The sequence below is a fragment of the Dendropsophus ebraccatus genome, chromosome 2 (assembly GCF_027789765.1).
Source record: "Dendropsophus ebraccatus isolate aDenEbr1 chromosome 2, aDenEbr1.pat, whole genome shotgun sequence".
Lineage (NCBI taxonomy): Eukaryota > Metazoa > Chordata > Amphibia > Anura > Hylidae > Dendropsophus > Dendropsophus ebraccatus.
Genome location: NC_091455.1, coordinates 53,790,485 through 53,862,573, shown reverse-complemented (window position 1 = coordinate 53,862,573; position 72,089 = coordinate 53,790,485).

Below are 72,089 nucleotides of genomic sequence, written 5' to 3'. Positions count from 1 at the left end.
CACAGTTACAGCGTGTGAACCCAGCCTTAATCTGTAAGTGTACCCTGAGGTACTCTCACAGAGTTTGTAGAATTTCACGCCATACCGTGATCTCTTATTGGGACGGTACTGGCGGAAAAGACGTGTCTGGGAGGCAGCATACGCTACGCTACCCCCAGACACGTCACTGGAGGATGAGGATGAATGGAGGAACGAAGGATCCCCCCATTTATCCTCACTGGCTGTTTCGGTGTCGGAGGCAATAATAACGTATCCCTCTGACGCCGAAAACACCCTGGGGGTCATCTTTATACGGGGACTAGTATATGGGGTATGTAGTGGTGTAGTGTCAAACTTTATTCAATGTAGTGTGGTGTGGTGTAATGTAGTGTTTTTTACGTGTTTTTTTACAGTAAGTATAAAAAAAAAACTACGCCAAAAATGGTGTTGCTGATAAATGCCGCACTTATGTGCGGCACTTATCAGCAGACCGTGGCAGTAGGATAGAGAAAAAAAACACCCTACGCCAAAAAGGAGGAGTTGCTGATTAGCAGCGCACTTTCGTGCGATGCTGATTAACACTCAGCGGCGATAGGGTGCGGAAAATAGAAAAAAAAAATTGAAAAAAAAAAAAACTTCATTACATACTGAACATCCCTGTAGCTGCTGATAAGTGTATTACACATATCAGCCGCTAGAGGGCAGCAGAGCGGAAAATCCCGAAAACCCGACGCTGGAGTCGAAAATAGCCGAACGTGACGTCACGGAAGAAGCCGAAGACCCGAACGAGACCACGAGGACGCCGCGAACCCGGAAGACGCCGATCAGAACCCCAGGACAGGTGAGTAATGTACGAATACCTGCTCTGGACCCCTCAGCTACCTAGCTGAGGGGTCCGGAGCAGATATTTATAACTTTTGGGGACTTTGATCGCCGTGAAAGGCCGGCCGGTAGCGGCCGGCCGTTCACGGCGATCGGGCCGGTGGCACCTGGCCACCATTACTTTTTACAGTAATGGCGGTCGGTGCCGTCCTCGGACAGCACCGACCGCCATTTTTTCCGGGTCATCGGGTCACCGATGACCCGGAAAGGTTCCGATCGCCGCTATTGGCTGATCTGAACTGATAAGCCAATAGCGGCGATCGTCGGCATGGGGGGGTTAACAACCCCCCATGCCGACAGGGAGAGATGGCCTGCAGTGTATTTCTGCAGGCCATCTCTCCCGATCGCATGCGGCCGGTCCGCGACGCCCTCTTAAAGGACCCGCGTACCGGTACGTCATGGGTCCTTAAGTGACAGTGATCCATGATGTACTGGTACGACATGGGTCCTTAAGAGGTTAAGGAGAGCTCATCATAAAGACGTGTGGAGACTTACAGACCATTGCTGCTCCACTGAGAATTCTGGGGAAAAGGATATGCAAAATAGCTCTCACACCTTTTGAGCAAAGAGATGTCCCTTCAAGTCAAGTCTTGCTCAGTCAAGGAGCCTTAGAACATTGACTGGGGATTTTATGCCAAGCCAAACAATCTCTCCAAAAGAAAAGATTTCCCATCTGTAGATAGCTATTTCAGGGTTTTTGCCCCTCATCAGTGCAGAGCAGGGTGTTGGCTGTCAAAGGGGTAGTTACTCTCCTTAAGGAGAGCTCGTCATAAAGACGTGTGGAGACTTACAGACCACTGCTGCTCCACTGAGAATTCTGGGGAAAAAGGATATGCAAAATAGCTCTCACACCTCTTGACTTGAAGGGACATCTCTTCTCTCAAGAGGTGTGAGAGCTATTTTGCATATACTTTTTCCCAGAATTCTCAGTGGAGCAGCAATGGTCTGTAAGTCTCCACACGTCTTTATGATGAGCTCTTCTTAAGGAGGGTAACTACCCCTTTGACCCACGTCCATAGACCTCTCACTAGCCAGCCAACACCCTGTTCTGCACTGATGAGGGGCAAAAACCCCGAAATAGCTATCTGCAGATAGGAAATCTTTCCTTTTGGAGAGATTGTTTGGCTTGGCATAAAATCCCCAGTCAGTGTTCTAAGGCTCCTTGACTGAGCGAGACTGTACTTGAAGGAACATCTCTATCCTTTTTCCCATAAAAAAAATTAGAAAATTGCTGCTAAACATTTACGGCCTCTAACATCCTAAGGCTATGTTCACACTGTGTATAGGACTGGCCGTTCCGTGACCCGGCTGGGTCACGGAACGGCCGGTCTCTGCAAAGATCATCCGGCCGGTACTGCAGTGTTCTGATGCATGTGCATCAGCGCGCGCCCGCATCAGAACTCTCATAGTACACAATAAAGCAAGAAGCCGGAGCCACTCGCTTCATTGTGTGAACTGACATGTCTTTCTGCGGCCGTAATTCACTGAATTGCGACCGCAGAAAACTGACATGTCAGTTCTTTTCGGCGCCGCTTGGGATCCCTGCCGGAGCGTATACGCTATGCGGACATGGCCTAAGGTAGGGGCTTGCAGCGCAGAAGGCACTGAACCTGGTGTGAACAGGGCTCTGTTTCTATCTGGTTAGCCCCACCCACTTTGCCTCCCAGCCTCTGGCAATGATAGGGTTATTTAGTTCTCTGCTAGCTGATTCCTGCAGCTGAGCAGTCTTGTGTTTCCCTTAACTGACAGGTGCCTCTGCCAGTCAGAGTCTTTGTTTATTTGGGCGCCGGTCCAATGGGGATCTGAACCAGACTCCTGGTTCCCCAAAAATAGTCTGGGTGGTCAGCAGCAAGACACTAGCTATTGGGTATCCTGTTTGCCATCTGTAACCATGATTAAGCGCTGCTGCGCGAAACGCGTTGGTTTTAGAATATCATTTTAGTTTCATCATTAAAGGTTATGTTTTAATCCTCTAACCTTTCCATCTACACGCATTGGGAGTGCTGGATCTCATACCTTTATGATCGTCTCGTAGTGAACTCAAGCCTGGCTGCTGCTGCTGGATCTGTGCACCCAACCCCCACCCGAACCATTGGGACTCATTTTGTTCACACATGTGAGGTGAGCTGGTCTGAACTTTTCTTTTATCCGTTGTACTGTTTGCCATCTGCCCTGACCTTTGGCTTGTTCCCAGTTACCCCACTTGTCTGCTGACCTTGTACTTCTGCTGCCCGCCGTAACCGACCCGGATTGTTGATCTTGGATTTATTGTGTTTTTTGTCTGTCACCGTTCTGTGTTACACCCTATTGAGTATAGGGACTGTCACCATGGCTGTCTGCAGTAGCCTAGGACAGTCTTGTGGCAAGTAGGCAGGCACAGCTTAGGGCTCACTTTCCATGTCTTGTCTGACTGCCATTTGCCATACCTGACGCTGACAGTACCCTTTAACTTGCTTTGCTCAACATATCACTCATTAAGTAATTCCATTGTGAAGCAAAACTTTTTATTTGTTCATAGCAATGTGAATATATATATTTTTATTATATATATGAGTCAATAAAAGTTCTATCATTTCCAACCTAGCAGGTGCTTTTGAAAAAATAGCTGTTTGATTATATTTAGATTTATAACTTTGTTACAAATACGTGCAAAGAAAGATACAACTTGTTTTTCTAAAGGCCATGGAACGTTTTGTAGTTTATTGTACTTCATCTTTAAACAAATACCTTTGTCATTTAAAGTAACGGTACTCAGTAATTAGTAATCAAGGCTTTAAAGTAAGTGTGGTGGTATGTTCACACAATAACATTTTTAATTGCAAGAAATGAAAACAAAACCAAGAATGGATTTGAAATATTAATGATTACAATTGAAAACACACCCTGAGCCTCATCTGTCAGTGGCTATGTATGCATTTCTCAGTAATCAATCATGTTAAAAGATCATCTATATTTGCTGAATACTATGACTGTAGATCAGAACAGAATTTTCAATATGTCTTTCCTCCTTGATCTAGTTAAGGAATCTCTTATGTTAAAAATTTCAAAAAATGATCTGACAACAGTCATGAGTTTACAAACTTATGTTAAGTTAGCTGAAAATACTCATAAATTGGGAATGAGACAATTTGTTATTGTTAAAGAGGAGTGAATCTCGAGCAAGCTTGGGTTAGTCCAAACCTGAACGCTCTACATTTGTTTACCGGTGCCCTAAGACTGCCTGGAAAAATTGTATACAGTCATAGGCTATATAAATGTTTCCAGAACTCCTTAGGGCTGCATCCAACTTCCTCAGCCACTGGTAATGCATTGCAGAGCGTTCAGATTTGGACAAACCCAAGCTTGCTTGAGATTCGCTCGTCTCTAGTTATTGTAGAGTTGAGTCACATGAGTCAATGGATAATAAATGCTGGGGTGCTCGTTACTCGAGACAAATATTTCCCGTAACTTGGGTGCTCATTTCGAGTAACAAACCCCATTGAAGTCAATGGGAAACTCAAGCATTTTTTCAGGGGACCCAAGCTCAGCAAAGGAAAGGTTGTGTGAAAACCTGTCAACCTCAGAAAATGATGGAAACACCACAGAAATGGTCAGGAAACAGCAGGGGCAACATGCATGGATGTCTCTGGGGCTGCCTAATCGCACCATTACGCCAAATGGGGAACAGCATGGCAGTGATCACACAGTGGAGGATTAATACAAAGTTAGTATATGAACCACCCTAAAATTTTGCCTGACACAACATGGCAGTGAGAACACAGGGAACCATTAAAACAGAGGTAGCACATGAACCCCCCCCCCCCAAAAAAAATTTAGCCTGACACAGCATGGCAGTGAGAACACAGGGAACCATTAAAACAGAGGTAGCATATGAACCACACCAAAATTTAGCCTGACACAGCATGGCAGTGAGAACACAGGGAACCATTAAAACAGAGGTAGCATATGAACCACCCAAAAACTTAGCCTGACACCACGGAACACCAAGGAAATGGACAGGAAACAGCAGGGGCAGTATTCATGGATGCCTCTGAGGCTTCTTAATTGCACCATTACGCCAAATTATGGGCAACAGCCTGGTGGTCAACCTCAAGACAATAGTGCTGACCAGACCAAGATGGGTAAGGCACATGTCACCAGGGTCAAAGACCTGGAGGTCACTTTGAAGGTCAAAGGCTTTGGAGAGTGTTCCCCTGCCAGTGCCTGACAAGATGACTGCTCCAATACTACAAGGATAGGGTCATGCACAGCCAAATCCCTAGTGCTCATGGTGTGACATACCAAACAGACCACAATTGCACATAAGAAGAAAAAGTGTATGTCATTATCACCAGGCACACAACTATATATTCAAAAAATATGTAAACATCATCTTTATTAACATATTGGTACATACAGAAAGCAACCCTACCCAAACCCCCAAAACATTAAAAACACTTAAAATACCCAAAGAAATATCCAGGAGGGACCCTTACCAATACATGGGGTCCCTGCCTGCCCCACACTCAGTTCCAAGGTATATAGACTCACACTCCACAAAATAATTACAGATAATACAGGAGGCACAAAAGAAACCAATAAATTATAATTTACCAAAGTGCAAGTGCCTGTTATCAACAGAATGCAATACACAATGTGCATATATATATATATATATATATATATATATATATATATATATATATATATATATATAATGAGTAAATAAGTCAAAAGGTTAACTAAACCAAAGTAAAAAAAAAATTTAGCCTGACACAGCATGGCATTGAGAACACAGGGAACCATTAAAACAGAGGTAGCATACGAACCACCCAAAACTTAGCCTGACACCATGGAACACCATAAAAATGGACAGGAAAAAGCAGGGGCAGCATGCATGGATGTCTCTATAACAGACTGACCAGGGCTGGGGCATGACACCCCCTGACTTTTTTATTTATTTATTTGTGAAATTTGAATCCTAATTTGATTTTGAGTTTGAATTAAAATTAGTTTAAATTTTGGGTTTGACGATAACATGGTATGAAATTATGGCTAATTTTAGCCTCACACCCTCATGCAGTTTGCATAAAAGGCAAAATCATTAGCGGTAGGGATGAAGAAATAACAATACGGTCTTCTTAAGAGGAATTTGAATGAATGAATGAATACAATTTTAATCCTTTAAAGAATAAGAATAAGAGAGGGCAAGTGCAGTAGTAGTGGGTGGACTTTTTCCACTGTTTTCACTGTCTGTTCCTTGTATCTGTGGCATGTATCTTGGAGATACAATAAATGACCAGACAGAGATGAGTGAACCGGGTTCGGGTTCGAGTACATCCGAACCCGAACGATCGGCATTTGATTGACACAGCATGGCATTGAGAACACAGGGAACCATTAAAACAGAGGTAGCATACGAACCACCCAAAACTTAGCCCGACACCATGGAACACCATAAAAATGGACAGGAAAAAGCAGGGGCAGCATGCATGGATGTCTCTATAACAGACTGACCAGGGCTGGGGCATGACACCCCCTGACTTTTTTATTTATTTATTTGTGAAATTTGAATCCTAATTTGATTTTGAGTTTGAATTAAAATTAGTTTAAATTTTGGGTTTGACGATAACATGGTATGAAATTGTGGCTAATTTTAGCCTCACACCCTCATGCAGTTTGCATAAAAGGCAAAATCATTAGCGGTAGGGACGAAGAAATAACAATACGGTCTTCTTAAGAGGAATTTGAATGAATGAATACACTTTTAATCCTTTAAAGAATAAGAATAAGAGAGGGCAAGTGCAGTAGTAGTGGGTGGACTTTTTCCACTGTTTTCACTGTCTGTTCCTTGTATCTGTGGCATGTATCTTGGAGATACAATAAATGACCAGACAGAGATGAGTGAACTGGGTTCGGGTTCGGATGGAACGATCGGCATTTGATTAGCGGGGGCTGCTGAAGTTGAATAAAGTTTTAAGGTTTTCTGGAAAACATGGATACAGCCAATGACTATATTCATGTTTTCCACATAGCCTTAGGGCTTTATCCAACTTCAGCAGCCACTGCTAATCAAAGGCCGAAAGTTTGGGTTCGGATGGACTCAAGCATGCTCAAGGTTCTTCCAGACAGCCCTGCAAAATAGTTGAATTTGAATTAGACTATTAGTCGAATTGAAGTTGATTTGATTTGTAAATTGAAATTGAAGATAAAAAAAGGCCATAAAGTGGCCTTTAACGAGCAGCTGACTACTGCCTTTGAAACAGCTAGAAAGTGAAAGGACAGCAGAGGACACCAGCAAGTTGACATCCACAGATTGTATGGTTAGAAATGGACAGCACAAGGATGCTACATTAACATCCACCATTTTTACTGTCTGTTCCTTTGAACTGTGCCAGTGCCTGACAAGCTGACTGCTCCCCTCCTTCCTCCCTTAATAACTTGTCTTTTTTAAATTACTAGACTGACCAGTAGCTGACTACTGCCTTTGAAATAGCTAGAAAATAAAAGGACGACAGAGGACACCCACAAATTGACATCCACAGATTGTATGATTCGACACAAGGATTCCAAATTATGATCCACCATTTTCAATGTTTGTTCCTTTTAACTGTGGCGTGTATCTTGGAGATACAATAGATGAACTGACAGCCCTTCAAAATAGCACTTTAATTGAAGTCGATTTGATTTGAAAATTTAAATTGAAGATTTAAAAAAAAGAACATAAATTAGGCCTGACGCAGCATGGCGGTGAGAACTCAGTGAACAAGGTAGATAAGGCAGGCGTGGAACCTCCCAAAAATTAGGCCTGACACAGTAGAGTACCGAGGGGCAGCCATTCCCATGAGGTTTCTAAAAGCCTCTGTCTCTACCGGCCGATAGGGCAACATCTCAAGGCTCAGCAGTTTGCCTATGTGTATATTTAGGGCTTGTGCATGTGGGTGAGTGGCAGTGTATTTGCGCTTCTGTTCAAAGGTCTGTTGTAGGGACAGTTGAACTCTGCACTTGGACACCTTGCTGAAGGGTGTGGAGCATAGTGGAGGTGAAGGGCGGGAGGCGCTCGTGCCTGGGGCCTGGGCGGGGGGACTGACAGAGCTAGCATGTTACACAGGGGAAGGAGCAGAGGTGTGAGTTGCAGTAACTGAATGGCCTTGGTTCCACTGAGTGGGGTGTTTAGCACTTATATGCCTGCGCATGCTGGCAGTGGTTAGGCTGGTAGTGGTGGCTCACCTACTGATCCTGGAGTGGCACAGGTTGCACACTACAGCCTATCTGTCATCCACAGTTTCTTTAAAGAACCGCTATATTTATGAACATCTAGGTTTGGCAACTGGAGTTTAATTCCGTGAAACAGTTGCTGATCTACTTGCTCTGGCCCTGCTTCTCTCTCTGCCCTCCCCTCTTCCTCTTCCAACCGGTCCTGTGGCTGAACTTGCTTTCCCCTCAGAATCATTGTCTTCACTAGGCTTATCCACCTCACTTGGGTCAGTCACCTTGTCCTCATCCACCAGCTCTTCCTCCAAATCCTCACTCTGCTCCCCACTTTGAGTTACATCCATAACAACAGCATCACTGTCTGACAACCGGGTCTCATCAACATCAGACACCTCTTCAAATCCCGCTTGCAAGTCCCCACTCTCATCACCCACTGACTGCGGGAGCTGCACAGTTTGGGCATCGGGACAGATCGACTGCTCCGGTTGCTCACACTCAGGGAAGGGTCCAGTAAAGAGTTGGACATGACTGCACTAAGAAATTAAGAAATAAGAAAATATACTGGTCACACTTGTTTTTTGAGGTTGTCGTATACAATCTGTGGGTAACTGCAGCTCTATAATGTATGCCACCCTCTTACACAGGGCAATTAGCAGTGAGTTTGGATATGACTGCACTAAGAAATGAAGAAATAAGAAAATATACTGGTCACACTAGTTTTTGGAGGTTGGCGTATAGTCTGTGTGTAAGTGGTGGTATATGGTGAATGCCACCTGTTACACAGGACAATGAGCAGTGAGGTTCTATGCAGCTGTACTACAAATCACAGTAATACAATGTACAACAACAACAACAGCAGCAGCACCAGCCACAAAAAATATAATAGTACTGAGGACTTCTTTGGGGTCTGTATGCAACACCTGCTGTCCCCTTTCTGCCAGCAGTCGATCACCACAGTGTGCTGCTAAAATCGTGTTAGCTGCACTGCAAGTCCCAGCCAGCAGTCTGGAGTAATAAAAAAATAAAGATTTTAAGCCCATACAAGGGCTGTTGGGTTCTTTTTATAGTATCCTTGCCCACTTGAACGCTAATTCCCTCCCTAACGCTCTCCCTGACAGGCAGCAGCTCTGTCCCTATTCTCTTCCAGCCGCCGGCACAAATTTTTATATGCCAGGGTCATATGATCTGGCCAACCAATCGCTGCTTTCAACATATATGGGTCCCACGTGATCGCAGGATGTACCAGAGTCTCCTGCATTTTGATTGGCTGAGAAATTGCGCCCAAACTTACAGGAAACGGATGATGCCATTTTCTCAAGTATCTCAAGATGCTCGTCCAAGTAACGAGTACCATTGAGTACCCTAATACTCGAACGAGTACCAAGCTTGGATGAGCATGCTCGCTCATGACTAATAATAGGGTCAGTTGTTTGGGCTAGATTAATTCCCAATTGATTTATATCTGAAAAGAGAACTAAGAGGGCTATAAACATAGAAAAGTCAATGATTATTCTGACAGTCTTTAATGAACATGTGCATTAAGCACTTTATAAAAAATGAATCTGAATACATCCATTCTGTTGGACTATTTCTAACATTGGAGTCATCTACATGCCAGCATTATAGACATAACATTACAGCAAAGCTGTACCATCCATGCCTTTCTCTTCTTTTAGGCCACACCACAGGGGAGATAGGGTGGGTAAAAAAAGAAGAGACTTGGATTGGCAGAAGAACAGTATCAGCAGTTGGGGGGGGGGGGGTGTTTATAGGTTTGCTTTAACCCCTTAGCGACCCATGACGCATCTGATACGTCATGGTGCCGCGGGGGGGTGTTCAGAGCGGGGTCCCGCCGGGACCCCACTCTGAACGGCGCTGATCCCGGCTGACATGTGCAGCCGGGCAGTGCCTCTATTAGGCCTATTAAGCCTCTAACTGCAGCTGTGCATCCCTGGTGTCTAGTGGGACGGATCTCCCCCCCGCAATGCGATCAGGGGGGGGGGGGGGGAGATCTGTTCTTCTGCCCCTGTCGGGCCTCAGCGTCGGAATGACGCTGATCCTGGCTCGGCAATAGATTGCTATGGCCTGCAGCAGGCCATTGCAATCTATGACCGATCTAATCGATCTTTTCTGTGTATATACACAGCATTAATCTCTATGAGAGATCATTGCTGTGTATATACAAGTCCCCCAGGGGGAATTCTAGTTAAAGTAAAAATAAAAGTAAAAATGTTTTTTTATAAAAAAAAAAATCCTTTTTATTTAAAATATCCCTTTTCCCATTTTATAAATATAAATAAATAAATAAACAAATAAACAAACATGTTTGGTATTGCTGCGCACGTAATCGCCCGAACTATTAATTAATCACATTCTTGATCTCGCATGGTAAACGGTGTAAGTGCAAAAAAATTCCGAAGTGCAAAATTGCGCATTTTTGGTCGCATCAAATCCAGAAAAAAATGTAATAAAAAGTGATCAAAAAGTCGTATATGCGCAATCAAGGTACCAATAGAAAGAACGCATCATGGCGCAAAAAATGACACCTCACACAGCCCCATAGACCAAAGGATAAAAGCGCTGTAAGCATGGGAATAGAGCGATTTTAAGGAACATATATCTGTTAACAATGGTTTGAATTTTTTACAAGCCATCAGATAATATAAAAGTTATACATGTTACATATCGCTGTAATCGTAACGACTTGAGAAACATGCATAACCAGTCAGTTTTACCATAGGGAGAGCGGCGTAAATGCAAAACTCCCCGAAATCAAAACAAATTCCTTTTTTTTTTCAATTTGACAGCGCAAATGATTTTTTTTCCGGTTCCGCAGCATATTTTATGGAAAAATAATGCCTGTCATCGCAAAGTACAATTGGTTTTGCAAAAAATAAGCGCTCATATACGTCTCTAGGTGAAAAAATGCAAGCGCTATGGACTTTTAAACATAAAGTGGAAAAAGCAAAAGTGCAAAAACGAAAATTGGCTTTGACTTTAAGGGGTTAAAGAATCAGCAGCTAATCTAAATAACCAGTATACAACATAACATTATTGCATAGTCTGTTCGGTTTGTTTATAGCCTGTTATTGACTAGCATATTTCTTATATAATATTTTACTCATCTTAGTAACATAGTAACATAGTTAACAGGGTTGAAAGAATACAAGAGTCCATCAGGTTCAATCTAATGAAACCCTTCTGGGTTCATCCAGAGGAAGGCAAATACCCCTATGAGGCAGATGACAATTGCCCCATCACAGGGAGAAAATTCCTTTCCGACTCCAATAGCAATCAGAATAATCCCTGGATCAACGTATCTTCATTTGTTAATTTTTGTGGTCACAATGTAACACTGAATTTGTTTTTAGTTAACTCTTGTGTAAATAATTCATTCGTAGTTAAATATTATTTTTGTAATTATTATTATTATTATTATTATTATTAGTGTTGTTGTTGTTGTTATTTTAAAATTACTTTTCATTTTAAAAAGTTAAGCAGGAAATATATATTTACAGACATAAAGCTTTATACAGTCCTTATGTGTTCAACAGACAATGTTATTATTATTGCCAGTTGAGCTTTTATTACTTCAGTGTTTTTTCTGAATTCTAATAGGTTCTTTTCTTTATTTTCATATAACAAACAGCATCTAATATAATCATGCAGTGTTTTCTTGCAGTATGAAATGACAAAATACATAATGAAACATATTGTATACTAACAATAGAGATAACAAAATCAATTCTAATGAGTACAATACATTTATTTTTAGAATTATCCCAAGACACTGGATAAATGATAAATTATTTACAGGTGCCTATACAACAGTCTTACGAAAGAAAAGGATTATTGTGCTGATTGCCTAAATATATCAAGATTTTCCATTTACAATAATACAATAATAACTCTAAACATTTTATTTTCAATATAGTAGACTTGAGTTCTGCCACAAAACTAAAATGTACCGATCTAACAAAACCTCACGCTTTTCTCCATATTTCTTTTCCATCTCATAGTACAATGTTTCTCAACTTCAGTCCTCAAGTACCCCCAAAAGGTCATCATCAAATGATATTCCATACAAAAACCTTTTCTTTTTATCTGTCTTTCACTAACCTGTAGCCAAGGATTAAAGACAATGGGGGAGATTTATCAAGGGGTGTAAAATATACACTGGTGTAAACTGCCCACAGCAACCAATCACAGCTCAGCTTTCAGCTGTGGCAAAATGAAAGCTGAGTTGTGATTAGTTGCTGTGGGCAATTTACACCAATGTTTATTTTACACCCTTTGATAAATGTGGGCCAATGAGACTAGTATCAAAAAGTCACTCTAAACTTAGAGATAGGGCCCTAATCTTACCCCTCCCTATTCCTGCTCAGCCTCAACTGCCCCTGCTCACCCTATTCTCTCCCATTCCCACAACACGAGGTCTATAAAAATTGTGCACAGGTATAAGCCCGAGACCTGTACCACCATTCAGTAAAGTGCAAAAAGTCTGAGATGCCCCCTCCCCGTTCAAATCTTCTCCCGCCCCGGTGGAATAAATCAAGAGATCATCAGGGCATAAATGAAACTAAAATAGGTATTGCTATGGTATGTGCTGTCCTGGAGTGATGTCTCTTTGCTCTTACACTTGCTACAGATTGAGGTCTGTGTAGAATCCTAGGGGGACATTAACTAAGGAGTCTAATTTGTGTGACTCTTCTAATAGGGGTTGTTGTATATTCTGTTCCTATATCTTTTGATTAATTTATAAACATGTTGCACTGCCATAGTAAATGTATCTAAGTAAAAAGTCACAAAAAAAAGTTGCAAAAATTGCGTAAGCATATTAACCTGGTACTGACCAAACATAGGCCTACATCTGTTTGTGCGAATTTTTAAAAAGTCGCAAATTATAAATTGGGTGCTAATCCCGGATTGAGCAACTTTTTGAGTAAACATTCAAAACAGGTAGATTAAAAAAAAAGTTGCTTCTAAAAAATATTCACCCATCGAATACTGGTTCATAAATAGAACTTAGACCAAACAAGAGTGAAAAATCCAATTATTTGTCTAAAAATAGGAGCAAAGCCCTTGTTAAATTTTCCCCCTAGTCTACTGATATGAATTTAAGCATATTTAATGTATGTCCGATTATTGTTCTTTGCTATCCTTGTCATTAAATCCTTATTACTAAAATCCGATTTTTTTTTTAATGTGTAGGAAATGGGTAGATCAAAATCCATTGCCATAAGGTCCTTATCTGGTTTAAGTACAAGAGTTAGCAAGGCCTTACCCATTGAATCTGGTGTAGTACTGCTATTTAATTCAACATTAAATACCCTAAGTAAAAAAAAATATTAATATATGTATTCATATATTACCCGCTCATATATTACCCGCTCGCTGCCATTTCATGTAATAGCGCCGGAAGTGAGCTGGGAACGATGAGAAAGCAAGAGCTGACAGCACTCGTTTGCTCCTCAGCATCGCCCCATGTAATAGTTAGCTGATCTTGATAATGGAATTTTCTCTAAATTTGCCGGTCTGTCATTATCTGTGGAATCCAACTAAATATTGTAGAGAGATTTGTGTAGTGCATCACCAAATGTACCATTATGACATTAGGATACATTCTTATTCTATTACCCTAACTCCAAATTGTGTTTATCAAGTTATGCTGTTGTGTGATGTAATCAATTTTGTTAAAAGCCTTTGAGATGTATCCCTGGGGACAATTGATCTATATTTATTAAATTGTATTGATCGTCAGGCACTTACAAAACAAACAGATTTCAAATTTTATTTATTTTTAACCAAGAAATACTATTATAATCAGTCGGTTCACTTAATTAGGACCTATGGTGGGTTTAAAAAAATATATCTGTCTTAACCCATATTGGCTAGTATTTACGGCCCATTTTTTTCAATAAAGTCCACGCCCACTTGTCTACTTAGTTAGATTATGTTGATATACAAACAAATGTAGGACAAATAGGATTCTGAGCACCAAGGGCTGGGATAAAAAAACAAAAAAAAGGGCTATGTCCACAGACCGTATAATGAAAGCAAAATAAGCTATGGCAGCCATGACAGGAGTTCTATTAAAACTGCCTATGATAGGCTGTAATGAGATACCAACATTTTAACAATATACTGGAATACATGTTTATTGCAGTGAACTGCAGTGATCAAGTAATTACATAGTTCACTAGATTGTTTTTAAATATTTTAAGAGCATTATTAAATAAGGAAATTGGTCTATAGTTTTCTAGTTTTTTGTTTTGTCCCAACTTTTCCTGGGTTTGGTTAATGTAATGATTAGGGTGGGACACCACTATAGTCACTGACTGTCCGACTTTCCCACTGACGTGACGTACCAAGAAAGAGAGAAAACAACATTCGTCAGGGTCCAGGAGCCTGATGATGAGAAAGAGGACAATGTTGGTAAGTGATCTGTACAGATCTACAGAACTAGATGTCTAAGCTTAGTTTACAGTCTACAGAGCAATACAGATTTATTTTATGAAACCACAATCCTGTAGTTTTCTGCTTCTCGTGACTGTCCCTGGCAGCTTGGCAGATGGTCACATAGCCTACTTGGTCACCATTCTACTCTTTATAATTTCTAATCCAATTTCATTGCATAACATCAGGTCAAAATAACATAAGATCATTTGGGAAAAAAGAAAAAAAAATATGTCCCCCCCCCCCCCCTGCAGCAACCATTTTGAGATCAGGGTTTGTTTTTGTTTTGTTTTACCAGAGCTCATTAAGAGAGAAATCTGGGTTGCAATTGGTTGCTAGTTTTGGTTTAAAATTTGTTTTTTATTTATTCCCCATTGAGTTAAATATTATGAACTTGAGAAGCAAGAAAAAACCCTATTTTCCACATTTTGTGTTATTGGTGCATCAATCAATTTCAATTACTTTTTAAGGTAATATTGGTTTTTATTCTTTTTTTTTTTTAGTAGCAGAGTAGGGGCAATATGCCATCAATGTTGGGTGGTAAGTTGGTTGTGACACAGTGGTATTGATGTGTTTGTATGTAAATCAATTTTTTCAATTCTTTACTTTTGAGAACTTTTTTTTATAACCGAAAAATGAACAGGTGATAATTCCCCAATGAGATGTCTCTACAGAGTACAGAAAGATATCAAATCAAGCAAATAAAGTTATTGGGAAACATACAACTCTTGAAGTTATTTCTGCCGAGTTTCTAGTAAAAGGAAAACTAACAATACTTGCACTATTTATTCATGTATTTACTTCTGCACACTTAGACAAGACCAATCAAAGTTTTTTTTATGACCAATTGACAGAAGCCATTTAAGAAACTTGATTCCAAACTGGAAATCTTCCTCAAACCTCTAGTACACACCTACTTTTATTTCCTGTCATTCCAAATGGGAAGAAGGGGTGGGGGAGTCAGATTTGCTGAAGATAGTAACTGATTCAGTAAATGTGACTTGGATGGGATGTAGGTAGTAGAGGGATTGGCTATGAGTTCTTTCTAGAGCATAGAAAGATACTTTAGACAATTGTATGCTTCCAACCTTGTGAAAAGAGTTTGAGGAAGGCCCGATTAGTGTTCCAGCATGACAGAGTTCCATAGAGACAGTTTTTGATGTGGAGAAACTTGAGTGGAGTGCATACAGTCCTGACATCAACTCAACTAAATACCTTTGGAATAAAATTAAAAGGCTATCTGTGAGCCAAACTTCTTTTCTAACACCATTCCCTGACCTCAAAAAATGCTCTTTTGGCTGAATGAGCACTTATTCCCACAGACACACTATAAATTTTAGGTAAATACCATGAAAGAAGAAAGACATAAAAAGAAGTTCAAACCCATATTAAAACCTAATGATTTAGGATGTGATGTTCAGTAAACTCATTTAGGTATAACATTCAGATGTACACATACTATTGTCCATGCAGTGGTATTATATGTCATTTATCTTGGTAAATAAGTCAAGTAAAATTAAAATCTATGGCAAAAAAATTACAAAAATCTTACCTATTGTTTAATATGATCTGCATGCAACACAATATTCAATTATTTTGTTATCTTAGTACAATTTGTATCTTATTTTGGAAAAACTGACATATTTTGTCCATAAATTCCCCAAAGCAGTGCAAACAGACTGATTTCATCCATAGAATGCTATAGTCGTCGTTTCCATAACAGAAAACATGCCCTATTTTGCCTCTTATGTCCAATTACTTTGAATGAATACCTATTCATCGTGGTGTAGAACTATTTGTAGTTATAGGACAATTGCCAAAAACACACTTTCACTCTATTCAGAGACATAATTCAAGCCTTGTTCAACCCTTGTTTGCAGAAAAATTGCTTAAAAAAACATTTAGTTGAAATAGAGCTTGACTCCATTCAAGCCGGTTGGGTTAATTTTTATTTTTATCTGCAATTAATGTTAAAGTAAAGCCATCAATCATTTTAATACAAGTTATAATCAAACTCACATGGGGAAAATCTAAAAGACAAATAACTGGGTTATATAAAGTTGAGCACAAGGTCAGTCAAAATAATCCACAGGAAACATTTACAAGTACTTACAATCGCTTGTAATTTGTCAGTGTGTCTTGTAAGTGGTGTGTTGTTTGTAATTTATACCTTGGATATAATTAAGAGCAAAATAGTGTATGATTCAAACGGACAAGCTTTGAGAGATCTAATTGAACAATAATAACTGTATGTATTATTAAGCCTCTTAGGCAGGGTAATGAACACAGTTCTAAGCCTCTCCTTTTCATTTATCCTCTGGGTATATCAATAGGTAAATATCTAAAGCCGAAGTACCACTATGCTTTTACTTTATGTTCAGAGTCCCCCTGGAACCACGGGGCAGATTTACTATTGCAAATGTGCCAGAATTTATACCGAAAGAAATGTTTTGCATGACTTGGGCAAAATTTATTATGAGTTTGAAGGGGTTATCCAGGCTTAGAATATTATGGCCGCTTTCTTCCAGAAACAGTATTACTCTTGTCTCTAGTTTGGGTGGGGTTTTACAATGTCATTGAAGTGAATAAGCCTAATTGCAAAACCCCTCCCAAACTGATGACAAGAGATGTGATGTTTCTAGAAGAAAACGGACATGTTTAAAAAAAAAAAAAAAAACAGGATAACCCCTTTAAGACAGCTGGTAATTAACTCTGCACTGAAACTCTCTGGAACTCTGGAAAATCGTGCCATTGCTAGAGTACAGAGCTGGGCATCCCTGCCTTCCTGATATATATAGCAGTTGATGAGTGCTGTTTATATAGCTCAACAGAAAACAATATGGCTTCTTGTTTCCCAGCCTGGCGATCATGTAAAGTGAGCTGCTGGCTTTCACCAGACACAGGTCAGCTCTAAAGGGATTGTCAATGGGCTGTATTTATGCCTGCCAAAGGTCTTTTATGAGCTTATGGGACTCACAACATGTAAAACAAAAGGTGTGTGTGTGTGTGTGTGTGTGTGTGTGTGTGTGTGTGTGTGTGTGTGTGTGTGTGTGTGTGTGTGTGTGAAAATAAATAAATAAATATGATATTAAAAATTAAATGCAGTCATTTATTTCTGTTTTGTTTTCATTTTCTCCCCGATTTCACAAATAAAAAAAGAAATGACTTCAATAAAATAAACCTAAAAAATGTTAAGATGCAAAATCATGCATAAAAAAACACTAGAATTTTGACTAAGGATTCTAGCGTAGTTTAAGCCAACTATTAGTAGGTCTAAGCTTAGAGTATACAGTCTAGGAACACAAAAGATTTATGGCCTGATACAGTTTGATAAATCAGGCACATTCTTCAGGCCCTATTACACCAACAGATTATCTGACAGATTTCTTTAAAGCCAAAGCCAGGAATGGATTTGAAAAGACAAGGAATCTCCTTTATTACCTGTTCTCTGTTAATAGTCTGTTCCTGGCTTTGGCTCAAAAAAAATCTGTCAGATAATCTGTTGGTGTAATAGGGCCCTTTAGGCTATGTTCCCACACAGTAAAAATGACGGCCGTTTTTATTGGACAAAAACAGTAGCTGTTATAAAATAATATCCATCTTTTGCTGTTATATGACGGCCATCCATTAAAAACAGCTGTCATTTTGACTGTGTGTAAATATATCCTAAGACTGTTAAGTCTAATTTGACATTGTCTAAGAATTAGACAATTTCATTAAACCTGGGTCCATGGTCTCCAAGATTTGTCTTGTTCTGTAAAAGTTTATTGGAATGTGATACTACAGACAACCAGGTATGTCACATTGCCTAACTGGTCTTTTATCATTTAGACCATTCCTTCATTTTTTCAACAGTATCTTTTGATACACCCCTATTTCCTCATAGACTGTAAGCTTTGTGAATCGGGCCCTGATACAATGCCACCAAATGTATTACTGCTTGGTAATATGCATAATATTTGTATATTAGTAATTATACGGCAGTGTTTGGCTATGTTCACACAACGTTTTTTCAGCTCCGTTTAAAATGACGTCCGTTATTTTGAGTCAAAAATAACAGACGTCATTTAGCTGTTTAGCCTCCCTTTACTGCAATGACAGGTGTTTGCACATTATTTTAGTTTTGGATTACTAATTGCCCTTTGGGTACGGCTTAATTGAAAACGGAGGAAGAATGGTGACAAAAGAAAAACTGTGTGTGAACAACTAATTAAAAATGTCCGCTATTTGCAAAAGACGTCTGAAAATAATGTTCATAATGTTCATTATTTAAACGTCCGCAGTAAAAACGTTTGTTATACAATGCATTGTGTGCATTGGTCGTCCGTCTTCCCATTGACTTTAATACATTGCCATTGCAGTCAGTTAAATCGCGGCAAAAACTGAGGTTTTTTAAAATATCAAAATCGGCAACCTTTTCTCTATTTTTGACGTTGTGTGAACATAGCCTTCCACTAAATACTTATTGGCAATCAGTAATTCGCATATATTTTGTTAGGTGGGCAGTGGGAACAATTTGACATAAATTCAAGGTAGGCTGCAAATTCAGTCTCCAGAAAGGCTGCAACCTGGGGTGTTGCTCTAATATATTAGAAAATAATATCATTTTGATTTCGGTAATAATCTAGTCCCCTGTGTTATTATTGACTGGCAGTAGTCTAATGCAGATCTGACTGAAATTATGTGGTTCATAATAAAGAATATTTCATAATAAATAAAACTTCCCTATGGAAATGAAGGTGTTAGAGTGTGGGAAGAGTGACTAGTGGTAGGGAAGGAAAAGGATTGTTTATTGTTTATTTTTTACTTACATTTTATTTCATATACTTTTCTGATGTCTTTTACAGTGATCATTAGATCACTACTGTAAAACACTGCACTATTCATCTAGTGCAGTGTATTACAGCCTGTATTACACCTTTCAGCTCTCACCCAGGCATCCATAGCAGCCCTGGGGACCTTCACAATGCCTCCTGGCTGCCATGGAGACCCATCAGCTTCAGAGACCTCGTCACCTGGATGGCATGTACAGTATGTATACTCTTTGCATGTTGCTGTCACGATCTGACTAGTGCATGTAAAAGGTTAATCAAAAGGGTTAGTACTTAAAAAAGTAGCAACATAAAACAAAAGCTATTTAAATTGGTTATCACTGTATTTGCACTGACCCACAGAATACAACTAACCTGTTACTTTTACCGTAACTTGCATGGTGTAGGAACAAAATCCCTCATAGTTTGCTAAATTGCAAGGTTTATTTTAACCCCACAAATATTTTTCCTCAGTTTCATTGTACATTTTATAGTAAAATGAAAGGAGCCATGAGAAAGTACAATTAGTCCCTCAAAAAAAGAAGCCCTCATATGTCTCTGTATATAGAAAAATAAAAACATTATGGGGGAGATTTACCAAACTAGTGTAAAGTAGAACTGGGTCAGTTGCCCCTAGCAACCAATCAGATTCCACCTTTCATTTTTCAAAGAATCTGTGAGGAATGAAAAGTGAAATTTGATTGGTTGCTAGGGGCAACTGAGCCCGTTCTACTTTACACCAGTTTGATAAATCTCCCCCTATGAGTTTTAGAAGATGAGGAAGAAAAAATTCTAACTAAAAAATGAGAGTAAACCCAGACACGCAGGGGTTAAATTCATTCATACATATCTGGTTTGTTACACAATATAAATATAATATAGACCATCTAATATTTTCACCCAATATATAATTTTGTCCAGAATTGTAGAGTAAGGTATTATGTGTATATAGAATAATACTGGGTGCATTTTTGTACATAATAAAAGGATTTTGGATTATCCTTAGAATCTCTGTCCCTCACACTCCTTACATTTTTCAACATGCCTATCCCACTTTTACTTGCTTTATTTCTTAGGCAGATTTGTTTTGTTTTGTTTTTTTCTATAATTTGTACAACTTGAATATCCTACCATTTTCCTTTTATTTTTCAATAACTTTTCAAGGATTTGAAGTAATCCATTTTAAGCTCAAAGGAGGCTTGTTCAGCTGGGGCAGCATAGGTCACTTATATATTAATATATTAATATTTTTCTCAGACCACATTATCTATACAAGTTATTAATAAACTTGATAGACCGCTGTGCTACTCAACCGGTTTGGCTTTGGGCCACACCAGGGAGCAGAGTCTAAATGCCCTTTATCCTTCTCCAGGATACAAAAGCTGGACTTTTGCAGCTAGAGGAAACCAGATCGCTCCACAAGTGTGGTTCCTGGTTGTGCAGTAGTTGGTCCCTGAGGACCAGACGGAGTCAGAGAAAAGCATCGGGGAACAGGCTAAGTAATCCAAGCTCGCAGGCCGGGTCATCAGCAGGAGAGTCAACATAGTACCAAGGTTAATAGTACCGGGTATCATAGTGAGACAGACAAAGGGTCAGGACAGGTAGCTTCAGAGGCAGGTCAGACAATCCGAGTTGGCAAAAGGAAAGGAACACAGTACAGACAGGGGCCAGGCAGAAAGCCTAATCAGAGAGGTTATGAAATTCAGAGAATCAGCAGGATCACAAAAAGGCACCTTTGTTTAAAATGCAGCAATGCAACAATGTTCAGGCTAGGATGAGCAGGTGGAGCTAGTTTAAATAGATGCAGGTTGCTCCAGCTTGTCAGATGGCAGTAAGAGGTGAAGAAAAGCTGACTTTATTAATCCAGAGCAGATGGCTGAATGCACACATTAGTGTCCAGAGGTAATATTGCAGCGGAAGAAAGCAGAGACACAAGGAAGACACAAGGATTCCATCAGAAACAAGCAGCCCCAGGATTAGTATGGGGTAGAGTGGAGGACCTGGACAGTATTGTCTGGCAGCTTTACACACCTATTTTACCACCTTACAAAGCCTTGTAATTAACACATTGACATGCTGCTTGCTGCTGCCACCTCTGTCTGTGTCAGGAGCAGTAGTAAATTCCCATTGAAAACTTCTCTTTCTTTGGACAGTTCTTGTCACAGACAGAGGTGGCCGCAAAGAGCACTGCATCAGAATGGAAAGAATACATCCCTTCCTGAAGGACATACAGCAGCTTATAAGTACTGAAAGGCTAGACATTTTTAAATGGAAATAATTTACAAATTTGAATAACTTTCTGGCACCAGTTAAAAACTTTAAAATAATATATATATTTAGCTGTTAATACTTCCTATGTATTCTACAAACTTTACTTTTTAGAAATAAAATCTTTTATAATTCCACTTAATAGAAATAATATCTTCTAACATTGTGATTTTAATTTCACTCTACCCATTATAGATAATGGAAAAATTATTCCACACCTTAACTGTGTTGCTTATTTTATTAAATGTTGGTGTGACATTTAATTCAGTATACCTTTCTCAATTTCTAGGTATTTTATCACTTTATTAAATAAAAAATTTCGAAGCTACCACCTGCATATTTGGTTAATATATGTTTTAATCTTAAGGCATTAAACACGATTTTCTCCAAGTAATATTTAGTCCAGTAATTCTCCTAAAATCTCCCATTGAGCTTTTTTTTTATCTTTACTGGCAGACAGCCATACCTTTACCTAATTGATTAACTGCTCAGAGGTATAACATGCCATGGTGTCAATGACTCTTTCTACAAAACCTGCCAAAAGCAGGAGTACTGTATGTCCTAACCAGTCTCAAACTTGGGACTCGGACTTAAACCTTATGACTTTCCAATGTTATTCCATAAGGCTTGCAAAGTTCACTTTATTTCATATTTGCAGTTTTGGCATGCTTAGCATTCATCTGATTTGTATGTTATAGACTGTATGGATATTGCTTTATAGGTTTACATTTCTATGCTATTATATTGCATTGATGCATTTAGCCTTGGCTTGATCGTTATATAAAGTTACTATTTGCCAGGTCAACATTTAGGCTTAGTTCACACAGTGTTTTGTATTGTTTTGTTTGTTTTTTGCAAAAATACAGACATATTTTCATAATTACGCCTGTAAATAATGATGATTATTTATGGACTAATTATTATTGTGTGAATATAGCCTTAAACTAACCAATAACCATTCTCTATCAAGTAACCAGCTGTTACTTAACCATCATGCACCCAGTTGCTCCATACACTATACTATTGTATATGAACAGCTCCTCATGGCTCTGCATTTGACATTAATTTGCACTTTATTTATTTTAGTGTCCTATATTTATGCTACTATTATATGATCTTTTTTTCTATATAATAGTAACCTACAGTATTTAGAGGTATAGCTGTCTATGTGAGTGATATGGCCCTATAGACTAATTATGTCTTGGTCAAGAAACACAGAACACAGAGAGAACATTCTGAGCGTGGACTTCTCTCTGCTCATCTTCCTGATGGTCTGAACACTGACCAGGGGTGGGGAACCTTTTCCATGTCGAGGGCCGGTCGGGCCTTAATAAAATCATTCGAGGGCCGCACTCAATGTTATACCGTGCGCGGCAGTTAGTAGCGGGGGTTTGCAGCACCCGAACAAGGCAAAGTATTGTTCCCCTAATGCCCCTGCTATTGTAGTTAACCCTCTGTGATGCCCCTTGTACCTGATTTGAATCCTTAGTGATGCCCCTGGTAGCCTAGTTAACCCCCCAGTCATGTCCCTGGTGGCCTAGTTAACCCCCCCAGTCATGTCCCTGGTAGCCTAGTTAACTCCTCAGTCATGTCCCTGGTGGCCTAGTTAACTCCTCAGTCATGTCCCTCGTGGCCTAGTTAACCCCCCCAGTCATGTCCCTGGTGGCCTAGTTAACTCCTCAGTCATGTCCCTGGTAGCCTAGTTAACTCCTCAGTCATGTCCCTGGTAGCCTAGTTAACTCCTCAGTCATGTCCCTCGTGGCCTAGTTAACCCCCCCAGTCATGTCCCTGGTGGCCTAGTTAACTCCTCAGTCATGTCCCTGGTGGCCTAGTTAACTCCTCAGTCATGTCCCTGGTAGCCTAGTTAACCCCTCAGTCATGTCCCTGGTGGCCTAGTTAACCCCCCCAGTCATGTCCCTGGTAGCCTAGTTAACCCCCCAGTCATGTCCCTGGTAGCCTAGTTAACCCCCCAGTCATGTCCCTGGTGGCCTAGTTAACCCCCCAGTCATGTCCCTGGTAGCCTAGTTAACCCCCCAGTCATGTCCCTGGTGGCCTAGTTAACCCCCCAGTCATGTCCCTGGTGGCCTAGTTAACCCCCCCAGTCATGTCCCTGGTGGCCTAGTTAACTCCTCAGTCATGTCCCTGGTGGCCTAGTTAACTCCTCAGTCATGTCCCTGGTGGCCTAGTTAACCCCTCAGTCATGTCCCTGGTGGCCTAGTTAACCCCCCAGTCATGTCCCTGGTGGCCTAGTTAACCCCCCCAGTCATGTCCCTGGTGGCCTAGTTAACCCCCCATTCATGTCCCTGGTAACCTAGTTAACCCCCCAGTCATGTCCCTGGTGGCCTAGTTAACCCCACAGTCATGTCCCTTGTGGCCTAGTTAACCCCCCAGTCATGTCCCTGGTAGCCTAGTTAACCCCCCCCAGTCATGTCCCTGGTGGCCTAGTTAACCCCCCCCCCAGTCATGTCCCTGGTGGCCTAGTTAACCCCCAGTGTCTGCCCCAAATTAAAAAAATAAACATCCCCCTCACCTTTCCTCCGCTCCCACGCTGTCCAGGTCCTCTTCTCCCTCCTCTCTTCTGTGGCGGTCTTCTCCTGCAGGCGGCGCGCGATGAAATGACGTCATCGCGCGCAGCCCGCAGGAGTCAGAAGACGTGCGCCGCGCTGGTGAGGCAGGAGCCGGCATACAACACATCTTCCTGTGTCTGTGCCAGCTCCTGCCTCACCAGCGCAGCGCACGTCACAGGAGGGCAGGAGTCAGAAAATGTGCACCGCTCTGAGGGGAAGGAGCCGGCACTCACAGCATCCTCCTGGCAGCTGTCACAGACACAGGAGGATGCCGTGTGTGTCGGCTCCTTCTCCTCCAGAGCGGCGCATGTCACAGGGGAGCCGCGGGCCACATCCGGAGGTGTCAGGGGCCGGATGCGGCCCGCGGGCCGGAGGTTCCCCACCCCTGACTTAGACCCTCAACCAATAAAACACTTGATATGTCTCAGTGACGTTTGCTATTTTTTGGTGACAGTGCCACACGGTTTTTTGGATCCTCAAAAAATTAAATGCAGTAACCCAGCACAATGACAATAAAAAAAGAAAATAGGCCTAACAAAAAGCCTGAAACAGTTGTTTAATTTCTGGTGCTAAGGCATACTTTACCATTACAAATGGCTACATGCACGTGGCAAAACAAAGGAGCCTAGTTCTCCCAAAATTCATGAGCTCACATTTCTCATCTAAATGGACTATGCTCAAGAGATAACGCAAAGCAATAGCATTAAAAAATAATCTATCATTTGTATGTGCTACATTTGTATGGACTACTTACCCCACTGATAGATATGTTATATTGTTGGACTATGTGTACACACTGCACTTTGAGACTTATTATGAGCTTAAAATAATTGATAATTTTACAGGTAAAAAAAATCTCAAACTTTCAGATGTTTTATTTTTGGTGTTTAGAGTCTTTTAAGCCTTGTTTTGCAATTATTTTGGACCGCTTTTTATCTTTTAAATAGTATTTAATTTGTGCCTGGGGCTAATAAACAATTTGCAAACCAACCATTTTTAACAGACCAAAAATGTTCCAATAAAAAGTTATTTTTCCCCATAGAACTGACCCAGAAAAAAATCCCTTGAACTTAAAGGAGAAGTCCGGCCAAAATTATTTTTTTTATATGTTATTACTTATGGAAAGTTATACAATTTTCTAATGTACATTAATTATGGGAAATGCTCATATACTGCTATTTCCCTTAATTTAGTGTATCAGGAAGTGTTAGAATTCTCTCAGAACCAGTGACGTCAAGACGAAGGGTGTAATTCCTATGGAGTGTCCAGCAGGCGGAGCTCTCTATATAGAAGTCAATGAGTACCATTGACTTCTATATATAGTGGGCCCCTGCTGGACACTCTATTGGAATTACAGTGAATGTAATGTTATGCACTGTACTTTTGTGACTTCATGAATACATTTATGGAATACTTTGGGGAGTAAGTGTCCTTGCTCCCCAAAGTATCCCATAAATGTATTCAATGAATACATTTGCTGGGCACCAAGCAGAGAGGGAGAGAGGTGCCATCTACCTCCCCCCTCCCTGCTCGGTGCTGGGAACATATACAAAGTACTACTCCCCTATTATCTGCAGATAATGGGGGAGTAGTACCTTTTGCTATCCCTATCACCGCCCACGCCGCCGCCACCGCTGCTCACACAGGGGCTGCTTTTCATGCCGCTCCCCCTCCTCCTCCCGGCTTCAAACTTACTATCGCGCTGCTGACTAACCGCCCGCCCGTTCGCACGCTCCGTTCCTCACACTATCTGGCCGCCCGCCGCTCTCTGCTCTTGCATGCCGGCCGCGTCAGCCCGGCCGGGGACACCAGCAAGCGCCGTGCTCCCGGCCGGGGTGGGGGCGGGCATGCAAGAGCAGAGAGGGGCGGCCAGATAGTGTGAGGAACGGGGCGTGCGAGCGGGCGTGCGGGAGGGAGTCAGCGGCGGCCAGATAGTGAGGAACAGGCTGTGCGAACGGGCGGGCGGCGGGGAATCAGCGGCGCGATAGTAAGTTTGAAGCCGGGAGGAGGAGGGGGAGCGGCGGAGGGCATGAAAAGCAGCCCCTGTGTGAGCGGCAGTGGCGGCGGCGTGGGCGGCGATAAGATAGCACTGGTACTACTCCCCCATTATCTGCAGATAATGGGGGAGTAGTACTTTTTATATGTTCCCAGCACCGAGCAGGGAGGGGGGAGGTAGATGGCACTTCTCTCCCTCCCTGCTCGGTGCCCAGCAAATGTATTCATTGAATACATTTATGGGATACTTTGGGGAGCAAGGACACTTGCTCCCCAAAGTATTCCATAAATGTATTCATGAAGTCACAAAAGGGCAGTGCATAACATTACATTACATACACTGTAATTCCTATGGAGTGTCCAGCAGGGGCGCACTATATATAGAAGTCAATGGTACTCATTGACTTCTATATAGAGAGCGCCGCCTGCTGGACACTCCATAGGAATTACACCCTTCGTCGTGACGTCACTGGTTCTGAGAGAATTCTAACACTTCCTGATACACTAAATTAAGGGAAATAGCAGTATATGAGCATTTCCCATAATTAATGTACATTAGAAAATTGTATAACTTTCCATAAGTAATAACATATACAAAAATAATTTTGGCCGGACGTCTCCTTTAATTTTACATTCAAAACAATAATCAATGTAAAATTATTTAGATGTAAAAAAGTTTTTCTGGACATTTTGGGGGACATTTATTAAGAGCTTTGCGGCTATTTTTAGGTAAATAACTTTCCAATACCTTTCCATACCTTTTTGGTCTAAGTTATATTTATGAACCAGTTTTAATGGGTGAATATTTTTTAGATTCAACTTTTGCATTCCAGGATTTGCAACCAAATTTATAATTTACAACTTTTTAAAACGTCACACAAACTGGTGCAGGCCTATGTGTGGTGAAAATGTTTGTGCAAATTTATAAATAGTTTGTTAACCCCTTCACGTCAGCCATCTGTATATATACGTTCCTATTGCACATGCCCCGTGCAGTAGGAATGTACATATACGTTCCGACTTTGACGGGGCTTTGTGATGTGAACGGGATCGCTGCAGGGACAGCGATCCCGTTCTCATCTGTGTACAGCACCGGAGATAATGAGGATCAGCTGCGATCCCGCAGCTGACCCCCATTAACCCCTTAGTGACCGCCGAAACGGCGGTCACTAATGGGCCGGTGCCGCCGCTGTATTTCATCTCCCCCCACCGTGGATTCACGGTGGGGGGAGATGAAATAAGTAAAAATCAGACCCCAGATCAGCCCCCTAGTGCCCCAGTCACTAACCCCCCCTCCCGCGGCGGCCATCGGATCCAAGATGGCCGCCGCGATCACTGTGAACAGACTAATGTCTGTTCACAGTGATCAAGCAAGAAAAATGAATGAAAGCCCCATGCTCTCCGCCACCGGAGGTAGCGGAGAGCATGGGGCAGTCATCGGGACCGCCCCTGTGGGGTCCCGGTACAAGCGATCAGCGGTATATACTATATACCGCTGATCGCTTGTGCCATGTGCCGCCGGCACTTTTTATCCCCTGTCACCATGAATGATTGGTGACAGGGGATAAAAAGTGATGTCCCCCCCCCCCCCAAGTCGCCCCCCACCCCCCCCCTGTCACCCCCGTCCCCCAGTCACCCCCCCTTCCCCATATACTCACCGGATCCACGGAGCTCCTTCCTCCTCGACGTCCTGGCTGGTTATGAAGTGCGCATGCGGTCCACAACCAGCCAAGCTCTGAAAATTTAAAGTGACAGAGACCAATTTGGTCTCTGTCACTGAACTATGATTACTGTGATAGAAAATATCACAGTAATCATAGTAATACAGTGAAAATGAATGTATAAAGTACAAAAAGTGACAAACATACAAAAAAATAAAACACACACTTTTTATTATAGTAATAATTACAGTTTACTCCCAAATTACCCTAACCCCCCCCCAGATTACCCGTAACCACCGCAGGTTGCCCGTAACCACCGCACGTTGCCCGTAACCACCCCAGGTTGTCCGTAATCACGTCAGATTGCACGTAACCCCCCAGATTACCCGTAACCACCGCACGTTGCCCATAACCACCGCACGTTGCCCGTAACCACCGCACGTTGCCCGTAACCACCACACGTTGCCAGTGACCCCCTCCAGATTGTCCGTTATCACCCCAGATTGCCTGTAAGCACCCCAAATTACATGTAACCTCCCCAGATTAGCTATAAGCACTTCACTCTATCCGTAACAATTCTAGATTGTCTGTAACCCCTCCAGGTTGCCCCTAACCACCGCAGGTTGGGCATAACCACCGCAGGTTGGGCATAACCACCCCAGATTGCCCGTAATCATGCCAGATTACATGTAACCCCCCAGATTGCACGCAACCACCGCAGGTTGCCTCTGACCACCACACGTCGCCTCTGACCACCGCACGTCGCCTCTGACCACCGCACGTCGCCTCTGACCACCGCACCTTGCCTCTGACCACCGCACGTCGCCTATGACCACCGCACATCACCTATGACCACCGCACCTTGCCTCTGAACACTGCACCTTGCCTCTAACCACCCCAAATTGCCAGTGACCCCCTCCAGATTGCCCGTAACCACGCCAGATTACAGGTACCCACCTCAGATTACCTATTAGCACTTCAGTTTATCCGTAACCACAGCAGGTTGCCTGTAACCATCCCAGATTGTCCGCAACCACAGCAGGTTGCCTGTAACCATACCAGATTGTCTGTAACCACAGCAGGTTGTCCGTATTCACCCCACGTTGCCCATAACCACCCCAGGTTGCCTCTAACCACCCCAGGTTGCCTCTAACCACCCCAGGTTGCCTCTAACCACACCAGGTTGCCTGTAACCACCCCAGGTTGCCGTAACCACAGCAGGTTGCCTGTGACCACCCCATGTTGACCGTATCCACCCCAGATTATCCGTAACCACCCCAGACTGCCCGTAACCACCCCAGACTGCCCGTAACCACCCCAGACTGCCCGAAACCACCTCTAGATTACCCGTAACCACCCCAGATTACCCGTAACCACCCCACATTACCTTTAATCTAATTTTTTTTATTGTATTTTAGTAACTGCGCTATTCTAATAACTGTTACCAGCTGCGGTTTTGCTCCAGCAAATTGGCGCTCCTTCCCTTCTGAGCCCTGCTGTGTGCCCATACAGTGGTTTATGCCCACATATGGGGTACCGTTGTACTCAGGAGAACCTGCGTTACAGATTTTGGGGTACATTTTTTTCCTGTTCCTTGTGAAATTTAGAAATTTCAAACTAAACCAACATATTATTGGAAAAATTCAAGTTTTTCATTTTTACTGGCCAATTTTGAATACTTTCCTCTAATACCTGTGGGGCCAAAATGCTCATCCTACCCCAATATGAATTCTTTGAGGGGTGTACTTTCCGAAATGGGGTGACTTTTGGGGGGATTCTATTCTGTAGACACTACAGGGGCGCTGCAAATGCACCTGGTGCTCAGAAACTTCTTCAGAAAAATCTGCAGAGAAAATGCTAATTGGCGCTCCTTCCCTTCTGAGCCCTGATGTGTGCCCATACAGTGGTTTATATCGACATATGAGGTACCTTTTTACTCAGGAGAACCTGCGTTACAAATTTTGGGGTACTTTTTTTCTCTTGTTCCTCGTGAAATTGAGAAATTTCAAACTAAACGAACATATTATTGGGAAAATTTGAGTTTTTCATTTTTACTGTCTACTTTTGAATACTTTCCTCTAATACCTGTGGGGTCAAAATGCTCACCACACCCCAAAATGAATTCTTTGAGGGGTGCACTTTCCAAAATGGGGTGACTTATGGCGAGATTTTACTCCGCTGGCACTACAGGGGCTCTGCAAACACACCTGGCGCTCAGAAACTTCTTCAGCAAAATCTGCATTGAAAAAGCTAATTGGCGCTCCTTCCCTTCTGAGCCCCGCTGTGTGCCCATGCAGTGGTTTATGCTCACATATGAGGTACCGTTGTACTCATGAGAACCTGCGTTACAAATTTTGGGGTACTTTTTTTCTCTTGTTCCTCGTGAAATTGAAAAATTTCAAACTAAAGGAACATATTATTGGAAAAAAATTTAGTTTTTCATTTTTACTGTCTAATTTTGAATACTTTCCTCTAACACCTGTGGGGTCAAATTGCTCATCCTACCCCAAGATGAATTCTTTGAGGGATGTACTTTCCAAAATGGGGTGACTTATGGTTTTTTTTTCTCTCTGCTGACACTACAGGGGCACTGCAAATGCACCTGGCGCTCGGAAACTTCTTCAGCAAAATCTGCAATGGAAAAGCTAATTGGCGCTCCTTCCCTTCTGAGCCCCGCTGTGTGCCCATGCAGTGGTTTACGCCCACATATGGGGTACCGTAGTACTCAAGAGAAAATGTGTTACAAATTTTGGGGTGCTTTTTCTCTCATGTTCCTTTTGAAAATGAGAAACTTTAATCTAAATGTATATATTATTGGAAAATTTTAATTTTTCATTTTTTTACAGCCTAATGGTGAATACTTTCCTCCAGCCCCTGTAGGGTTAAAATGCTCATTGTACCCCTAGATTAATTCTTTAAGGTGTCTAGTTTCCATAATGGGGTCACTTATGGGGGGTTCCAGTATACAAACCTCCTAAATCAACTTAAAATAAGAACTGGTCCCTAAAAAAATCAGTTTTGGAAACTTTCACGAAAATATGGTAATTTGCTGATACATTTCTAACCCCCGTAACACCCTAAAAAAGTAAAATATGTTTATGAAATGAAGCCAGAATAAAGAGGACATATTGGTAATGTGACTTAGTAACTAATTTATGTAATACAACTTTCTTTTTTTAGAAGCAGAGAATTTCAAAGTTCATAAAATGCTAATTTTTTCAATTTTTCATGATATTTTGATGTTTTTCACAAAAAACACACAAAGTAGTGACCAAATTTTGCCACTAATATAAAGTGCCATATGTGACGAAAAAACAATCTCAGAATCGCTAGCATACGTTAAAGCATCACTGAGCTATAAGCGCATAAAGTGAGACAGGTCAGATTTTGAAAAATGAGCCTGGTCTTTTAGGTGCAAATAGGCTCGGTCTTGAAGGGGTTAAATTGGTCCAATTTGGCTGGGTAAGAAACAGACAAACAAACAAATGTCCTCCTTTATTTCTCCAAATAAGTCCAAAAACCTGTTGACATCTGTTGACATAGCCTTACAGTCTTTATGGTGTCACACCCTTAAAAGTAAAGTGACAGCACAAATATTCATATCTCAGTGCTGCCAGTTTCCATGTAGGTATTTAATTCTCAGAGACACGGGTCTGTGACACTGTTTGCACCTGTCCCACTCTCTTACCACATCTCTTTCTCCAGGCTGCCCCTTCCTATTCCAAGAATGATTGACAGCCAGCTCTTTTTTTGGCTCTATGGGGTGTTAACATTGCAAAAATGCTTTTGTTAACTCAAGTCTTCCGCAAACTTAAATGGCACCTACAAAATATTATAAGTAAAAACAGTCCTAAAATTCCCTATGTTCTCTTTCATGTCTGAGGCCTGCATACGAGTACTTTAGTACTCAAAGGCCATGTATCAGATATATCTAAAAACATCACAATGAAAGGGGAAAGTTTTTACTACATAAAGGAGGAGGCAGCGTACTATTAGGTCATTTTGCGGCAGTATTTTTGGACGCCCATCATTTTGAGGCACAAATACAACCTTATTTTGATATTAACTGCCTTATTATGACTATTACTGTCATCATTTTAAGGTGAAACTACAGTTGTGTTTTCACCTTAACCCTTAGGGGACACAGCCAGTTTTCATTTTTGCGTTTTCGTTTTTCCCTCCTCGTGTATATAAGGCCATAGCGCCTGCATTTTTCCACCTAGAGACCCAAATGAGCCCTTATTTTTTGCGCAACTAATTGTACTTTGCTAAGGCAGATGTAATTTTTGCCTAAAATGTGCCGGGAAACCAGAAAAAAATTATATGTGTGGTGAAATTGAAAAAAAAAACGCATTTCTTTTATTTGGGGGAAATGTGTTTTTACGCCATTCGCCCTGGGGTAAAACTGACTTGTTATGCATGTTCCTCAAGTCGTTACGATTAAAACGATATGTAACATGTATAACTTATATTGTATCTGATGGCCTGTATAAAATTCAAACCGTTGTTAACCAATATACGTTCCTTAAAATCGCTCCATTCCCGGGCTTATAGCGCTTTTATCCTTTGGTCTATGGGTCTGTGTGAGGTGTCATTTTTTGCGCCATGATGTGATCTTTCTATCGGTACCTTGATTGCGCATATATGACTTTTTGATCGCTTTTTATTACAATTATTCTGGATTTGATGCGACCAAAAATGCGCAATTTTGCACTTTGGGATTTTTTTTGCGCTGACGCCGTTTACCGTGTGAGATCAGGAATGTGATTAATTAATAGTTCGGGCGATTACGCACGCGGCGATAGCAAACATGTTTGTTTATTAATTTATTTATTTATTTTTATTTATAAAATGGGGAAAGGGGGGTGATTCAGACTTTTATTAGGGGAGGGGGTTTTGTGTTATTAAAAATACTTTTTTCTTTTACTTTAGACATATACTAGAAGCCCCCCTGGGGGGCTTCTAGTATATGCACTCTGATCTCTCATAGAGATCCATGCAGTATAGTTATACTGCATGAATCCATGAGATCGGTGTTCTATTACTTTTGGCTGCTGCAGCCAAAAGCAATAGAATGCCGAGCCGGGATCAGCGCCATTACGGAGCAGACCCCGGCCCGGTATGGATGCAGGGATCGCCCCCCCGCAATCGCGCCGCAGGGGGGCGATCCCCCCACTAGACCACCAGGGATGTGTAACCGCAAGTATTTAGAAGCAGCTGTCAACTTTGACAGCTGCTTCTAAGTACTTAATTAGCGGGCACGGCGATCGGACCGTGCCCGCTAATAGCCGCGAGCCCGGGCTACTCGCGGCACCCGGGATCGCGGCAGTTCAGAGGGTGGTCGCCGCGCGACCCCCCTCTGAACTCCCATAGCGGCACGAGGACGTTAAATAACGTCCTGGTGCAGCTATGGGTTAAATAGATGACCATCCAAAAATACTTTAAAAAATAAATGTGTGAACATAGTCTTACTGCCAGAGTGAAAACAGCAAGATTTCAGGATTATTTTAAAATATAGATAATAAAATGGAATTTACTCCCTTGAAGACACTTTCCTTCTAATTGCTGCTATTGCCGGAGTATTCTTTTATTGTTATTATTATATTCATTATAAAACCAATAAAAATTATCAAAGGAGAAAAAGAAAATTCGTATTGGATTTTAAATCATCTTCATTATGGGATCTTTTAAGGTCTTTGTTAGACTATAATCATAGATAATGCATCTGAAATAATATGCTTTCTATTTACCAAAGAAAAGAGGCATAAAATGTAATATACAATCTCCATCACAATAAAGATATTTTTTTCTCTAAAAGTACAGCAGATGACAATTATAGATGAGTGAATTTACAGTATGTTCAGGTTTGGGTACATGAACCCGAATAAACCCTTAGGGCTGCATCCATCTTCTAAGGCTGCCGGAATTCAGGTACACAAACTCGAAGTTACTGTAAGTTTACTTATCTATAATGGCAATGGATGGTCACTTACTCATAATGTCTATAAATCACATCCACATCTTATTTTATTAAGGTCATGTTTCCCATTAGTAACTAAAGCCTCTCACTTGCCCCAATACTTTAAGCCAGAATTCTAATACAATTTAAGGTAACAGCAAGCAGTGCCCCCTTCTCTGACCTCATACATTCTTTACATATACACTACATCAGGTCTTTAGCTTTGGCTGTGCGGGGATGATGGGAACTGTGGTTTTGCAACAGCTAGAGGGCTGAAGACTGGTGTGGAGGCATGGATCTGGGGAAAGGCACAAAAAATCTTTGCTGTGCTAAAAGATTTTAAGGGCACAATGGCCACAAGAGTTCTTAAATGAAAGAAGTTTGGAACAACCAGAACTCCTACAGCTGATAATAACCCAACCAAACTAAGTAATTGTGGGGAAGGGTCTAGCTAAGAGATTTAACCAAGAACCCAATGGTCTCCCTGGCAGAGCCCCAAAGATCCTGTGTACAGATAGGAGAAATCTTGAGATAATTGTTGATATTAGAATTCTGGCTTGAAGCATTGGGGTATGTTAGTGTCACTTTAGCTTATCTAATAGATGTCCTACATATCATTTATAGTCCACCGAACTAATAGTTTGCTTTCATTACTACATTAACTTAATACCATAAGATATCATGGGGATGTGATTCATAGACATTGTGAGTGACTGTTCATTGCCATATTATTATAGATGAGTGAACCTATGGTAAGTTCGAGTTAGCAAACCTGAACGCTCAGTATTTGATTCGAAGGGGCTTTAGAAGATGGATGCAGCCCTATAGATTTAGATTCATTCGGGCTCATGGGAACCTGAACGTATTGTACATTTACTCAACTCTAATTGTCATTGGCTGTACATGTAGAGAAAAATATCTTCAGCGAGATGGAAATTTTGTATTGCATGCTTTTTGTTTTTGGTAAATATAAAGAATATTATTTCATTATCTATGATTACAGTCTAACAAATACCTTAAAGTGTCACTGTCGTTATAACTTTCAAAATCTAAATCATCAGTACATGTGATATAAAGCAAATTTGCAATTTACATTACCGTATTTATTATTATTATTATTATTATTATTATTATTATTATTATTATTATTATTATTATTATTTTGTTATCATGCTTTACAACAAAGCTGTACTTACTTGTATCCTGATCCAGTCTCTTACATGCAGCTTTTTGTTATTGTGCTGGTTGAAAAAAAGAGCCTAAACACGAAGCCTGGCCAGTACAGAGTGTCACAGCTCAATGTGTCTGTCAGACGACCTGGGAAACAAGGGACTTCCTGTGTTTACACTCTTTGAAAAAAAAGAGAATGAGAACACAGAAAGTGCCATGTTTTCCATATAAACTAAAAATAATAATAAAAACAAAAATAATGAATGTAAACTGCAAACTTTCTTTATATCACATCTACTGTTGGTTTAGATTTTGAAAGTTATAATGACAGTGACACTTTAAAAGATCCTATAATAGCAGCAATTAGAAGGAAAGTGTCTTCAAAGGAATAAGTTCCATTTTACTATCTATATTTTAAAAACAGTGGCTAAGGAAGGACACCGCTGCAGCTGTTGATTGCCTGAGCAACCAGGGAGCCCAGGAAGGATTGTCAGCATAACCAGACCAGAACTCCCCCCCCCCCCCCCCCAACAACATAGTCTGGCCACAGGAGGTTAACATAATCCCCTTGGTTCCATACTGTCACCTTCTGATGCTTTCAAGCCAGAGATTTGTAATCTACTTCTATAAAAAAAAAATATCCAGTCCTCCAGTACTTATCATCTGATGTTTGTCCTGCAGGAAGTGGTATAATCTTTTCAGTCTGGCACAATGCTCTCTGCTGCCACCTCCGTTCATGTCAGGAACTGTCCAGAGCAGTAGCAAATCCCCATAGAACCCCCCCCCCCTGCTCTCCAGACTGGAAGGAATACATCATTTCCTGCAGAATATACAGCAGCTGATAAGAACTTAAAGACTAGTGATTTTTCTTTTAAATAGAATTAGATTACAAATCTGGCATTTTCTGGTAGCAGGTGATTTGAAAAAAAAAAAATTACTGTATTACCCCTTTAAATTATGTTACATGTGAGAACTGGTACTGTCTGTGCAAGAGTGCATGGCTTTGGCTATGTATTGGCCCAGCTAGCAAAGAGCGGATGTGTTCAGGGATAGCTGGAACTGTGTGTGCACCAGCCTAAGGGTGGTATTACACGGGCCGAGCAGGGCCCGATAATACCTGTAAACGAGCAGCGATCTGCTAGATCGTTGCTCGTTTACTGGGCCTATTACACAGCCCGATAATCGTTTGACAAGAGCTGCAAGGACATCGTTACCTATGTCCTTGCAGCCCTTGCTAAACTGGCATACATTACCCATCCACGTTCCAGGGCTGCTCCTGCCGTCCGCTTCTCTCGGGGTCCCGTGCGCGCTCTAGCTTCACAGCGGCCTGTCAGCTGGTAGGCCGCTCAGCCAATCACAGGCCGGGACCGCCGCGGCCTGTGATTGGCTGAGCGGCCTATCAGCTGACAGGCCTCTGTGAAGCTAGAGCGCCCGCGGGACCCCAGGAGAAGCGGACGGCAGGAGCAGCCCTGGAACGTGGATGGGTAATGTATATCGTTAGTCGCCGGCCACGCACCGCTATTACACGCAGCGGTGCGCGGTCGGCGCCCAACGAAAATAGGGTCTAACCTATATCAACGATCAGCCGATGATCGTTGTCATCGGCTGATCGTTGCATTTATTACACGGAGCGATAATCGGCCGAATCGGGCCAATTCGGCTGATTATCCTTTCGTGTAATAGTACCCTAAGGGTTAGCAGCTTACAAGGATGCTGCTGGGTTCAAAGAGGAAGAGGGGCAGCTTTGTTCAGATGATAATGGACAGCTCCACACAGATGAGGATAGTTGTGTACCAAAATTGAGAGATCTACATTAAGATAGAGAAAGAAAAAAGATAGACAGCCTGGTGCCTCTGGTTATTCAGAGGTAACGGAAAAGCATCTGCACAAGCAAAGCTTTCAGGTTGTTGGTCTGAACTCCCCGTCTCCTGGACATTGTCCACTATTGGGATACATTCTATTTACATTTTGGCCTGGGATGAGTAATGCTAAATTAGTTTTTTTTGTCAAGCAGAATACATGCAGCATTGTATACATGTAAATGTGTTTAGATATCGTCATAGTCCTTGGATGAACCCTTTAGTAGATGTTTATTAAAACACTTTGAAAGCTAGCAAAGTGTTTTACACATTCTAGCTTCAATGATCCGTGTGTTAATAAAGATTAAAAAAATTAACTTTAGAGGAACCTAAATCTATATTTATTATCCACACTCATTTTTCAAGAACTCATGACCCTGCCTCTTATAAACCTACTGTAAGCCCCCAACTCATGACCCTCCTTCTTATAAACCTACCATAAGCCACAACCTTATTGTTATTGGTTAATGGAACCTTATTGTTATTGGTAATGGCCCTGTCCAATCAATGACTATCTACCACACTTAAGGCCCTATTATCGGCCTTACTTGGCTGATTACTGGCCGTTGTGGACAATAATCATTTGGTGTAATAGTGCATGTTAAAGGACTGTTTTAAACAGCCCGATCATGACAGTAACAGTCTGCTGCTCCTAATAGAAGTGGCAGCAGCAGATGACTGCTGCTGACCTCAATGGGCCATCCAGATGCTTCCTGTGGCCCCTCCCACTCCTCCTGCTCACTGTCTGTGTGTGTAATAGCACAGACAGTGAGTGGGGAAGAGGAGGAAGTGAGCACTGACCTGACAGGTCGGCGATCACTTCCTCCTCAATATCGTGAAATACTATGTAATACGATCTTTACTCTTTGCCAATAGGGCGTAAAGCAAATATGCACACATTTGCTTCCTGAAGTTGTAGCATTCTACTCAAGCAACTGTTTCTGATCCAGACGGGGACATTTTGCTAGAAAAGAGAGGGAACTGTTCTTTATGGACTCTCCTGAATTACCTAACTTTTTGCAGCATAATTAAGAGTTAGTGCTTAGTGGCTTCACATCACAACCCACTTTTTTGTGTTCACTCTTCATGTAGCAGTTTGCTAACTTGTATGGCTTGTCAAGTGTAACATTTTTGCAAATCAAACTTACCTCCTTTTGATATGCTCTTTCCCTCCCATTGTTGACAGTCTTGCACTTGCAGCTGGTGCAGGCCTCTATTTAGAGTTCATGCTGCCCTAGGCACTTTGCATGCCGAGGCGCCCCCCCCCCCGGCAAACTAGTGCCCCCTTCCCCTCGGCACTGGCAGGTTACATGCATGGTGTATACCCTGGCACAGCTGGCAGGCCGGCACTCCAGCACCCAGTACTACTGAGCGGCACCCCCCGACTGTCAGTAGAACTGGGGTGCCCTTTTGCTTGATGCCCGCTGTTCTCATCATCAGACGTGATGGAGGAAGGAAGGAGGGCGGGGACTTAATTTGGGGACCGCTTCTGTCCAGTGTCGGACTGGGGCACCTGGGGCCCACCAATATAGAACCAGTGAAACGCGACATGCTGACCCGCTCCTTTCCTGGATTTATCTGTATCTGTGACAAATCTCAGAACACCCTCCATTTATACAGCTCTCAGGGTATGCTGGGAGTTGTAGTCTCTGAGAGGACAACTCTTTAATAAATCACTGTGTGCAGAGTCTCCTGGTGGCTGCAATCTGTGGGTGACAACCATCAGCCCTGAGGGTCCAGCAATACATCTGTCTACACTGTACTACAACTCCTAGCATATCCTGAGGGCTGCAGACTGTCAGTACATGCTGGGAGTTGTAGTGCATGCAGCTGTTAGGTCCTAGGAGGCTTGGTGGAAGATCAGAATACATAGATCTGTGGGGGCTCAGTGCAGGGAAGTGACCCCAGAACATCACTAATAGGGGATAGAACAAAAACATCTACTCCTATCCCCTATTAGTGATGTTCTGGGGTCACTTCCCTGCACTGAGCCCCCACAGATCTATGTATTCCTATATGTCGTATAATGCACCTAGGACCCAACTAGAACAGCTGCAGGCACTACAACTCCCAGCATATCCCGAGGGCTGCAGACTCAGTACATGCTGGGAGTTGTAGTGCCTGCAGCTGTTCTAGTTGGGTCCTAGGTGCATCATACACTGGATGCTTTGTGGGAGATCAGAATACATAAATCTGTGGGGGCTCAGTGTAGGGAAGTGACCCCAGAACATCACTAATAGGGGATAGGGGGAGATGTTGTTGTATCCCCTATTAGTGATGTTCTGGGGTCACTTCCCTACACTGAGCCCCCACAAATCTATGTATTCTGATCTCCCACAAAGCACCTAGTGTATAGGACCCAACTACAACAGCTGCAGGCACTACAACTCCCAGCATGTACTGAAAGTCTGCAGCCCTCAGGATATGCTGGGAGTTTTAGTACCTGCAGCTGTTGTAGTTGCATTCTAGTTTAAAAGTTTGTGCTAGTGTACTGTAGTGACCGCAGGGCTGTGTCAGTACACTACCGCAAACCATACACTGACCCATTTAGACCCCAATGGTACACAGGCTCTGCACACTATAGAAGTGATTACAGTGCAGTTACTAATGACTCACAGGTGACGTCTTCTCCGATTGCCGTCGCTCACTTTTTTCTTTCTTCTCCATCTGGTGCAGCATCATGATGACTTCTGCGACCACAACTCGTCTGCAGGTGGGCAGAGCAGGGTGACTGGGGAAAGGAGGCAGCTGAGGATGGCAGGAGGAACAGCTGGGGTGATAGGGGGAGGGGGAGAAGCTGAGGAGTAGCTGGAGTGACAGGGGGAGCAGGAGAAGCTGGGGAACAGGGGGAGCAGCTGGGGCGATGAAGGCAGCTGGGGCAATGGGGAGAAGCTGGGGCGACAGGGGGAGAAGATGGGGTGGCAGATGGGGTGGCAGGGGGAGGGGGATAAGCTGGGGTGACAGGGGGAGGGGGAGAAGCTGGGGAACAGGGGGAGCAGCTGGGGCGACAGGGGGAGGGGAAGCAGCTAGGGGTGGCAGGGGGAGAAGATGGGAGGGCAGCTGGGGTGGCAGGGGGAGAAGCTGGGGTGACAGGGGGAGAACCTGGGGCGACAGGGGGGAGAAGCTGGGAAATGGGGAGAAGCTGGGGAACAGGGGGAGCAGCTGGGGCGACAGGGGGGCAGTCGGGTTAACAGGGAGGGGAGAAGCTGGGGAACAGGGGGAGAAGCTGGGGCGACAGGGGGAGGGGGAGCAGCTAGGGGTGGCAGGGAAAGGCGGAGAAGCTGGGTAACAGGGGGAGCAGCTGGGGCGACAGGGGGAGGGGGAGCAACTAGGGGTGGCAGGGAAAGGGGGAGAAGCTGGGTAACAGGGGGAGCAGCTGGGGCGACAGGGGGAGGGGGAGCAGGGGGAGAAGATGGGAGGGCAGCTGAGGTGGCAGGGGAGCAGCCGGGGGGGGCAGAGGGAACAGCCGGGGGGGGGCAGAGGGACCAAGCGGGGGGGGCAGAGGGAACAGCCAGGGGGGGGCAGAGGGACCAAGCGGGGGGGGGCAGAGGGACCAGCCGGGGGGGGGGGGCGCAGAGGGACCAGCTGGGGGGGATGCAGAGGGACCAGCGGGGGGGGAGGGCAAAGGGACCAGCGAGGGGGGAGGGCAGAGGGACTGGCTGGGGGGGAGGCAGAGGGACCAGCCGGGGGGGGCAGAGGGACCAGTTGGGGGGGAGGCAGAGGGACCAGCTGGGGGGGATGCAAAGGGACCAGCGGGGGGGAGGGCAAAGGGACCAGCGGGGGGGGAGGGCAGAGGGACTGGCTGGGGGGGAGGCAGAGGGACCAGCCGGGGGAGGCAGAGGGACCAGTGGGGGGGCAGAGGGACCAGCGGGGGGGGGGGGCAGAGAGACCAGCTGGGGGGGAGGCAGAGGGACCAGCGGGGGGGGGCAGAGGGACCAGCCGGGGGGGAGGCAGAGGGACCGGCTGGGGGGGAGGCAGAGAGACCAGTCGGGGGGGGCAGAGGGACCAGCGGGGGGGGCAGAGGGACCAGCTGGGGGGGAGGCAGAGGGACCAGCGGGGGGGCAGAGGGACCAGCGGGGAGGGAGGCAGAGGGACAAGCCGGGGGGAGGCAGAGGGACCAGCGGGGGGGGGATGGCAGAGGGACCAGCGGGGGGGGGGGGCAGGGGATTAGCCGGCCGGCAGGGACAGAGGCAGGCTGGGAAGGAAGGTCCCCCAATGCAGGGCCGGCGTGAGCTTCCGGCACAGACTGTCACACAGGCCGGAAGCTCACATTGCAGCCCCGTGATGCCCAAACTTCCCTGCTCAGCAGCGTGCGTGTGACGTCATCACGCCACTGCTGAGCAGGGAAGTTCGGGCATCGCGGGGCTGCACTGTGAGCTTCTGGCATGTGTGACAGTCTGTGCCGGAAGCTCACGCCGGCCCTGCATAGGGGGACCTTCCTTCCCAGCCTGCCTCTGTTCCTGCCGCCCGACTGATCCCCCGGCCGACCGATCACAAGACCCCCCCCCCCGCACCACCCGGGCACGGACGTCAGCGGTGGGGCGGCGGAGGGGGTAAAAAAAAAAAATTCAATAAAAAAAGAAATGTGTCCTGCGGGTGCCGCCCCCCGCAGCGCGCCGTCCTAGGCACCGGACCACGGGTGCCTAGTGGCAAATACCGCCCTGAGCTGGTGTCATATCATGTCACATAGAGTTAAAGTTATTTTACGTAATATGTTAATATGTCTCATTCCTGCACTCTGTATAGCAAATGATATTGGGTTAGCAACCCATGCTGCAATTTAACAACATAGACAAACCTAACTACAGCACCCAGTTAGCATACAACAAAGCATCATAACCCCCCGGTTGTCATAGATCCTACCAATATTTTAAAAATATATGTAATCAGCTTTGTTAATGAAGCAAGTTTTTGTAAGCTTCATTTAAAGATTCGGCCGTACATCTAAAAAAAATGTAAAAGTTGTATGCTCACCTGTTTACGCTCCCCTGTTGTCCTCCACCTCCAGCCTGCTCAGCCAAAAACCGATGGGACAACACTGCGGCCAATGATTGGCTCAATGGGCTGTCACTCTTGTCTGGAGTGTAACAGTCATCTCAGCTAATCACTGTCTGAAGTGCTGTCCTGTGTTAGTCAGTCACTGAATAGCTAATAAGGCTATCAATCTAATATCTGGAGTGACATCCGGCTCAGCCAATAACTGTTTACTGAGATGGGAAAGCCCACGGCCAGTGATTATCAGTGTCTGGAGAGTGACAGCCTACTCAGCCAATCACTGGTCATAGTGCTGTCCTTCAGTCAGTGATTGGATTGGCACCAGAGACAATGGAGGACACCAGTGGAGCGTGGACAGGTAAGTAGAGATGAGTGAACAGCTGAACCGCACCAAATCAGCTAAACACCTGCAATTGTTTAATGTTTTACTGCAGTTGCTTTAATGTTGTTTATGTAACAAATAGAACATTTATAAACAGCAATAAGATTAGTCAATTTATAATAGCACAACATCTGAACAGACAACACATGGTTCAGGCTCAGTGAAGCAGCGGACTTCATCATTGTGAAAGTTTTCAAGACAAGATAAGCTAGCCATATTAAATTTACATTCTCAAGACTTATTGAACTATGAAATCTCTCTCTTTGGCACTCTAGCGGGAATTCCTCAAATATATAACTTCATTATGTATTATACTTGTAAGCCAAAAAAAAATATATCCCTCCACTTTTAGCTATTTTGAGTGATTTGGAAGCTGCTAAATTGTGAAACCCCTTTACTGAATTGTAGCCAAGTAGACAAGAAAAAAAGGGGATTTATGCATCTTTAAGCTGAAAAGAAAAATGAAACTCAATCATTACATATGTATTACTTTAGTCATCTGGTTTCATTCTATTAATGACCTTTAACATCTGCAAAAATATTGTGAAAAGCTAATTTTGTTTGTACTGAGGTGGTGTAGAACTGGCTCTGGCTGTCAGTCTAGGATGTGCTATAAAATGAAACTCTCCTTCAGGGAGCCTTACAAGAACCTACTGTACGACCAGAGTTTATTGACAAAAGCCAGAAAGAAAAAGAAAACACGGTTTATGACATGCCAAGGTACAAAACAAAAGCGCTACATTATGCAAGTGAAATCACATGGCATTTAAATATTACATTTTGTGATTCATGGTTATTTTACAATAATTACCTTTTCTGAGTGGGTGTGGTAAGTCATACAGAGTAATATTATACCCAGCTTTATTTATTACCACTTTCTCTTGGAGCCGGTGGGAATAGATTGCTGTTTTTTATTATTATTATTTAAATGAAATTTATGAAATTGAGTAAACTTCATGCGTGCCGTAACTTTTGTTTCCACCCCAAGATTTACTGTGGAATGGCAAACTGAAACCCAGTTATTTGAGAAAATATGAATGAATGTAATAAAGAAAGATTGACAAGCTGGTAACTGTAAGGAAAGTGAACTCGTATAATTGCTGCTTTTTTTTACAAGTTCCCTGGATTATTTCATTCATAACATTTCCCTTACCCCCTTATACACCATAGGCTATGTTCACACAATGTAAAAAAAGAGAAAAGTCGTCTGTCTTTTCTATTTAAAAGACTTCCGTTTTTGCCGCAATTTGACTTCAATGCAAAGCATTGAAGTCAATGGGATGAGTGACGTTCAACGCACATAGTGCAGTAATTAACGGACGTTGTTTGTGTGGACAGCCTTAACATCAACACGTCTTCAACGAGATTGCACTATATCCTTTTAACTACAGTATTTTCCATCTTTCTTGTAAACGTATTAAAGCCATTTATTTAAAAATAAACAGCAATACTGTAAAGTCAAACTCTAAATGCTCAGTGCCAATAAGGGCTATAACTGTTTCAATGCCAAAAATTACTCCAAATGTAACAAAGAAACATCTAATGTTAGGTAATGGAGTTGTGTTTGCTTTGTCATTTTCAAATATTTTCACTGTAAATGATGTAAAAGACGAATTCTGATCTGAATGATTTATACTTAATGTTTAAAGTAAATGAAATCTTAAGTACTGTATATTTGACTGTAAAATTGAAGAAAGTCCTGTAAAGTGCAAACATACCAGCTATGGAAAATCTTAAACTTTCCACTAATTCCCGGCTCTAATACTGTAATTATTAATCTCAGCCGGCCGGTATGTTTGCTGAGCAATGATAACTGTGTACAGTGCAGTGATGTGAACATAGACACTGTTGCCAAAATCAATGTCTCACTTACAGTAGGTTTCATATTATTTGAGCACACATCTACAATGACACAGTGTGCTGTGTTTCAGAAGTAAGAAGAAAAATCCTGAATTGTGTTCTTTGGCATAGAGTCATAGAGTATTTTAAGGGATTGTTGTAATTCATGCTTTTTCTGGACAATACTTGAAAAACTAGATTTGTGTCAGGAACCGGACAGCAGGACAAGACAACACAGTGAGCCCTAAGCTCAGCCCCGCCCACTGTCCTCTACCTATTTGCCACAATCCGCCCTAAGATGGCGGCGAGCAACTGGGCGTCAGTCCCTGCACTGGCTAGGTGGGACACAAGGACAAGACAGACAGACAAAACACAATAAAGAATGGTCGACAGTCCGGGTCACAACAATCGGGCAGCAAAAGTACAAAATCACAATCCAAAGGCAAGGTCAAAAAACAGGCAGTATGGTCAGGGGCAGGCAGCAAGCAGGAAAGGTCAGAAATACAAAGCAGAGTCAGAATAAACAGAGCAAGAATAGCAACCACAGAACCAGGCAGAGACAAGCTCAATATCCGGCAAAGATATCCCAGACTGAGGTAGTTATATAGGAGGCCAGGGCTCTGATCCAGAACATAATTGGACCATCCCCCTGAACTCCAAGCACAGACAGCTGAGAACAAAACAGATCCACTGGCAGGAAGACCTGTCAGTCACAGCAGAACCAAAACACAGATTAACCCTGACATGGCCAGACAAAACTCAGCAGGTAAAGTCGGGTGTGTCTCTCAAGGTGAGCAAATAACCAGTGTTCACACACTACAAAACAAAACACAGAAACAGAATGCAAGAAAATCAGCACCTTCTCGGCCGCACAGCATGAGCAGAGGGACGCATGACGCTCCGCAAAGATACAGTCCTGACAATTTGGTAGAGAAATTTAGACATAATCTGTATCCTTCTTGTTTATTTTGATAGCCATCACCATGTACTTCATTCTACAATCTAAAGAGGAATGAATACATAAGTACACTCTGGGCCGCTTCTGCCATGGGTTGAAATCAGGATTCCACTTGAGGCAACAGATTTCAGGGACCCTGAGGGGGAGGCACAGTCCTGCCCTGTCATTTCTGTAAGTCAGTCTGACATAACTAACATGAAAGAGCCTGGCTGACTAATCTAACTGTACATGGCTGCAGCGGGGTGGATGCCTCCTTACATGCCCTCTTCTCTCCCTGTCATACCGATCCCTGCCGCTTGTCTCTAGTTGCTGTGTTTAATTATTGCTGTGTTAAGGACCATTGTTCTTTCACTGCACACTACATCCTAAACCTGATGAATCCCAGTAGCATGAAGCAGATGGCAGGGACTGTCATGACAGGGAGAGAGGAGAGCAGGTAAGGAGGTGACCACCATACTGCACTGCACATACTGTTACATAGTCAGTAGCTGTTTGCAGCGGAACTGTCTTTCTCTGGCTCCTCCCCCAGCCCCCAGTGTATTGCATGCTTGTGGGCAGGTCCATGCTTTAGGCCCCAGGACTGAGATGCGGCGGTTAGGTGAGTATATCTTTAGGGTTGTTTTTTTTTTCTAAAGGGGGGGGGATTATTTATTGGGGAACAAATACTGGGGATAGCCATGGCTACAAGAGGGCCACAAAATTAACTAGGCGCATTAATACTGGGGGCAACTAGACAATTCATTGGGGTAACTCTACCTAGCGGGGGCAGCTCTAGCTATTAGGGGCAACTATACCTACTTAGTGCAGCTATAACTACTGAGGACAGATCTATCTACTGAAGGGTAACTATACCTACTGGGGAGAGATCTATTTACTGGAGAGTAACTATACCTACTGGGGGAAGCTCTAGCTATTAGAGGCAACTGTACATACTCATGGCAGTTATACCTACTGGGGACAAATCTATCTACTGGAGGGTAATAATACATACAGGGGACTGCTACTAGGCAGCAACTATACTTATTAGTCAGTAGCCTTGCCTACTGGGGACAGCTCTACATTACTGGAATTCAACTCTTAATGAACTAAGGGACACTGATCTACTTACTGGAGACACCTACCTACTAAGAGTGGCTTTATTACTATTTAGGACACTATGGATGGGGAAAAGCTGAGCATGGCATTGGAAAAATGCAGAACCTAAAATGTTTGTCCAACAGATCTTGTGGAGATACGTTGTGTTTGGAAGAAATGATCATAAAGGTCTGGGCATGATAGAGAAAAAAAATAAAGAGGAAGACCAGAGAAGACATCCCCTGTGAATAACTGGATGTAACTGCACTGTATTTATTCTTATACTGTGGTAACTGCTAGGCGATATACAGAGGTTTTATTCAATAACAGTATAGAGGTATTATTTAATCATTAGACAGAGAAAAAATTGTGGTCAGGTTGTGGTGGTGGTGGTGGTATTATTTGTCCCTACTATAGTGTCCCTTATAAGTGGCCTTAGTATACTGAATTGTATGGTGATATGGTGAATATTTAGTCACTATGGTTTGGCAATATGTGCTTATGGCATTATTTTCCTTTCTCTAAGCTCTCCCCTCTCTAGTCTATCCTAATGCAGCACCCAGACTCATTTGTGCCAGTCACTGAACTGGTTACCTAATTAATGCAGAAAACAGTTCAAACTCCTCACCCATAAAGTTCTTCACAACTCTGCACCTCCATACATCTCCTCCCTCATTTCCACCTATCATCCTTCCCGTGCTCTGTGTTCTGCTAATGACCTTACACGAACCTCCTCCATAATCAAAACCTCTCACTCCCGCTTCCAAGACTTCTCTTGTGCTGCAACAGTTCTCTGGAACTCCCTACCCAAAGAGCTCAGATTAATTTCCAACATCCCCAGTTTCAAGCATGCCCGGAAGACTCATCTCTTCAGGTGCGCTTATAACATTTCCTAAACTTGTCTCCCTCTCTGCTATCCCTTTTGCATCCTCTCTATAATCTCTTTCATGCCATCTACTTTGTACTTGCTACCGTAGCTCAGAAAATGGCTTGTGACTGGCTCGCCCAATCACCTAAAGGCACTTTGAGATGTACAATGAATGGGACATCAACAAATAAAGCCCTTGTTGCCTCTCGTGTCACCCCCACTCATCATAGTCTGTACGCTCTTGAGAGCAGGTCTCTAATTCTGTATTTTTTATTTTATTTTAATTTATTCAATGTATAATTTATTATAAATATAACCTGTATTGTATTTATATATTTAAATAAGCGCTGCAGAATCTGTTGGCGCTATATAAATTATTATTATTATTATTTGGTCTTTACTTATATTGGTTTCTGTACAGGAGGTTTTGTTGGTGATGTTTGTTCCTTGTATGGTGGTACTATTTAGTACCTATGGGTCTGGGGGGGGGGGGGGGGGGGTGAGAAATAGTAAAGTTGAAGGGCCAGAGGAAAATAAGCATAAAAGCAGCTGTGAGCTTTGAGCGAAGAGGCAAAATTCTGTTTGTAAATTTTTGTGGAAGGTGTTGCAGCAGGTAGCTGAGCATATCATAATTGCAGACACAAACATTTGGTTGTGCTGTATGTAAAGAATAGTTATTGAAGGAGCAATGTCTTGCCCCAGTTATTGATTGGCTGAGTAGGCAATTTCACCTGCAGATCAGGGATGAGTGAACCGTCGGACTTTTGGTCCGACGGCACCTTCGCTCAATTAGTATGCCTGCGATGCCTGCGATTCCGACTGCATAGTTTCGCTCCCGGGAATCTGGGGGCAGGATCTTCCAGGGAATTCAAGATACATTCCCTGGATTTCCATGGGGAGAAATTTACTATAATATGATATACTATCTTAAAATGCAACTTTAAGGGTGCAAAGCCACTTGCCGGATCCGCAGCGAGTCCCCTTGCTGCGTATTTGCAGCGAGACTCGCTGCGGATCCGGACCTTATTTTTTCAATGGAAGACAAAATCGCACCAGGGATGTACATCCCTGCTGCAATTTTGTCTGCAGCCCGCCTCATTAACCCCCTGGCCGCCAGACATTATACATTACCGGGTCCCCGTTCCTGCTTGCTTCGGGGCTCCCGGTGTCTTCACGGCCTGCCCGGCCAATCAGTGCGCTGCGGTGGGGCAGCGCACTGATTGGCCGGGCGGAACATCACGGGAGCCGCCAAAGCAAGCAGGAGCGGGGACCTGGTAATGTATACTGTATCCTGCCCGCCCCCCTGCAGCCCCGATCGCCCCCAGCCCCCGGCCGCACCATTGCCCCCAGCCGCACGACCGCCCACAACCCCCGGCCGCACCATTGCCCCCAGCCCCCGGCCGCACGATGGCCCCCTGGTCGATCGTGCGGCTTGGGGCTGGGGGCGATCGTGTGGCTGGGGGCGATCGTGCGGCCGGGGGCTGGTGGCAATGGTGTGGCCGGGGGCTGGTGGCAATGGTGCGGCCGGGGTCTGGGGGCGATCGGTGCTGCAGGGGGGCGGGCAAGATATACATTACCTGATCCCGGCTCCTGCTTGATTCGGCGGCTCCTGGCAAGTTCCGCCCGGCCAATCAGTGCGCTGCCCCGAAGCAAGAAGGAACGGGGACCCGGTAATGTATAATGTCTGACGGCCAGGGGGTTAATGGGGCGGGCTGCAGACAAAATCGCAGACAAAAGCGAGTTTCTCTGCTATTGAAAGTATAGGGCCGGGATCTGCATCGAGTCTCGCTGCAAAAACGCAGCAAGGAGACTCGCTGCAAATCCGGCAAGTGGGTTTGAACACTAATACAGTAATGACTCATACGAGAATTGTTGCCTTGTTTTTCATATTCTTCTACTAAAAAGTGTTAAAAATGCAGTAACATAAAGTACAATTTTTTTTTTTACAATTTAATTGATATTTTATTGATTTATTGTACAGAAATCCTTGATGCTTTAGAAGCATTAAAAAAATTTACAATAAAAACAAAGAGTATTTGCACAATACACTATTAGGCTTCGGTCACACAACCTCAAAATTAAAGAAAAGGTGCCCGATTTTGATATATAAAAAAACGTCAGTTTTTGCAGCGATTTAACTGACTGCAATGGCAATACATCGAAGTCAATGGAAAAAAGGACATCCAATGCACACAATGCATTGAATAACTGATGTTTTTACCGCGGACGCCAAAATAATGAACATAAATTAAATAATGAATTTTCGGACGTCTTTTGCAAACAGCAGGCATTTTTTATTAGTTTTTCACACACGGTTTTTCTTTTTACTATTAAATTTAGTGGACTTTTCAGCTAAGCTATACTCAAAGGCCAATTAGTAACCCCAAACTTAAATAATGTGCAAACATCTGTCATTGCAGATAGATAAATGACGTCCGTTATTTTAGACTCAAAATAAGGGATGTCATTTTAAACGGAGCTGTAAAAACATGTGAACATAGCCGACAACTATAAATAAAAAAATAAAACAACATTTTAAGTCCAGTCATAAATACTTAACATTTTTACTTGTTTTTCATGATTTATCGAGGTTGTTGATAAAAGGCATAGATAGCTACATTAAAATGCCGTAATGCCAGGTTTCTACTGCTCGGATTGTATGTGGTTTGCTATGAAAATGAAGGGGAACCCATTTTTTAAAATTACTTATTTATTTAAAAAAAAGGTATCAGGGTGGGAAGGGCCATTTGAGACATGATGGGATGTTTCTGGGACTGGGCAGTAGCAGGCTAAAATTATGACTTTTCACACCCTAGTAATGCCGTAATGCCAGGCTTCTACTGTTTGGATTGTATGTGGTTTGCTATGAAAAGGAAGAGGAACCCAATTTTTAAAATGACTTATACATAACTAGCAATAGCAGCCTGGAATTGCAATTTGAGACATGATGGGAAGTTTCTGGGACTGGGCAGTAGCAGGTTAGCATTATTGAATTTGCCAAAGGCAAATAAATGGCCTTTGGCATCCCAGTAATACCAGACTGCTACTGGTTCTGTATCTTGCTGGATATGGAAAATATGGGAGCTCTATGCATTTTTGTTTTTATACAAAAATATTTTTTTTAAAAGGGTCCCCTCCTATTTCCTATAACTAGTTCTTAAATCCTACCAAAAAACAAACCCTCTGGAAGTAGGTATTGGAGTGATGGGGGGGTGTTAGCCCTCTATTTTTTTGACAGATGGTTTCCACTACTGAGCCAAAAATAACTTAAAGTGTCACTGTTGTTATACTTTTCAAATAGTATATGCGAAATAAAGCAGGTTTGCAATATACATTCATTCTTCTTTGTTATTATGCTGTAAGACAAAGCTGAATTTACCAGTAATCCAGGTCAAGGATTTTGTGTGGTGTGGAAGTTTTCTTTTTTACAAGAACATTTTGTTTATTTCTCACATATTAAACTTTTTGGCCCATTTTTTATTACTCCCACAAGGGAACATTGTTTGATTATTTACATAATACAATGCATTTCTTATGTAATGTATTTCCTTATGTTGGCCAGTATTATACTGGCAGGCAGCCTTCTAGGTCTTACATCTGGTACTAGAAGGCAGTGCTTTTTGAGACCTTTTTTGACAGCTAAGCTGTTAGGTCATATATCTTACAGTAGAATGGAGCAACCACAAGAATGTTATTAAACTTTCTCAATCTACAGTAGATTTGTGGGCCTTTGTTAGGTCCTAGTACCATGGCAACTATCGGCAACATACAGAAACGCTGCAAATACACAAAAGCAAAGTACAGTTGGTAGTGTAGGAAATCAGACCAAGAAGAAGAATTTTAGAATTTTTTCCATATGTCACTTGTAATCTGTACAATTCAAATGAAAAGCAAACTGAAATCTTTTAGGGTACAAAAATAACTATGCATACCTTTAAACTAACATAGCGCATAACCTGTTTTTCCACATGCTTTTTGGAGAACTTGATGTACGTTTTGGCGTAGCTGGGTTTAAATGCTTGTTAATATTTATTTTTTTTTTTTTACAAGAAAACACTTTCGCCGTACTAACCTATCCCCCAGGAAGGGGGGGGGGAAGAGGGGGGCAGGTTAATAAGTAAACTCACCTCTCTTTGTGCCTCGTAGCACCGATACAGTGTCTTGTTCACAGCTGCTGGGGTCCTGCAGCTCTGCTAGCTGCAACGTCATGTCACTGGCCAATGACTGCCCGCTCATTTGGAAAAACCTTTGACATTTCATAGTGACACGTCAAAAGCTTTTACAGGTCAGAGTATGAGTGTTCAGACCTGTACCGATAGGGAGAATAAGCCAGGAGAAGACATGCTGCAGCACTTCCTCTCCCCACTCTGTGTTAGAAAAGAGTGTCAGAGAGGCTCATAATGTAAGTCTATGGAGCCTGACTCTTTTTTTTCCTCACACAGAGCGGGGGAGAATACGCTGCAGCGCAATCCTATGCCTCATCAGTACAGGTCTGAACTCTCAGACCCAGACCGATCAAAACTTTTGCCGTCTCGAGGACATGTGAAAAGTTTTCCCAAACGGCAGTAACACGACTATTATAATGGAATGGGTATTTGAGACATCTTTTCTATCTGACAGTTTCCCTTTTAACTTTTTTTTTTTTTACAAACAGCAATTACTATAGTATATAGTACCGCAAGATATTATTACAGCATAACAAATCTTGTCTGGATAACTTTTTAAAGTCATCCACGTATAGAACAATAAAGTGGTACTCTGGACAAGGGACCCTGGGATGTTCCTGCTGAGGGAGTTGGCCTCAGAAGCAAGAAGAAGACTTTCTGCCTCCTATTGAATAGGAAGTGAACACTAAATAATTACAGTTTTGTGTTTTATTGTTTCCATTAAGGAAACCCCACCTTACATCAGACAGGAAACATTAACAAAGGGAGTGCCCTGGGGGGGAGGGCTAATATTTTTACAGTCTTTGGCTATGTTTACACACTGTCTTTTTTCAGTTGCTTAATGGCCTTCAATTTGAGTCTAAATAACATCTGTTACTTCATAATGATGACGGGGCCTAGTGTTAGCCGGTATAAAATGGCTAACACTAACTCCTCATTAATACCCCAGTACCCAATGCCACCAGGGGTACTGGAAAGAGCCGGGTGTCAGTGGTCCCGAAGCGTCAAAATTGGCGCTCCTGGACTGGGCGGCAGCAGGCTGGTAAGATTTAGGCTGGGGAGGGCCTAAACCAATGGCTCTTCCCACCCTGGTGTTACCAGGCTGCTGTCACTTGGCTTTTAACCCGGCTGGTTATAAAAATTGGGGGGACCCTATGCGTTTTTTTTTTTTTATAAATAAATAATAAAAAAAAACGCATAGGGTCCCCCCTATTTTTATAACCAGCCAGGTTAAAAACCAAGCGACAGCAGCCTGGTAACACCAGGGTGGGAAGAGCCATTGTTTTAGGCCCTCCCCAGCCTAAATCTTACCAGCCTGCTGTTGCCCAGTCCAGGAGCGCCAATTTTGACACTCCGGGGCCACTGGCACCCGGCTCTTCCCAGTACCCCTGGTTGCATTGGGTACTAGGGTAATAATGAGGGGTTATTGTTAGCCATTTTATACCGGCTAACACTAGGCCCCGACTTAGTAATGGATTCAGTCTATTAGACGGCTTCCACTACTAAGTCTATAAAGTAAAGAAATAAAGACAACACACAAGTGAATTTTTTTTTATTCAAATAAAAACACCCCCACACCCCTCATTGACCATTTTATGAAAAAAAAAACACCTAACAACCGCTGGTCATCGACGTAGTCCACCGAATCCAACGTAATCTACAGGATACCGATATCTGAAAAACAAAAAGGGAGAAACACACAAAAAACACACAAACAGGAGCACAACACCCATCATTGTGTGCGGTGTTGTGCTCCTTACAGTATGCAGCATCTTTACAGATCGCTGCTTACAGTCTGGCCCCCAAGGGGTTAAAGGAGGATGTATTGCATCCCCCTTAACCCCTTGGGGGCCAGACTGATGTCAGACTGCACCCATACCAGCAAGGAAGGGGTTAAGTGACCCCCCCTTCCTTACTGGCATGGGTGCAGTGCAGTGGAGGGGGTGGGGAGAGCTTTTTACTCACCCCTATATGTCCTCTTCGCTGGTCCGAAGCACAATGAAGTGACTGTACTGCGGACTGGCTCTTTATATGTGTGCTCAGCCGATCAGCCAATCAGCTGAGCGCACATATAATTCTAAATGTTTCTTCTAATAATGCTATTGTGATAACATAATTAGAAGAAACATTTGCTGTTTTCATTAAAGTAAAGTGATGATTAGTACAGAATGCTCTATTGCCGGCAATATGAATTAACTGCTTCATGGAGCTTCCTGTACTAATTAATATTTAATTAATAAAACACATTTTCGTTGTAATAAAATCAGTTTCGTTGTTCAATAATTTAATTCTAACGAATTCATCATTGTGCAATTAAATATACTGTCAAAAAATAAATATATATATAAATACATTTATTTATATATATATTTATTTTAACAGTATATTTAATTGCACAATGATGGATTCGTTAGAATTAAATTATTACACAACGAAAGGGACTTTATTACAAAGAAAATGTGTTTTATTAATTTAATATATTAACTATTAGAGGCATCGGCATTCAGTATTATTGTCGGCTATTTTTGAAGTACTCTGTACGGACCGCCTGTCAATCCACGGCCGTGAATTTGCACAGTTCCAGCCGCAAACAATGGTCTTGTTCATTTTTTACGGGTCCGTTTACGATCGGGCCGTAGGCTCATACATAGTGTGCACTGTGCAGCCGTATATCGTATACTTTCCAGCGTACGCATGAACCGGAAAAATCCGGCCGATGATTTACCACCCGCAGTACAGCCGCACAGATACATAGTGAACCTAGCCTTACTGTCTACTTTTGAATACTTTCCTCTAATACCTGTGGGGTCAAAATGCTCACCACACCCCAAAATGAATTCTTTGAGGGGTGCACTTTCCAAAATGGGGTGACTTATGGCGAGATTTTACTCCGCTGGCACTACAGGGGCACTGCAAACACACCTGGCGCTCAGAAACTCCTTCAGCAAAATCTGCATTGAAAAAGCTAATTGGCGCTCATTTCCTTCTGAGCCCTGCTGTGTGCCCATGCAGTGGTCTATGCCCACATATGAGGTACCTTTTTACTCAGGAGAACCTGCATTACAAATTTTGGGGTACTTTGTTTCTCTTGTTCCTCGTGAAATTGAGAAATTTCAAACTAAAGGAACATATTATTGGAAAAATTAGAGTTTTTCATTTTTACTGTCTAATTTCCTCTAACACTTGTGGGGTCAAAATGCTCATCCTACCCCAAGATGAATTCTATGAGGGGTGTACTTTCCAAAATGTGGTGACTTATGGTTTTTTTTTTCTCTCTGCTGACACTACAGGGGCTCTGCAAATGCACCTGGCGCTCGGAAACTTCTTCAGCAAAATCTGCAATGGAAAAGCTAATTGGCGCTCCTTCCCTTCTGAGCCCTGCTGTGTGCCCATACAGTGGTTTACGCCCACATATGGGGTACCGTAGTACTCAACAGAACCTGCGTTACAAAGTTTGGGGTGCTTTTTCTCTCATGTTCCTTTTGAAAATTTGAATATTTAATCTAAACGTATATATTATTGGAAAATTTTAATTTTTCATTTTTTTACGGCCTAATGGTGAATACTTTCCTCCAGCCCCTGTAGGGTTAAAATTCTCATTATACCCCTAGATTAATTCTTTAAGGTGTGTAGTTTCTAAAATGGGGTCACTTATGGGGGTTTCCAATATACAGACCTCCTAAATCAACTTAAAAAAAGAGCTGGTCCCTAAAAAAATCAGTTTTGGAAACTTTCACGAAAATGTGGTAATTTGCTGATAAATTTCAAAGCCCGTAACACCCTAAAAAAGTAAAATATGTTTATGAAATGAAGCCAGAATAAAGAGGACATATCGTTAATGTGACTTAGTAACTAATTTATGTGATACGACTTTCTTTTTTTAGAAGCAGAGAATTTCAAAGTTCATAAAATGCTAATTTTTTTCAATTTTTCATGATATTTTGATGTTTTTCACAAAAAACACACAAAGTAGTGACCAAATTTTGCCACTAATATAAAGTGCCATATGTGACAAAAAAAACTATCTCAGAATAGCTAGCATACGTTAAAGCATCACTGAGCTATAAGAGCATAAAGTGAGACAGGTCAGATTTTGAAAAAATGAGCCTTGTCTTTTAGGTGCAAATAGGCTTTGTCTTGAAGGGGTTAATACTAGTTGAATAAATTTATATGCACTTTGTGCTCCCTAGTGATGGCTGTATACAACCAGAATTGATAAAGTTATGGCAGAAAAACACAAATAAAGCTAAATCACATAGCTGTAGCTAAACATTTCTAAACTTGGGGTAAAAGATTCAATCCAACATTCCCTACCAACACATACACGCACTTACTTGCACATTATACATATTACAAACACCTAGATACACAATACACATTTTGAACCAAAAAATTGTCCAGTGATCATTAACTTTAATAAAGGTGATATTTTTTTTATCAGAGCTCTCATAGAGTAGTGGGACCGTCTGAATCATCATCTAAGATTTCTAAGCAGGTTTCTTGAAAATACATCAATTTTATACCCACATGCCATATGTATCTTATAACAGTTTTGGTAGAAAACTAAGTGAAAAAGTAACCAACATGATCCAACAATATAATAAGTGTTGTTGATAGAAAGCAGGTATGGACATAATACAAGGAAAAGTGCTTTTGCTTTTTTATTCCTTTACTATAAAATATGTTCTTGTAGATTTTGTATCCTAGCTGTAAGGCAGTTTCATTTCCTGATTCTATTATAAAGTAAGTGGCCACCTGAACCTGGCAATGAACTTGTTCTATTGTGTTTTTCTATTTTTAATCCCATAAGAGTAAACACATTTCTCATCGGATGTGTTGCAGACTTCTGCATGTTGGTGAGATTTATGAAGGTGCCATTGGGTTATTACAGTGCCATTCATTTAGAAATAACTGTCCAAACTGAAAGAAAAGTATGAATGATAACACCATTTTTATCTTTCCACAGATTCATATTATACAATATATTCTCTTTATTTATATATCCTGTGCTTTGCTGCTACTCAGTTAGTCTAATTTCCAAATGATTTATATCCTTCTATCCAATGTATCCCACATATTAATATGTAGCTGAGGTATAGCATTCTATTTCCAAAAAAAAAAAAAAAAAAAAGATATATGATCCGGAAAATTAACATTAAACTCATATAGATATGAATACAGTATTAGCACAAGGTTTCAAAACATCTAGATGTGTAAAAGTAATTATTATTGATGCACATACAAGGAACAATTAATGTGTAGAGAAGAATGTACATGTTTCAAGATATACCCTTTGGCTTATACATGTCATCAGATATGTCAAAAGTTGTTGATCACAGTAGGTCAGGAGATATAACCAGGGGCGGATTATCTTTACCATAGGCCCCGGGCTGTTCACCAAGCCTGGGCCCCCCCACCCCACTGTAACCATGGCAGTACTAGCCTGGCGTTCATAGTACAGGACAGATAATGTCATGATGTTCTGATTTGTGCAAAATTGCCATAAAAAACTGTGATTTTTTTGCAAATCATGGCGGAAGTGTAGCCAGGAGACAGTACACCACTGAAAGTATAAGTCTTTTTTGGGGGTCATGGGTCCCCCAGGAGCTCAGGGCCCCGGGCTGCCGCCCGAAACGCACCTGTTATAATCCACTACTGGATATAACCGAGAGATTGCAGAGGCCATATCAATCACTCCACAGCAGTATCTCTACAGCCAACCCCGACAATGTAAGTCACTGATCACAGTGCATCTCAGCAGTGAGACCTGCTGTGATCAATAACATTAGAAATGTCTGATGACTTGCAGAGAATCCCTAGTGCGTTCAGATCCAAAATTTATTTACATAAACTGGTACAGAGGTGGGACATTTAAACTTTATCAAGCATGCTTATGGATTTGGACGTACTAAAGATGGTGTTGGATTCTAAACCTTTTGCCTGCATTGGGATTGAGGGCACTAATCGAGCTTCCACATACTGTATTTGATTTTTTTTTTTTTTGGCCAACTTGGTTTAAGTTGACTGAAAAGCAATTTTACTTTACAAAAATTAAAAAAAAAGGTTTTTAAGTATGGCTCTGGCGTATTACAACAAATATTTCTAACATTAAAGAATTGTATATATTATGGGCAAACAAAATGTTTATCCATGGGTAGGCCAATGACGATGAGACTCTAAAGCCAAACTAAGCCAAATGTTTGGGCTTTATTTCACATATGAGGGTTAGCTCTTTGGAAGAATGTGTTGGATGGATGGGTGTTGTCACACAATCCCTTTAAAGGGAATACGTCCGCTGCAATTCACATTCCAAGCTGCTGACACTTAGCTATTAGCTGTTTGGGCAAGGAGAGATATGGTACCTTCCATATATCAGTCTATGCTTCTAAAACATAGAAATAAAGCTTTTATTCTATAGTAAATAGAACCAAAGCTGCTAAAATGCAGCAAGCTATACCAACTCCTTACTTTTCCCCTTCTATAGCTGATCCTGCATAGGACAGCTGGCCACTGTCAATAAACAACGACTGTTGCTGCAATCTGCAACAATGGTCGTTGTTTATATATATTTTTTTATGTTGCGTGAATGTTGGCTAATACTGAAGCACTTTTTATACAACAGTATAAAAATCTTAATTGTCACAATGGGGGAATCTTTTTAAGATCCTGCACCCTTTTTGCCTAAAGGATAAGCCATCTTTTCTCAGATGCAGTAGCTGAAACAAATCTCTGAACTGACACAATGTCTTTACCATGCATCCGGTCCAGAGAAGACTTACATAGCAAGTCTGCTGTCAGCCTTCAGAAATTACTGTTTTGCACAGTTATAAAGTTGTGTCTAAAATATCAAAGTCCATATGACTATTTAATAAGTCAGGGGCACTTCTAGAGATGGAACAAACTTAAAAAATGCTTCAAATGATTACTTTACCTCAGTGTTTCTTTTCTGGCCACTCTTTTCTGGTTTAGATGAATTGGAAAAGTAAACTAGAGATGAGAGAACTGTTGGTACTCACTCAGCCTAGGGCCAGGTTCCCACACAGTAAGACACCTGCCGTTCTGTGACCCGGCCATGCAACGTAGTCAGTGGCAATGTCAGTGTAGTTAATCCTGGCTGGTCCTGCAGTACCGGATGGATGAACTTCATTTATGTTGAATTGGGATGAGCATGCATTCGGGTGTGCCCGCATCCCATCCAAGGAAAAGAGCAACATAACAGGAGAAGGAGGCAAGTTAACTAAATAAATGCGTTTAAAAAAAATATTTAACTTGACAAGTTCTACTAGTGCAGTTGAAATGAGAATACCTCTTTAAAACTAAAATAAACTAGAACTTTGACATTAAAAAAGTGTATGCAATGCAATGGTATTGACCAATTGTAAAAAAAAAAATCCATATAGGTCAAAAGATTGGAGAACTTTGCTTTCCATTTTACTTTAACAAACAAATCCATTGGTGAATATAGGAAAAACATATGTATGTGTACATATATACCATATACACACTTTGCATATATATATATACAGTATATATATATATATATATATATATATATATATATATATATATTACATTACATTACATTACATTACATTTGACATTCACAAATAGGTATTATATATAGGTAACATTTTTTCCATTACACCATTGAAGCTAGTTACTTTCTGTAAATTAGATTTTAAGATAATACATAGTTAAATTTTCATTATGACATTTCAGTTAGTAACATATTACACACTTTCTGCATGTTTTTATAAAATGTTCCTTGCACTGATGTATTCATCATATTAACTGCAATTGCAGAAATGACTAATGTTTAAATTTTAAAGACAATTTATGTCATTATTATGAATCATTATATGAAAAAAATATGTGGGTGGAATTGTGGTTTAATGGTTTTGTAATTTGCTTTACCTTTTCAATGTAGTTTTCTGTTACATTAACTGAATCATTTCATTTTATAGTTGTAAAGAAAAAGAACAAAAACATGCCCATTAGCGGAAGGATTGTAAATGCACATAGCTAATGGAAACTATTTTGACATTTGTAGCTGATTCCATGGTACAGATACTTGAATCATTCCAGTGGTGCATTTATAGAAAATGTTATATTTTATTTTCCCAGTAAAATACAAGTAATAGACTTTAAAATTACCTTAGCACTAAAAGTATTAGGTTTCAGAAATGGAGAAACATTTTGCATTGTTATGAACAATATATCAGCGAAATGAAGCAATGTACTGTATTGAAAACTGTGAAAAACAGCCACAAAGAAAATAAATTGTACTAGCTAAAAAAATAAATAGAAGAATTAAAATGAAGAAAGTCATAAATACTGGTACAAAACAACTTTGAAGGACACATTAGTTGAAAAAGTTGTATAAAAATACATTATAATTATTTACAATGTAACGGTAACAGCTTTTAAATTATATATTGCATTGACAATTATATAATACATTAAACAGTTGATTATTTAAACATTTCACATGTTTTTATTTTATATTTGGTTATATTCAACGGTTTGTTCTATTCAATTTAGCTATACAGAGGTTGTGTCCCAGTTGTTGAGGTGTTGAGTAGTTCTTGACCAGAAGAAACTCCTTAGTGTCACAGATTGGAAGTAGCCTTTGTGAAAGTCCATGCTTGCCCTTCAAAGCCATAAAACATGAAACAAGGAAAGAGCATCCTATCTTCGGACAGATTCTTTCACTAAATCAGTACCAAAAAGAGTTCTGGCTAACCAGGGGATGCTCTCTGAGGCTATGTTCACACTATGTAAGTTCTTTGAAATTTCTGATTTCTGCATTACTTAGTGCTGCAGGCTGAGGGAATCCTGTCCGGAGTGTATACAAAAAGTATACACTCCGGCCGGGATCCCTGGCGGCGCCATAGAAAACTGACATGCATCCGCTATTCTGAATAGCGGCCGCAGAAAACCTTGTCAGTTCACACAATGGAGCGAGTGGCTCTGGCCACACGCTCCTTTGCTGGCTGTTGGTAGTTCTGATGCGGGCGTGCACTGATGTGTCCGCATCAGAACTCAGCGGTGCAAAACATGATCCGGATTATCTTTTTTGAGACCATCCGGGTCGGTAAGAGGTTCAAATGTATGTAGTAAAAGTTTGTTTACTACTTTTTTCTGCTCCATATTGGATATGAGTGAACCTCGAGCACTCTTGGTTTGTCCAAACCCAAACTCTCGGCAACTGAAGAGGTTGGATGCTGCCCTGGGGAGTCTCGGAAAACATAGATATAGTCTATGGCATTATCCACATTATTTTTAAGGCAGCTTTAGAGTTCCAGACAACTTTTTTAGCCACCAGTAATAAAATGCCAGATCACCTATTTTTAGGTTAATAATTGAATTTTTGGCCCATTATTGGTCTAAGTTATATTTATGAACCAGTATTCGACAGGTGAATATTTTTTATATGCAACTTTTTTTGGCAAAAATAATTGCACCACCTGGGTGGGATGGGTGAAGTGCCCGACCAAGTAGAGGCAGCCACTCCCCCCATATTCTCTTGTCTGTAGTGGGTCTACATCTTGCCATTGCGGTGAGCTGTTGCATTTTTCTGTGTTTTTGTGTTTACAATTCCAGTCATAGCAACGCGCTACTGCCTAGTGAGAACGGTGTTCTAGGAGAGCTGACCAAATTTGTCTTTTTTCTGTGTTCCAGATGGGGGGAGTGGCTGCTTCTACTTGGTCGTGCACTTCACCAATCCCACCCAGGTGGTGCAATTATTTTTGCATGTATAAGACGGATTTTGCATGCCCAGAGCATAGGCGTATTACACACCATGGAGAGGCCATAGGATAGTGTAGGGTCCGCCCCGAGCATGAGGCTTCCTTATCGTGGTGGGTTGGTTTACACTGTTCGCAAATGGTAACCAAAAGCCTCATCATTATTTTTGTGGGAATTTTTTTAGCAGTTGGGAGGGCTGCTTTTAACTATTTTCATGTCTATAGTGGGTCTACATCTTGCCATTGTGGTAAGCTGTTGCATTTTTCTGTGGTTTTGTGTTTACAATTTCAGCCATAGCAACGTGCTCCTGCCTAGTGTGAATGGTGTTCTAGGAGAGCTGACCAAATTTGTCTTTTTTTCTGATATCCGGGATAAGCGCCCAATTTATCATTTGCAACTTTTTGAAGTTTTTTTTTTTTTACTCTTTTTTTTTTAAATCTTTATTTAAATATGTTATCCTTACTTGCATTTCAAGACAAGAAAAACGCCATATCACAATATATTACAACAAAATTACCTCTCCCTTCCCCCCTCCACCCAAAAAAAATAATAATAAATAAAATAAGTATATAAAAGAGGCAAAATCCAAACCACAAATATTTACACTTTTAATATCTTCCATTTTTCTTTCTAAACATTATCCTCTCAGATTTTCTCTCTGCCATTGATTCCCATTACATAGACATTGAGTTGATCTTTCATTGGTCTATTCCTGTACTCAATTACCATAACATTGTACAACCTACCAGAGACTGTTTCGGAGGCCCCCCCCCCACTCCCCTAATTACCCCCTACTAGTTATTTACCCATGATGTAACCTAGACAGCCCCAGAAAAGTAGAAAGAAGAGCACAGAAGAGAAGAACCCTCCTCTAATGAAAGAATCCTATCCCCACAAGTTGGGCCGGAGGACGGAAGGACATGGACCCACAGGGTTGTAAGGTCGAGTCAGGTCACCATTCTGACGCCAGGTACCCCTAGTCACTTGAAATACTCATTATAACAACTATTAAACTAAAAAACAACAAGTACATATACGCATATATATAAAGGGGATCTTCACTCCGAGGCAGAAGTGCATGTATAATGAACCACTAAACCCCGTTGTTACTCCCCCTTAAATCACACTCCAGTTTATCGTTATGAATCTTAACTGATATCAATAATAATAAACTCCCAGACTCAAGGGCATCACTTCAAGCACCGATCCATATATAATGAACCAAGGGCTCTCCGTATCACCCCTATTATGCTTTAACCGGAAGTTATTAACTGATATTAAAACTTACTCATTATTTAAATTTCTTAGGTAATCAAGTGTCATAGGTCCATGGCTCCTCCCATAGTATTCCGCTCGACCCCACGCCTCCAACTAGGCCACTACCACCCCGTCCTCCTTCCCCCCAAGGCGGGACCAGATTTCTCCTACACCCCTTGTCCCATCATTATGCTCTTTCGGGGGTCTCCGATCCAGTCTCCAGTTCACAATCACCAAATCCTTAAATCACTAGGCTTTACCTCTTTTCACAAAAAAAAAAAAAGAACTAAATTTATTTTTAAAGTAATCTCCCCTCACTCCCTCCCTCTCTTCCACCCCTCCCCTATTCATCACTTATATCAATACCCTCCTCATTCATCCATACATCCCATGTTTTTTTAAATTCCTGAACTTTCTTACTTTTGTTTGCTTTTATTTGTTCAGCAATTATAACTCTATACATCTCCCTTCTCCACTAACCTACTACCAAGGGCTGTGGTGATTTTCACTTCCGTAGGATGCACATCATTGCTGCAAAAAGAGCTTTATGCAATACCTTTTTTTTTTAACAGAACATTCTAATTTTGTTAAATCAGATAGCAGATATAGTCCGGGATCTTCAATCTCTAGTTTGTCTTCTATCACACTTTTAATATTACTCCAATATCGGTGCAATTTCGGGCATCTCCACAATTAGTGTAACAAATCCCCACCTTCGCCATTACAACAATTACACACATCAGTTTGCCGGAATTTCATTTGGTATAATTTTTTCGGCGTATAATGAGCTCTATAAATAATAAATAACTGTGAAATCTTGTGACTAGGTATTTCACTACACCACCTAACTGCTGAAAATACATTATCCTAATTTACATCTTTCTGATCCATATCCCTTTCCCACTTTTCTTTAAATTCCATGTGCCTTGTGACTTTACTATTTTCATCATTTTTCTTTAATATCTTGTATATTCTCCCTGTGATCGCCTTTGTGGCTTTAGTCACATTCTCCCCAAAGACCCTGTGTTTTTGTACTAAAAAAATTGTTTTATCCTCTGTACAGTTTATCGCATGTGCAACTTGCATATATCTATATAAGACCAATGGTATATCCCCATACTCGGTAATAAGTGTATCTAGTGATTTCAACTCACCCTGAACATCAAATAATTGCGTTACTTTAGTCACCCCCCATCTCCCCCAAAATGTGTAGTCACATATTTTGTATAGTTGTGCAATTTGTGGATTCCCCCATAGCGGAGTGAACTCTGTACTGTGAATTAAATTAAGCATTCTTTTTGTACCAAACCAAACTTTACTCATCATATACCATAATGGCTCAGTTCTTCTACCAAATCTAATTCCCGTCTCTAAAATAGTAGGCAAATCGGGTAGGAAATTATTACAAGTTCTTTGCCATTTACCAGTGCAATCAAACTTATGCCACCGAACTATATAGGCCATTTGTGCAGCTAAGTAGTACTTATCAAACTCGGGTAGTTTTAGTCCCCCCTTATCCCTATCCTGAGACAAGGTCGCATACCCAATCCTAACTACCTTACCACCCCATATCAAGGTGTTACACATCTTTGTTATTTTTTAAGGTGTTCTTTATCTATCCATATAGGGCTGTTAGATATAACATATAAAATTTGGGGCAAAATCACCATCTTGACCAAACTTACTCTTGCGGCCATACCAATAGGTAGTCTATTCCAAACTCTGATCTTCTTATACAATTTATCTATAACAGGAAACAAGTTTTCTTCTAAAAATTGATTTAAGTCAGTCGTTATATTAATACCAAGATATTTACAAGGTTCACTCGGCATAATTACAGTCGGCCGCATATACCCCTATCCTCTTCTGACAAGAACATGACCGATGACTTTTGCCAGTTCACTAAGAACCCTGAAAAGCTACCTAACTCATAAATTAAACTCATGACCCTAGCTAGAGATGACTGGATGTTAGAGACAAAAAGCATTATATCGTCCACAAACATAGACACTTTTTCTTCTCTATCCCCATATTGGAAACCAGTAAATTCCTTATTTTCACGAAGGGCAATGGCCAAGGGTTCCATAGCCACATCAAAAAGAAGGGGGGAAAGAGGGCAGCCCTGTCTTGTACCTCTAGAAAGAAAAAAAGCAGATGACATTTGGGATTTTACTAATACCCTCGCGCTTGGGTCTCTATACAACAACTGAGTCCACTTAATAAAATCATCACCCAAGCCCATCTTCCTCAGTACTGCCCAGAGGTAATTCCATTCAATTCTATCAAATGCTTTAGTAGCATCGAGTGTAATGACGGCCTTACCTCTGGGAGACTGGCCACCCTCCTGAATATTAGTAAATGCTCTCCTTATATTCCTATATACCCCCCTCCCTTGAATAAAGCCAGATTGGTCTTCATGGATCAGCAGACTCATGACCTTATTATAGCAATTTGCCAGAATCTTAGCTAACACTTTAGCATCAGAATTAATTAGTGATATGGGGTGATATGACTCCGGGCTCCGAGGGTCCTTCCCTTCCTTGGGTATCAATGTAATGATCGCTTCTCTCATTGATTGGGGCATATACCCTACTTTCAAAGAATAATTAAAGACTCCCAACAACTCATCCACAATCTTACTTCCCACTCTTTTATAGATCTCAACAGGGATTCCGTCGGAGCCTGGAGCCCTACCATCACCCATACCACCCAATGCTTGAAAGCACTCAGCCCCAGTTAGTGGAGCATTGAGTATTTCACATTCTTGTGGTGACAAACATGGCACCTGGAACTTATCTAAGTAGGCCATTATTTCCTCTTCGCTTTGATGACATTCTGATGAGTACAGGTTAGCATAATATTTAACAAAAGCTTCAAGAATTCCTTCCGTTGTTGTAACTATATTATTGTTATCTTCTATAGTGACAATAGAACGCTTATTTTTTTGGGGTTTGAATAATTCTTGCCAGGTATTTACCTGGCACCTCCCCCTCCATTCTATATTTTGCCTGCAGAAACTGATTTCTAATTGCTACACTCCTAATCCTTTCTTGATCCCATCTTGCCCTCTCCAACATCCAGTCATCCCAGCTCTCTTTTGTTTTTTCGACTCTGAATTTACTTTCCTTCTCCTCTGCTACCTTATATAATCCTTCGATTTTTCCTCTATTTTCTTTTTTTTTGGCCGCTATTCTGTGGTGCAGTATTCCCCTTAATGTAGCTTTATATGCATCCCAAACAAAATCCGGTTTTGATGATCCTTTATTAACATCAAAATGGTTTTGGGTTTCCTTTTCTAAATCTACATCCAAAAGATGCAGCCAAATGGGGTTTATTCTAATGGGTTTTACTATATTATACTCCTTTTTGGTGACTTCAATAAATACTGGAGAGTGATCTGAAAACCCCCTTTTACCAAATTTAGCTTTACTGACAATTTCAAGTGCCCGGTGTCAGGAATCAGGTGATACAGACACGACAAGACAGTGAGCCCTAGGTCTGAACCCACCCACTGTCACCTGCCTGCTCGCCTCAATCGACCCTAGGCGGTCGCGGACAACCACGAAGACGTTCCCTACGCTGCGTAAGTGAACACACAGAACAATACAGACAGACAAACACAATAGAGAGTAATGAACGATCCGGGTCAAACCACACTAGCAACAAGGTACAGAATCAGGAAAACAAGGAATAGTCTAAGTCCAGGCAAAGGTCAAAACACGAGTAGTCAAGCAAAAGGAATCAGGACGGGGATAACAGGAAAAGGACAGGGTGAGCTGGGACTAGAACTGATCTATGAACTGATCTAATAGCCAGCGATGTACTGCTGGCTGGCTCTGAACTATATACCAGAGGGAGGGTCCTGGACCAGAGCTAATTGGTCCAGACTCCTAATGAGCAAAACACAGCAGCTGCATCGCTGCATGCAGAGTGGCTGAACTGAAAACCACTCACCCTGAGCGCAATGCCACTCAGCTGTGTCTCGGTCGGCCGACAGCCAGTCACGTGACCCCACGGCGTCTCCGGTCGCTAGGGACGCCGTCGGGTCTCCGTGACGTCACCCGGCCTCGGCCGGCAGAGGCGGAGCGACGGCGCTGCGCTGCAGCCGGGGCAGACATCACTGGAGCACGGTCAGGTAAGTTGCTGACATTACCCCCCCCTTCAGGAGGGGCCTCAGGACCCTTATTACATGGACCAGGTTTAGACGGGTTCCGAGTATGGTATCGTCTGACTAGATGAGGGGCATGCATGTCCCTGGTCGCCACCCAGGTACGCTCTTCTGGTCCGTAACCCCTCCAGTGGACCAAATACTGTAATGACCCTTGAACCCAGCGGGAGTCCAGAATTCTCTCCACCTCATATTCCAATTCCCCCTGAATGACGATCGGAGCAGGAGGAGGTGATGGAGAGACAGGTGGAATATATTTTTTCAACAATGCTTTATGGAATACAGAATGAATTTTCAACGCCGTAGGAAGTTTGAGTCTGAACGTGACAGGATTTATAACCTCAGTAATAGTGTATGGCCCAATGTATTTAGGGGCCAGCTTCCCTGACTGTACCCTCAATTTAAGATTCTTAGGAGCTAGCCAGACCTTATCACCTACTGTATAATGGTGGCCAGATATGCGTCTTTTGTTAGAAAATTTTTTGTAGGAGTTTTGGGCTTTGACCAAGTTCTGATGAGCTTGGGCCCAAACTGTGCACAGTTTAGAGAATATGGCTTCAGCTGAAGGATTTAGAGAGTCGGCGGAGTGAACCGAGGAGTATCTGGGGTTAAAGCCATAATTGCAGAAGAACGGCGACATCTTAATGGAACGTTGTTCGTGATTATTGATCGCAAATTCGGCGAGAGAAATGAAGTCGCGCCACTTGTCCTGTGTATCAGATACAAAACACCTTAAGAACTGTTCTAATGACTGGTTGACTCGTTCTGTTTGCCCATTGGTCTGGGGATGGAACGCAGAAGAGAAGGACAATGAGATACCTAGTTTACCACAAAATTCTCTCCAGAAACCAGCAACAAATTGGACACCTCTATCTGAGACAATGTCTTCCGGAACCCCATGCAATCGTAGGATATGGTTAATGAACAAGGTAGCTAGTAGGCGAGCATTGGGGAGTTTGCGCAGCAGAATAAGATGGCACATCTTGGAAAAACGATCCACCACCACCCAAATGACCGTCTTCCCCTTAGATACAGGTAAATCAGTGATAAAATCCATAGACAAGTGTGTCCAAGGTCTCGTAGGGGCCGGCAGGGGATGAAGAAGTCCCTCCGGTGGCCTACGAGGAACCTTGGACCGAGCACAGATTTCGCAGGCCTCAACAAATGCCTTGACATCTCGCGCCCAGGATGGCCACCAGAAGTGGCGGGAGAGCAAATATTTAGTGCCCGCGATACCTGGATGACCCGCCAAAACAGAGCTATGAGTTTCCTCCAACACACGGAGGCGAAGGTTCGGCGGCACAAACAGGAGAGACTCGGGCGTGTTAGGTGGGGCCACATCTTGGGCCTCTGCGATAAGGGTCACCAGATCTGGTTGTAACACTGACACCACCACACCGGGTTTTAGGATCGTATCGACCTGATTCTCGGGGATATCTTCCGGGCTAAAGCTGCGGGAGAGAGCGTCAGCCCTGACATTACGAGAACCAGGTCGGTAAGTGATCTCAAAATAAAACCTAGTAAAAAATAGAGCCCATCTAGCCTGATGTGGAGAGAGACGCTTAGCTGTATCGAGGTAGACCAAGTTTTTGTGGTCAGTCAGTACAGTAACCTTATGTTTAGCGCCTTCTAAAAAATGGCGCCACTCATCAAAGGCCATCTTGATGGCCAATAGCTCTCTATTGCCAATATCATAGTTGCGCTCCGCTGGAGAAAATTTTTTCGAGAAGAACGCAACAGGTCGAAGATTGATCAGGGTACTCGACCCTTGAGACAATACTGCTCCAACCCCCACCTCGGATGCGTCCACCTCTACCACAAATGGACGCTCAAAATCGGGGTGAACCAGTACTGGAGCTTTCGAAAAACACCGTCTAAGAGTGTCAAATGCTCCCATGGCTTCGGGAGACCAATGTACTAGATCCGCCCCCTTTCTAGTCAGGTCAGTGAGGGGTTTAGCAATGAGAGAGAACCCCTTAATGAATTTCCTGTAATAGTTGGCAAAGCCCAGGAACCTTTGAAGAGCCTTGAGATTGTTGGGTCTTTGCCATTTTTCGATGGCCGCTACTTTAATAGGGTCCATACTAAAAGAGTTGGGGGTAATATTGTAACCTAAAAAGGAAATCTCTTGGATACAAAAATGACACTTAGATAATTTGGGGCATAGACTGTGTTGTCTCAAAAGCTCCATCACTGTACGTACGTGTCTAAGATGCGAATCCCAATCAGGGGAAAAGATTAAAATATCATCCAGATATATGACCAAAAAACGTCCTAGATATTCACGAAAAACATCATTCACAAACCTCTGGAATACTGCTGGAGCATTACACAGCCCAAAGGGCATGACCAGGTACTCAAAGTGGCCCTCTGGGGTATTAAATGCGGTTTTCCATTCGTCTCCTTGCTTGATACGAATTAAATTATATGCTCCCCGGAGGTCAATTTTAGAAAACCACTTAGCTCCACTTATCTGATTAAAAAGATCTGGTATCAATGGCAATGGATGCTGATCTTTTACAGTGATTTTGTTTAGTTCCCTGTAATCAATACAGGGCCGCAGACCGCCATCCTTTTTACCAACAAAAAAGAATCCAGCCCCCATAGGGGAAGAGGAGGGCCGTATGTGACCTTTACGTAAGCTGTCCTTAATATATTCCCGCATGGCCTCTCTCTCAGGACAGGACAGGTTAAAAATTCGCCCTCGAGGGTATTTAACACCGGGAATTAAATCAATAGAACAATCATATGGTCGGTGAGGCGGGAGACCCTCCACAGCCCTTTCATCAAAGACATCGGCAAAATCACACAAAAATTCTGGAATCTCCTCCTTATCTGGAGAACATTCCGCCAAAGCAACAGTAATACAGTGAGACCCACATGCTGAACCCCATCTTACAAGTTCTCTGCTGGACCAATCAAACACAGGGTTGTGTGTCTCCAACCAAGGCAATCCCAATATCACGTCAGATGACAAATTGTGCATGAGAAGAAAATCAAGTTTTTCAACATGAATTGAGCCCACCTTGACTTCTAGACAGGGGGTGATATAACGTACTTCACCTTGCACAAACGGCGCAGAATCAGCTCCTGTGACATTTACAGGACGCTGAAGCAGAATGGGACATACCTCTAGATTGGAAAAGAACGTGGAGTTAATAAAATTAGCAGAAGATCCGGAATCTATCTGGGCATATCCATTTATAGTTTTATTTCCCACGGACAAGCAGATGGGTAATAACAACTTATTTTTAAAGGGTACCTGTGCGCCTGAGAGATCCCCTCGATAATCTCTCAGGCGCTGGAGTTTTCCGGCGAGGATCTTGGTCTGGAAGGGCATGATGACCGGTCTTTCCACAGAAGAAACACAGATGGTTTTGCATCCGATGAGCTCACCTGACCTTAGCATCAGTGACGTCTACCTGCATAGGTTCTACGGGTGATGAAAAAACGGAATGGGAAGGTGGGGAGCTCGAGGACCTGGAATGATCGGGGGTACTCTTTTCCTTCTGTCGGTCCCTCAGTCTGCTGTCAACCCGGATGGCCAAGGTCATACTATCCTCCAGTGATTCAGGAGTGGGGTACGCTACCAACATATCCTTCAAGCGGTCGCAAAGACCCACACGAAACTGGTACCGGAGCGCAGAGTCGTTCCATGTGGAAAGACCACTCCACTGTCTGAACTCAGAGCAGTACTCTTCCACTGGATGACGGCCCTGTCTCAGGCTTGTTAACTGACGTTCTGCGTTAGAGGCACTGTCAGGATCGTCATATAATAACCCCAGCGCAGCGAAAAAATGGTCAGTAGTCAGCAACTCAGGCGAGTGAGAAGGTAGGGAAAAGGCCCACTCCTGAGGAGGACCCTGGAGAAGGGACATAACAATGCCCACCCGCTGGGTCTCATCTCCTGAGGATCGTGGGCGCAATCTAAAAAACAATTTGCACCCCTCCCTAAAGGCACGGAACTTCTTCCTGTCTCCAAAAAATTTGTCCGGGAGTTGAACAGGTGGTTCCGGGGGTACTGGGGAGGTCACGGTAAGCTGTCGGGGTGCCGTCTCGACCCTAACCGCCAGCTCCTGGACCATAGTATTAAGTCTCTGCATCTGTTCCACAATGTTAGTCTTGGCGGTCCTGTTATCCATAAGGCTAGTGGCAGTATAGGCTGGCTATTCTGTCAGGAATCAGGTGATACAGACACGACAAGACAGTGAGCCCTAGGTCTGAACCCACCCACTGTCACCTGCCTGCTTGCCTCAATCGACCCTAGGCGGTCGCGGACAACCACGAAGACGTTCCCTACGCTGCGTAAGTGAACACACAGAACAATACAGACAGACAAACACAATAGAGAGTAATGAACGATCCGGGTCAAACCACACTAGCAACAAGGTACAGAATCAGGAAAACAAGGAATAGTCTAAGTCCAGGCAAAGGTCAAAACACGAGTAGTCAAGCAAAAGGAATCAGGACGGGGATAACAGGAAAAGGACAGGGTGAGCTGGGACTAGAACTGATCTATGAACTGATCTAATAGCCAGCGATGTACTGCTGGCTGGCTCTGAACTATATACCAGAGGGAGGGTCCTGGACCAGAGCTAATTGGTCCGGACTCCTAATGAGCAAAACACAGCAGCTGCATCGCTGCATGCAGAGTGGCTGAACTGAAAACCACTCACCCTGAGCGCAATGCCACTCAGCTGTGTCTCGGTCGGCCGACAGCCAGTCACGTGACCCCACGGCGTCTCCGGTAACTAGGGACGCCGTCGGGTCTCCGTGACGTCACCCGGCCCCGGCCGGCAGAGGCGGAGCGACGGCGCTGCGCTCCAGCCGGGGCAGACATCGCTGGAGCACGGTCAGGTAAGTTGCTGACACCCGGTCATCCCCTAAGACATGATCTATCCTTGATAATACATTGTGGGTTTTATTTATACAAGAAAATTCACTTCTCTCACTGTTTTTAATTCTCCAAATATCCCACCACCCAAGTTCTCTTGCTATTTTATTTAAGGCAGTAGGACCCTCTCTCTTCACCGCTTTACTCACCCTCAGCCTGTCTCTAGGCTCCTCAAACACCTCATTAAAGTCCCCTATCCATATCTTAGGGCAGTCCGGCATGTCTCTAACTATTCTATCAATCTCCAAAAAGAGACTCTGACTAAACGGGGGAGGAAAATAAACGGTCACCAAAACCATTTCTTTATTCTGACAAATAGCGTGTAGTATAATATAGCGACCCATTTTATCTGTTTTACAACCCAACATTTCAAATTTCAAAGCCCTATGAACAAAGATGGCAACACCTCTTGAGTAGGACGAGAAAGTAGAGTGATAGACTTCTTGCATCCAACGCCTATATACCACCTGTATGGAGTCAGGCACCAAGTGAGTTTCCTGCATGCATAATATTGCTGGTAAATAACATTTTAAGGCATCAAAGATGGCACTAAGCTTACTCCTATCTGCAAGACCCCTAACATTCCACGGAACGACCTTGAAACCACTCATTACACTTTATCGATCATGCAAAGCCTAAGGTCTAATCCTGCAGACTGAGCCACTCCATCCTCCTCCTACATACCAGAGTAAGCAATTTTATCCAGTGAAGAGGTAAAATAGTGACCAACACAGGAAAGCGATGGAGAGAGAGAGCATCAAGAGAGAGGAAGGGTAGAGCAACATAAACAAATAAACAAAGAGAGAGAACCAAAGAGAGGAAAAAAAAAAAAAAAAAACATACGTTGATGGACGACCAGCGTTCCGTCCCCAAACCTCTATCTTAGTCTGTCAAAAAAAAAAACCTCCCCCCGGCAATCTCATCATCAACTAATGTCTAT